Below are 72,089 nucleotides of genomic sequence, written 5' to 3'. Positions count from 1 at the left end.
CTAACTTAGGTAACGTGACATGGACCTCATAAATGTTAGAATCATGGAAGTTATCAGAGACCACATTATTGATATGAGGGAGTGCAGGGAAATTATTGGTGGCATGACCAACAACATCACACAAAGCACATGGAGGAGTAGGATTTAGTGACTTAAGAGATGGAGTTGATTGGGGTGCATTATCTTTGGTTCCCTTTCTTTGGTCTTTGCCCCCATCACTAGATTCTTTCACAACAAGAGTACGTTCCTGTTGAGGTTTTTGAGGAACTAAACCAAAGGAAGGGTTAGGAACAACAACATGAACCGGGGTCAAATAAATGTAAGTTTTGAGTTGATTAGGGGAAGTGTTTGTGGTAAGATAAATGTACTAGACTGAGATCCCCAAGGTAATGTTAGGTAAACTTAACTTAGCCATGACAGGTGTAGAATAAACTGTTGGGGTGGAAATGGAATGGTATCTAACCAGAAGCATAATGATATTGAGGAATGGATCCAAGATGGTTAAGACATGGGGGAACGGTTTTGGGTTGAAAAGGACTAGGAGAGATACCCATAGAAGGAAGAGGACCTTGAGGAGTAATACCGAAAGGTTGGGTTGAGTTGGGAACAACGGGTGTGGAGGTGCTAACTGTTATGAAGGCATACTAGATTGCCTGTGAGAAGTGTGTGACACTTGAAGCATGCAAAAACTAGATGAGCTTGCCTCTAAGGGGGTAGGTGGTGGACCATAATAAGCACCAAGCAAGGTGCAATCTTTGTAGGTTGTAGGAGAGGCATTGGTGAGGGATGAGATAGTGTATTGAGGTGAAGTCTGAGAATTGGTGAGGGACGAGACAGTCTTATTTCCAGTCATCAATGAGATAGTGTACTGAGGTGAATTCTAAGACTTAGGATCATAATACATCATTTGATCTCTAGTGAAAATATTTCCATTATGAGGGAAGCACATCTTACAGAAAACCATATATGTGACCAATGACATAGCATAGGTGTAAATACGACCCAATTGGATGTTATAATCTAATGGGGCATCAATGACCTCGATGTCAATTGAGACAGTCTTGCCAAAAATAGTGATAGGATAGTTACGATATAAGCCAAGGGGCTAAGAGGGATGACCGTCCCAGGCACGGAGAGTGATGGTGGAAGGAAATAGATAAGGTGAACAAAGTTCCTTCCAAACAATAGTAGCCATCACGTAGATGGATGGGCTTCGTGTATGACACACCATTGAACTGTGGCGTTTCTTATGGAGACTGGGTGTTGAAATGCAACCGATGAAGGAAGGGGAGGATGTTCTAATTTGTCAACATCAAAGACAATCATACAATCGTAAGAGGGATTCCACAACACCCAAAGAAGAGATTATATATTTCCGTTGGTATGGGCACGTTTGGAGGACTTACAATGTTGACATGGTAGTAGGAGACTGTGCCAATTCATCTACTATGTTATAAGTGTGGGTAGATTTAGCAGAATCAATGTTTTAATGTAATGGACTTGTTAGCACTCCAAGAAACTCTCCTAGATTGTAGCTCAGAGATGCTTGGAAAAATATAAATCTTCAATATCATTCTATGAACTATTGGAATGGATTAGGGTTTGGATCAAGTCAGACGACTGTTTCGACTCTATTTTCACTCATGACATGCATGAACATCCTCAGCTTTACAAGGCTTTAGACCACTAATGCTCAATAGTTTATAGATTTAATGAATAGATGGAGAATCCTGATTGTACCAGTAATACATACATAAACACATACGAATGGCTAGCTACAGAAAGTAAATGAAGCTTACAAATCTAATTTATCAACGCAGAGATAAGATGACAGTTATCTAGCATTTGACACATAAGAAAAAATGAATAACCTATTCAAGTGCAAGCTTAGAACAGAGGAGAAGATGGTGATTGAACATGTAACAGCAAAAGAAGCTTGTAATATTGGAATAAAGATGAGACGCTAGGAGGAATAGAGTATCCACAGTCTCCAAAAGTTGAACCCATCTTCCTTTGAACTTTCTGCCATTTATAGGATTTTTACAATACTCTTGAACTCTATGAGAGTTGAGATGTCTTAATCTATCCCCTCTGTCTTCTAACTACTTGACGCTGTAACTAGACAATCATGAGCTCAGAGAGCTCTGTTTCTAACAAACACGATAATCAAATTTTGGTAATTTCACCGCGTTTTCAGGTGGTTCACTCGTGCCAGTGATGTTCCATGATCATTTCTATTGGTTCGGCTGCATCATGTTGTTGTTTTTCCCTTTTCGCCCATGCATTCTATTATTTTAGTTCATTGTCCGACTATCAAAAATACTGACAAAGCAAAAAAAAATCTTCCCTAGGTGACTGGTGGGAAGTGGGGTACGGGGGTCATTAGATGGTGTGGATCGACGGTCGGGATGTTGGTCAGGTGGTGGAGATTGATCTGATCAGAGATCGAAGAATGGAGAGCACAATGGAAAGGAGATGAACCGAGAGCAGACCCACTGATATTTATGAGCGCGGGTGTATAATTTTTTGAAGTCTGGCTTATGGTTCAGCTGTGGGTTTTCCCATGTTTTCCTTTGTATTGCAATAATTGTATGGTCCCAGGTTTTTAAAGGCTTATGGCCAAAGCGGAGCAAGAGGAGACGTGGACCATTGGAGCTAAAACAGGGGACATTTCCATTAAAATAGCAACACTGCACCTCAGGGCTAACAGGACTGTTGGGGATATTGGGGTAACCTCTATCATAGGTGGAGGGATTTGTAAGGTACCATTGGATGACAATAGAGGCTCAATGGAAACTTGGCGTTGGGACTAAGTCACTGACTTAGCAGGTGGCTTTTCATATTAGCATGATTGAGTCTAAAGGTTGACTTTTCTGGTGTTGACTTTGTCAGAATTCATCATAATAATATGATAATCGTTGTGACTAGATGGTGAAGGTGTGGGAGATGCATGACCTTGTGTGAGTTGAACAACAAGATATCCTTGGTGAGGAAAAGGATTGGTAAGCACAAGTAGTTGAGATGAAGCAGCAAGAGGAGGAGATATGGGCTGCAGTCCTCTAGAAACAACTGCTTGAGCTTCCCATGCTTGACACATCTAAGGTAAAATGGAACACTCATGAGTATAATGGCCATACACCACAACAAGCACAAGGTTTATTTGTACGAAGAACCTTGTTTTACTTGGGTTTACCTACCTATTATTGGGTTGCAGGTTTAGGCTGGTTTCCCTAAGGTTTGTTAGGTAGTGGACCTTGGTTACCTTAATTACCTTGATATTGTTGGTTCTGACTACCTTTCCATTTGTTCATTTTCTTAGGGTTGGGGGGATTGGTTTCACTCTATTTAGCATACACTTGACCTTGTGGAGGAGGTTATTGTTGTGGTAGAGGTGGAGGAGACATGGGGGGTTAGGGTGCTAGTGTCAATGGAGCTGGAGCGCTAGTCAGTGCATGCATATAATAAGGAGATAGGGAAACATTAGGATAGAAAGGTGGATCAATAATTGGCATTGACATTTGTTTATGCAGATGGAGATATGCATATGACATGTTGGAACTTGTATAACAGTTTCCGTGTGGAATATTGGGGGAGGGATAGGTGTAAGAGGAACTAGTCCCCCCTGGGGTTGACCATAACTCATCAGAGGTGGAGCATATGGTTGAATTTGAGGGTGTGAAATGGATCCAATGATACCATTAGTGGCATGAGATGCCCCCAGTGCATTAGCAACACTAGGCTGAGGCAGATCGAGAATGATAATATAAACATAACCTGATTAAGCATAGATCAGATCAAATTTCAAGGCTACTTGGAGCACATCTGCCTCAGATTGGGGTAAGTGAGAAGCAACACCTTTAGAAATGGGGGGAAAAAGCAATCTAATGAACCAATCCATATAGATGCGGTCTTCAAATTCAAGAGCTTACTTATGCTCTTCCTTCTACATCATTCCCGAACATGGTCGGATAGGCGAGTGGTAGAAGTTTGAAGAAAATAAGTCAATAGTTTGGTACCAGTGTCATAATGGAGAGGTAGCTGGAAATATGTTGTAAATGCTTTGGCCAGAGTCGCAAAAGTGGAATGTGTGGCTCTAGGTTGTTCGACATACTGTTGTGGGGGAAAGTATCCAACTCGGAATGACCCTAACCCACTCTAAGGGTGACAGTTCCTTAGCAACAGCTGAAAGCAAAGCTATCTAAAGTTTCTTCTTTATGACATGCAAGAGATAGAAGGAAGAGATCCACTTACCGATGTCTTGCGCAAATGGTCGATCCAATCTCCTTTGTTTGCCGCTTGCTTCCAGATCCAAGTCTTTTCATGGGCCCAGCTACACGAGATCCTGCAAACAAGACAAAGAAAGGAAACTACAAGAAGCATGCATTCATAACTGATTCAAGGATTAGCATAAATCAAAGACGCAAGTAAGACAATACACCATTGAAACACATGCGAATAGAAGAACCTCAAAAGCTTTATTAATATATGGAAGTAAGGTTCAGGCGGTGATACAACCATGAGAGGTCCAATCCAGCATCACCTTCCCGACGGAGAGAAATCTCTTCTTCACCTCCCTCAAGCAATCACCCAATGCTCACAACTGTAAACCAACAGCAATTCTTTGCACTAAATTCCGGCCTCCCCGATCCCATGGGATGAGATCCTTATATAGAGTTTTGGAGTGAAGATAAGTCAGCTTGATGTGTGACTTGTTGTCCTCTTCAACTCCAGTTGTTCTTCAGTTCTTCACTTGGAGTTTCTGTCTTCCACTTGGAGTTTTAGAAGCTCTTAACTCATCATTAGGCGAATCTTTTGATCAAGTGTCTTTTTGGAAGCTTCCTGGGCACTGGCACATTGAGAAAAAGATTCCTCCACATGTCAAAGTACGCCCAGCGCAGGTAGCCTTTGTTGCACTTGCGATGCAGCGCAGGTAGCCTTTGTTGCACTTGCGATGCAGCGCAGGTAGCCTTTGGAGCAGCTGCTTTGATCCAAAATTGACCTGTTTTTGAGTGTTTTTCAGTGGAGAACTGATTTGCAGTGCTGTGGTTCGCTGACCTTGTTCCTCTAAGGGTAAGAACAACATGTTTAGGGACTTTGGATCCCTTAGATTATTGACATTTCATGCTCTATGTTGTAAGGCACAAAAATGTCTATAACAGTTGCCCCCTAAAGTATGAGGTCGTTTATCAGGTGAAATGCTTTATTAGGAGGATCCGAAGTTCATTCAATCGTCGGGAGGTGACCTGTAACAAAATACAATACAATACATTATCTTTTCATACTTTCTTTTCATGATCTAGCTGATGCGGGCATTTCCCATGCTCAGCTTTATAAATACATTTGTTGTACATAACCAGACGATCGTCTAATAATAGACGGATAATTCTCTGCTTTTAATTATCATCCTTTTAGTAGGATGATCATCTGCTGCACATGTCTATGTTTTTATCTCCTGAATATATATCGCAGCCCGGATGGATGAAACTAGATCCGGGGTCTTCAAACTTGTCCGATCTTCACTCTAGTACAAGTCGATCCATGTGAGAATTTCTTGAAGTCGAACATGGAGAGACATCGCTTGATTACCAGTCAATAATGTAAACTGTTAACAAGCGCGAGAGGAATCACCGATAATGATGATGACCCTCAAGGTACTGCAGCACAATTCACGTAGCGTGAATATAGGATCTGACGTCGAACACCACACAAAGTCTCCTGGTCGAAGGTCATTAATGTATACCTATCGCCGGAAGTGAGAAACTTGCCATTGAGGCATGCAAGCTTCAAAGTACTGAGGGGGTGTTCCTAGATCAACTTCTTGGATAATGAGCTGATGTCGACAAGAAGTGATCCATCAAAGGAGGGCCTTAATGAATCCCACATCAGTGACACGGAACAGAGCTAGTGATGATGGTGAAAACGATTTGTGAAATATGATTCAGGGTGGCGGTCATGGAAGGATGAAAGATGATGTATGGTAGTGGATGGGACCCGGTTGACACTTTCGGAATGACATCTCTTGAACATATAACGACACTGATGTGATGGATCGGTAGCATTACCCCATGTATGGATGGTATGGCGAGACCATGGTGAAGGGACCGGTGAATGATAATAACCCAACCCGATATTTACGGAGGCAAAAGTGTCATGTTCAAGAGCGACTTGCTACCATTAAGCTTTGAGGTTCTTCCCAATTTTTCCCCAGTCATTTCTGACCAGTACCTCTTTATTTTTGTCAATCTTGAGGAGGATAACATATGCTTGTTCTATAACCTGCCCTTCGGGCAAGCCCATCGCTATGTTTTAACGAGCCTAGCGATAGGGAAACTCGTTCTTGTCTAAAGACAAGTTTGTCGCTATCTAATATTTTTAACGAGCCCAGCGACAAAGACAACTCGGTCCTTTTCATTTTTAGAGAGTCTGAAAAGTGTACATAAAGTAGACTCCAGGGGTCCTTTTTCGTCATCTAATCCCTTAAGTCCGAAAAAGTATAAAACAATACAAAAGGGATGAATATTCGATATCTTTATCGAGCTGAACTAGACAAGCGCTCGATCTTTTTGTGCAATAATCCCTCAGGTCCAAAAAGATTAAAATCTAGAGGAGGGATAGCTCTTCCGGTCCTTTTAACGAGCTAGAAGGCCAAAACTCGGCAAACTTTTCATTTTTTACGAGTCAGTGAAAGGAGCTCAAAGAAGACTCGTATTTTGAGGAACGAGTGATAAACAGGGATAGCAGCAGATTCCAGGTACAGGTTGGAATTTTCCAATCACGGCAGTATTACAAGGATGGCTAGGTGGGATCACTCTTCGCAGCTGTTCCTCAAAATAGGTAAACAATCAAGTGGATGTGAATGATCGGCCGAATGAAAAGTGGAGGTGACGGTGCACAAACACGACCAAGGCTTTTATGGCTGATGAATTTACGGTCTCAAATGGTTATTTACCGGTTCATTTTTTCTGGATGAGCTTGAACTCTGGGGAAAGCTTGCTCACATGCTTATGTTTATTTTTTAACGAGCATGAATTTCCGCATTAAAACTGCTCGAATCTTGCGTTTATTTTTTAACGAGCATGAACTTTGCCAAAACTGCTCGTTTTTGCATGCCCCCAGCATCATAATAACGCATGTCAAAGGAGGGTGCCCCCCAAGCTTCATTGCATTCAACTTGGTGGTTGGAATGAAGGTTTACCTTTGAATTTTGAAAAGGGGATTTGTTTCATTTTTTAATGAGGTTGACACAGTAAAAGAACTATCCTCATGATTCCTTGTTTCATTTTTTAACGAGGTTGACACGAGATAAGAATCGTCCTCGGAGCCCACTGTGTTTACAGTATTTCCATTAGGGCGATGATCCATGCTGACAAAATATTTAGGAATCTTCTAAATCCGTTAGATATAGAAGATTTCACATTGTAGGTTTCCACTGGGGATACTTCCGCCAGATTACTTTCCGGGGGTAGGGCAAAAGTACCCATTAAGGCAGGGTCTTTTAGGAGACCTACTCCAATATTTTGGAGCGATTGATTGCTCTCATGGATCATTGTGCTGCTTCCCGTAACTTGAGAACTGTTGGGGAGAAATGTTTATTGGTCGACGATTGTAATTTTTCCTTGAAAAGGAAATACAATCCTCCTGAAGTAGGTCGACACAACTGCAGCCATGGCATATATCCAAGGCCTTCCCAGTAGGATGTTGTAATCGAGGCTTCCGTCGATTACTTCAACATTAACTTCTACTGTTTTGCCCCCCAGTTCAACTTGCAAGTTATTTAAAATCCCGTATGGAGTGTATAATCGTCCATCAAATGCTTTTAACGTCGTTGACGATTTCGACAAGGGTGGTGAGCCTAAATTTTTCCAGCAACTCATCGACATAAGACATGTAGACGCCCCCTCATCAATAATTGTTCGATGAACAGTTTTGTTGAGGGCTTTCACTTGAATAAGGAAAGCTTGTTGAGCTGGTAACTGAGGGTCATATCCTTTATGATCAAAGGCCACAAGATTGGAATCCATTGGGCCAATCCCACCTATAGCTGATAATAAAGCTTGCTCTTGGGAGGTGCAATTTTGCGCTACCTCAGGCGTCGACATAGCGGACGACGATTGAGCCAGGTCCTCTATTATATTATAATCCTGTGTTATTTTTTCACGAGGATTAAATGTAGATTTGTGTACTACTCCCTTTGGCGACTTTATCATTGGTTCAGGAATGATGGGTGGCACGACTTTGGTCAAAGTTGTTGTTGAACTACTAGGTTGTTTATTTGCCTTGTTGTTCAACTGCTTTGGATTCCTGTAATCTTTATTCCTTGTCAAAGCATTATTCTACTGCTTTGAGGTAGACAACATAAGCACTTGGGATTGGGAAGCACTTCGATTAGCAACCAGATTTTGACCTGGATTAGGAAACGGATCAGTCAATACTGCTGGGGTTTTTGAACTCTTGAAGAGTTTCTTAACTTCAGCTATATGTGGACAATCTTTCGTCCAATGATCCTCATCGCATATATGACACCCTGTTGGGGGTTTCCCTTTCCTTTTCTTTTTCTTCTTGCCCCCTGGTTGCTTCAGTTGTTTTCCCTTGTCGGTCAACATGGCATTTACTTATGAGGCAAGAAGTTCCTCATTTGCATTTTGACTAGAAATTTTGCGTTTGCCAGTCACGCCATTACTGGCGTGAGAGTCAGTATTCGATTTAGGAGGGGGAGGAATTGAAAATTCAGGTCTAGGGGCGTCAGGTATTTTGTCGTAGAGCGTGCCCGACTGAGTATATACTAAGTCTAAGTATTGAGCACGACCAATGACTTGCTCCTCTGTTACAACTCCTCCCTTGGCCACATCTTCCGTTATAGCCGGAAGTAACGACTTTATAAACCATTCAGCTAACAACTGATCGGGAACGTAAGTTTTCACCATCCTACGACGACGTCGCCACTCATGTATATGATCAGATATGTGAGTGGCCGTTGTCTGTTTGAAGTTGGTAAGGAGTTCTGTTCCTGTTTCATACCTTATCGGTAATTGAAAATGGGTTAAGAAAGTCGTGGCTAAGGAGCTGAAATTGTCGAAAGAGGCTCTTGGCAATTCAATGTACCATTTAGCCGCTGGACCTGTCAATGTCCTCTGGAAGAGGCGAAGTCTTATCGAATCATCGTTTAGAGTGTTCGATGAACACCACAGATGAAAAGTCATGACGTGATTCGACGGGTCTTCACCTGGATTTCCATTGAATTTAGGAATGTCCGATGGAAGTTTATGCGGAATCGCTGGCCACCAAGGGGCATAAGCAATTGGATCATTCGTCAGCCAGTTTAGATCTGGCAATTCTAGAGTTGCTACAAAGGGCAACTGTTGGTTCAGGTTAGGCGAAGCATATCCAGGATAAGATGGTATCGCCTGAGCAATTGGTCTTTGCAGACCAGCATAATGCTGACAACTTTGACAAAGTTGATGGGCATAACCATTATAGCATGGTTGCCTATTACTCACAAAGACTTGTTGCTCAGGTCCTTGATATGATTGTTGGAATGGCGGTTGTTGAGATTGAACCAGCTCTGGTTGTTGGACCATTTGCTGTTGACCAATACTGGATGATTGACCAAGATGAGGAGTCACAGTACTTGTTTGAGCCTGAGTCGCTCCAGATAAGGAGGCACTACCCTGAGATTGTGATTGAGCCGCTGAGACAAGAGGTTGTTGTATTACAACAGGTAGCGCTTGTACTTGCGATGCTTTCGCCATAGCAGGCGTGGTGGGAATATTCGACACAGGGTGTACTGGTTGCATTGAATATGCAACTCCTGATTGTTGAGGCAGCATTGGTACCCGACCGCTGGATGTAATTCCAGTTTGACCTGATCCTTGTTGTAAACTCTCATATGGTTGTTCTCTAGGAGGGAACAACGAAAGAGCATACTGCCCTCCACATGGTGGAAATCCAGTACTTAAAGGGTAAATTGGCCTTTGAAGACACATTGGATCAATTTGTTGAGTTTCAACATAAGAAGTACCAGATGATAATCCGGATGAAGAAATAGGAACTAACCATATTGTCGTCCCTGATTGGACTCCGGCTTGTTGTTGACAATTTGCCGGGACAGATGGTATACCAGCGAACATCGTTGGAGTAGCAGCAGGAGGTTCTGCTACTGCTGTGTCAGACGACACAGTCCTAGATGTCGACGGTTGTTCAGACATATCTAGTCTATCCAAAAGATTTCTTAGCGATTCTACAAGAACTTACGATGCCAAAAGACTAACTTTGAAGATCAACGCAGGAATAGGAGGTGATTATGTTCCGTTTAAAATGAATTTTATTATGACGACGCTTTTAGACACAACTTGCTTTTTCACTTTTTAAGAGTCGAGAAAAAGCTAAAGATGACTCTAGTCTCCTTCGATGTATTAACGAGCCCGAAGTGACAAATGCTCGGATGGACTTTTTCAGTTATAGAGTTTGAAAAAGGCCAAAAGAAACTACTCTGGAGTTCTAGGCAGAGGGTGTGCCAAACCTTTCGCGAAACCACAGAATACGTTTTACGGTACGAGTGGTCGATCTTCGTGAATGCTGTGTTCACTGCATCGCGATCAGTAGGGCGGCCGACACGGCTTCCTATGGATAAAGGCTTTGTTCCTATAGGGGTCCCCCAATATACGCGACGGTACGCGGGGGCACAAGTCCATATTAGTGCTATCGTCCCTCAGGAGGAATCACCCACCTTTGTAGAGATCAACAGTCACTATGTTTAACGACGCCGGTTCACGTCTCTACCTAGACCTCTACTGTGTTTCGTTATGTTTCAAAGCGTTGTTAGATAAATTCAGTTCTTTTTAGGTTGATCTTGCTTAGCAGTTTGCCTTTATGGATCACCACGTGATGTATGATACAACTCCTAAATGCAGTCTAAGAATGATAAGCAATCTTTTTCAATTCTTTCAACTTATGAAAACCTTAACTACTGAAGGAAAAGAAAGACATCATCTTTTCAAACAGATCATAGAGCACACACTGATGCACTTTTCCTAAATCGACATGCAAACTGTCAAAATGCACATGCACAATGCAAGTATTTCTTTTCTTCTTCCTTAATGTTGATGTATTACAAAAAGAAAGCTGTTGTATAATTTCGAATTCAATTTCAAGCGAAAGCAAACAAGTTTTGTCCAATAATCAAAAGAACACCTTAAGATTCACTCGTTTCAACACAAGAAATACTGAAATTCGAACCATATAACGAAAGCAAATGCTCAAGCAGCTATGAACAACAATAAACTAGCTCTTAGAATTACAACGACACTTTCTCACAGGTCTAGATCCAAGAGGTCATAGCAAGACTAGTTCACTTTCGCTATGGGAAACTGTGAATGACAGCAAGAAATACAATAAGAACAATCACGGTTTCTTCATACAACTGAGGCGGGATGAAGGCAAAGAGAAGTGGTTTCAGCTGGGTATACAGGTTGACAAAAGGCTGCAAAAACAATACTGAAAACTGGGCAACAGACAGTGGGGAATCCCAGTTGCACAAGGCAAAACTGGATCAGCGCAGGTGTTGCACTGTCAATCTGTGATGCAGCGCAGGTAGCCCCTTCGGGACCTGCGATGCAGTGCAGGTAGCCTTTGTTGCAGCTGCACTGATGAGACAACTCTCGTCTCTCTCAGATTCCGGGTCACAGTTTGCTCAAAAATCAACGGTTTTTGGCCAAATCAGAGGCTATCAGTCAAGTATACACTAGAGGATGATTAAAGGAAGATGAACACTATCACAAAGAGCTAAAAAGAGTCCTTGTGGATCAGCTCTTCAAATCATAAACATGCCCAGCACTGGGCTAGAGTAACTGCCCCTCTACTTTGCATTCGAAGGACTCGAATGCAGTTCGATTCGGTACTCTTTTGTTTAAGAAATGAATAGCAAGAAACACAAGCTACCAACAAGACACGTTCCCCAACGGAGTCGCCAGTCTGTTGTGGGGGAAAGTATCCAACTCGGAATGACCCTAACCCACTCTAAGGGTGACAGTTCCTTAGCAACAGCTGAAAGCAAAGCTATCTAAAGTTTCTTCTTTATGACATGCAAGAGATAGAAGGAAGAGATCCACTTACCGATGTCTTGCGCAAATGGTCGATCCAATCTCCTTTGTTTGCCGCTTGCTTCCAGATCCAAGTCTTTTCACGGGCCCAACTACACGAGATCCTGCAAACAAGACAAAGAAAGGAAACTACAAGAAGCATGCATTCATAACTGATTCAAGGATTAGCATAAATCAAAGACGCAATTAAGACAATACACCATTGAAACACATGCGAATAGAAGAACCTCAAAAGCTTTATTAATATATGGAAGTAAGGTTCAGGCGGTGATACAACCATGAGAGGTCCAATCCAGCATCACCTTCCCAACGGAGAGAAATCTCTTCTTCACCTCCCTCAAGCAATCACCCAATGCTCACAACTATAAACCAACAACAATTCTTTGCACTAAATTCCGGCCTCCCCGATCCCATGGAATGAGATCCTTATATAGAGTTTTGGAGTGAAGATAAGTCAGCTTGATGTGTGACTTGTTGTCCTCTTCAACTCCAGTTGTTCTTCAGTTCTTCACTTGGAGTTTCTGTCTTCCACTTGGAGTTTTAGAAGCTCTTAACTCATCATTAGGCGAATCTTTTGATCGAGTGTCTTTTTGGAAGCTTCCTGGGCACTGGCACATTGAGAAAAAGATTCCTCCACATGTCAAAGTACGCCCAGCGCAAGTAGCCTTTGTTGCACTTGCGATGCAGCGCAGGTAGCCTTTGTTGCACTTGAGATGCAGCGCAGGTAGCCTTTGGAGCCGCTGCTTTGATCCAAAATTGACCTGTTTTTGAGTGTTTTTCAGTGGAGAACTGATTTGCAGTGCTGTGGTTCGCTGACCTTGTTCCTATAAGGGTAAGAACAACATGTTTAGGGACTTTGGATCCCTTAGATTATTGACATTTCATGCTCTATGCTGTAAGGCACAAAAATGTCTATAACACATACCACTTAGCAGAAACTTCAGTAAGAGTGCATTCAAAAAGGCAAAGATGAATGGAGTCTTCAGTGATAGAATTGGATGAACACCACATATGGAATGAGAAAACATGATTTGTGGGATATTCTCTAGGATTACCTTCAAACTTGGGGATTTTAGAAGGAATATTGGTAGGAATAGCTGGCCAATTGGGGTCATGGAGAAGAGGATCATTGATGAGTTGGCTGAAATCAAGGAGACTCAAACCAACCATAAAAGGAAGCAATGGAGTAGGAGTGACCATACTGGTGGAGGTTCTGCTTGTGGGGTTACCCTAGTTAGTACCTAGGTTACCACCTTGGTTTCCTGCACTCACGTTGGTGCCTGACATGGTGATGGTACAAGGTTGAGAAGATGCATAATCAAAGTAAGAACTAGAAGAATCAGTAGAACCAGGTTTAGAATGAGGACTCAATAGAGGACTTGGAGGATGTAATCTAACTCGATGGGGAGGAGTAATATGTCCTAACAGAAACTAGGTGAGAAGGCCTCAAATTCTTCATGACAAATGCTTAGGGGGAACAATGATGTCAAGACAATGATGACTCTAAGGGCTAAAGGGTTATGATAGGAGTAAAAGAGCAACAAACAACAATAAAAAACCTAGTGTAATGGTGCCAAGTGTAAAATCACTATATTAATGATGCTACTCTAATACAAGAAAGAACGTCCTATCAAAGAAAAATGCCTCTATCCTCTAGGTTCTTTAATTCCTCAAACAATCCTAAACCAACTGTTTCAAATGCTCTTTTAGAGAACTTCTTACTTCATGGAATCTGATCCCTGCAAGAAGAGTTGTCGAGAGAAAGGTAGGGTAGAGAACCAACTGCTTCGCACAACTAGTCCTATAGGGTGTTTTCCTAAGATTGGTCACTACGGTTACCTTTTTCCCATGGGGGTGCTCGAGTCTTGAGCTTCTTAGTGATCAACCACCGCATGGGATTCCCTGCCATAGGTTGGGTAGCCCGGAGGAGAACGACTTGCACGATGACCTACCCTAACCCCTTCTAAATCGTGTTTTTGACACACTCTAACTTTGGACTATGGGATGGTGAAGGATTTTAAGCTCCGTAATATGTCAACTTCTATGTTTCAATTTAAGCTATTTATGGGTGTTATTGGAAGCCTGTCCCACCGATCCTACCCCTAAACTACACAGATTTTTGGGTCCTAGTGCCCAAGTGGGCTTAATCTATGTATGTTAAATTAGTAAGATGTAGAGTTCCAAGTCTTGGCTTGGAGTTGTTAACCAAGCTCACGCTCACTTAGGGTGTGAGTGTGTGAAAATATTGTGTCAAGTGGATGAGTTAATTGAGCATGTTTTATGGTGCCACATGTTGCTGAAAATAAGGTGCTGAAATACTGTAAATAATGTTGAAAAGGACATAAAAGTAAACAACAAATTAAGCACACAAAAACCCACCCAAAAAGGCTATCAAGCACATAAGAAAAATAAGGAAAACAAACTACTCAAAGACACATAAAATTCCTAAAAGACCTAATGTCAAAGGGACTAAGATCTAGAAGCACAGATCTGTTGTAAATAACATCCATACACAACAAAAATTAGAGGTGAAAAATGCTGTAAAGGATAGGTATGAAGCTCCAAAACCAAGGATACTCAAGGGGATCTATTGATGGTGTTGGACCCACCAAAATTCAAGGGGATCTCCAGAGTAAGAAGTCCCAACTATACCTCAGACTATTTGGAGTAGGAGTCCCAACTGTGGGTGGTAATGTAGTTCCTTGACCACAATAGAGCATAGAGATAAGTATGATGACTTGGTCAGAAGGAAGTGTGTGACTTTATAGTGAGACAAGTGAGATTCATGGGGGGTTCTAACACACGGAGGGGAAAAGTAAGTGTTCCCATTAGAAGTGTATAATAGTACACAGCCTGAAAGGAACACATGAGCGAAATGACATCACAAGCTACAATGCGAAATAGTCCACAAAACAAAGTGACGGGTTAATCTAACAACACGCCTTCAACAAGACTCATACAATTTCATACAAAGTAGTTCATAAAAAAATGTGTAAGTTAAACAACAGACGTTGCTAAAGAAACCATAATAGTCCAAATAGAATAGAAAAATATGCATGAAAACCTGTTGTCCCGGTTATTATTATTATAAGTGAAATTGCCATCCATGCATACACCATTGACAACCACTAGCCCCAATAGTGGAACATTACAACTAAGAACACCTGCTCCTCCAAAGAAGTATACTCTCTCTACGTTGTGGAGAAGCCAAGGCTTGTCACAATACTCCCAAACATTCTCTAAGCCTAAGCCTAGCCAAAATCTTGGCTCCCAAAAGCACCTTCTATGAGTTATGAGGTTCTATTTATAACAAAGTGTGGGGTGACCCTTCACATTCCCCTTGTGACTCTTTGACTACCCTCGTGACACTTCAACTTCTTTACAAATAATTGTTTACATTACATAGTGACTATTCACATTCCACTAATGACACTTGAAATTTCACTTACAACATATTTACAAATAATATACATTTTCCACATGTACCCATGTGAGACAAAATAGGCTAGAGATAGCCTAACAAGACAAAACACTATGACTCAGAAATTTGGTGAAAGACCAACCCGAAAACATCCACTTGGTGACTCTCAGTGACGTACTGATACCAAGCTTGGTATTGTGTTATGGTGTCCCCATACTGCTTGATAGTGTCTTTATGATAGTGGTTTCCTACCTCCATAGCTTCTGGGTATATGGTCTTGTAACCCTTATCCAACTCATCCTGAAGCATGTGCAACATGCTCTTGACTATGGAAGGAGCACCAATGTACTTCTTCATGTTTTCTACGCTCACCTCCAAGTCATCGATGGTGTCCTCTCGCCTTAGCTACTCCATGTAAGTGTCGATCTTTGGTTAGACTTGGTTCTTCTCCTTAGCTACGGTGAGGGAATTGATTAACATAATCATGTACATTCTCACTATGACATACAAAATCTTATACAACCGTGCCTATGAATCATGTATGCTACTGACGAACAGGGTAAGCTCCTCATAGTTTTGGATCTATATCCAGATATTTTCTTTGTCTAGCTCTGCCTGTGGCTTCATTATATTTGGAAAGTGAAGTGAGGGTCCCTTGTATCTCATTGTCTATTCTTGCGCACGGGAAATAGAAGTGTGTATGTCCCTGAGAATTTGGACAATCTTTCTACTCCACCACTAGAAACCAAATAGATAAAAAACCACCTTATGCATGGTGAAAAATCCGTCATAGAGTTTCTGCATGGTGGCCTCAAGAGTTGACACTTCAGCGAGTATCACTTTCCTCATTTCTACCATTGCAGATCCTACGGATTGTTCTACTTTGTGCCTAGGCGCTTGCAAGTTCTTTTCCATCTATTCATTTTTTGCTAACAAGAACTTCATATTTGAGCTCGTGGATCTTGCATAAGCCAAAGTGGCATCGACCATGCCAAACAAATTATTTCTTACATCTAACACTATCACTCTTTCCTTCATAAATTCAGGTGACACGTCATCATCTGGGAAATTCTTTCTTCGTGCCTATACTATCTTCTACTGCAACTCATCAAATGACATATTGTACACATCCATCACTGGATCATCATCAAGGAGAACAACCTCTCCTTTCTTGCTCAGGATTGGTTTTGATATTATAGGTGGTGGAGACTGAGGGGTTACCTTGAATGCTCTCTACATGAGGTCAGTGTCTTGGTCCTGTGGCTCCTGTCCCAACTCCATGTCTTTTGATTCAACCATTTTCTCAATCTGCTAAGCAAGCTCCTGATCTTGCATTTTCTCACACTCTTCTTCTTTTACTAGATGTTCTAACCCCTCAACCTGTATGGGTGCAGTTTTCTTTGTCAGCGCGCCTTTCCACTCTTCTTGTTCTTGTTTCTTCTTCTCTTCCCTCTCTCTCCTTCTTAGCTCCTGTTCTTCCTTCAACTTCTTCTCTATTTCCTGCAACTTCCTTTCTGCTTCCTCCAACCTTTTCTTTTCTCTCTTCCTTCACTCTACTCTCTTTATGCGGTATTGCCTATTTTCCTCTACTTCCAAAGATGCTTTCTCAATGATAGGATTTTCTTTGAATTTGTAGCTTTTCTCAGCCTTTAGGTTCTCGACAATCTTCCCCTTACCCTTATCCTGCATCGGTTTCCTATATTGTTGTTGTTGTTGTTGCTTCCTGTGGTGCTGCTGCCTATAGAGTAGATTTCCATGTTGTGGCTATACTGACTAGTTCATTAAGCTTGGAGTGGTTGCAATAATACCTACAAGGTTCCTCCTCTTCCTAATGACATGTCTTGTGGATCCATGGATAGTACACCTTCACACAATGGTTCTTGCAAATACCATGGGGATCATACAGATTGAAGTCTTTGGTGTCGAACTCAAACTTCGCTATCTCCTTAGCTTCGATATACACATCTTTCGAGCTCGTAATTTCATACAATCCAATTTGTAAAGGAAGGAGCATGCCATGGTTCCTTCTTCCTCCTATGTATCCTTGTTGATAACCCTTCGGAGATGTGATATGTGACCTCTTGCATCAACAACTTTTCTATGGCATACCTTGGTAGAACATGAGGAGGCTTGTCCCTGCCAAACATCCTGATGAAGATGCCACCAGGTGAGGCATGTCAATCTACAATTTTAAGTATTGTCTCCATTGCTTCTTAGGACATGCAAGGTGGATCTTACTCAAAGATCAACTTGTACACCGGGATGATGAAATGGTCATCTAGCCTTGCCATAACTCCTCGGTAGATGCACTCGGAAAGCAACTTGAAATAAATATTGATGGCATTCTCTTGTGGTTTCCATGTCTAACCCATTCCAGGAAACTAATGCTAGGCATAAATTGCATCAAGTAAATACGCGGACATGTAGAATCTCGCTTGCTCATCCTTGGGTGGATTTCGGGCATTAGTCACATGGAATTTCAACTGATAAGCCAACATATCTGACCAGTTGAATGACCTTACATCATTCACCAACTGGTCCAACACAACCATCCAATTCTCTAGAAAGGTTTCTATGCACTCTTGACTGTACAATCAACATGCAAAGATGATCAAGAGTTGGTAGGCCTTTCCGAGTGACTTTGTCTTGTAAACATGATTGGTTTTTGATCTAAGCTTTGATGGCTCTTTCATCAAGTGCTTTATAATATCTTTGGTGTTTAAAAAGCTATGGGTGGCATAGAAAAGTGTATTGATGTGGTTCATCGGCAGAGGTAAGTGATACAACTGATGATAATTCTCCGTCCTAAAGGTAGCAAGCTGTCTTCCACTGGCACTGCTCAATGTCATAGTCTTGGGATCTATGTGTGAGACAATCTAGTGGATGATGTCTGCATAAGTGAATGTGGGATACATGCATGAAACCTTATGTAAGCCTGACTGGTGGATATTGACATACACCTGTCGATCCTCTAGATCTTCCTTGAAGTCCCCTGCAAAGATATCCTTGATTTCTTGTGATGTTAACTTCATGACCTTCTCAATGAACACCTGAGTGTCTACATAAACTGAAAAATCCACGAACACCTACTCAAATTCTTCCACAGTTCTACTCTCGACAATGTCCTTTGATGCAGCTATCTTGGAAGCCATGCTACTTAAATAACTGTTGGAGACTCGCTCAATAATTTTTGTACCTGGAGAAAGAGAGGACACTTATGGCATGCAAATGTTAGATTGAAACCAAAATCACTTCAGTAAAGAAACAAACAAAAAAATGGGTGACTGCTGGGAAGAGTTGTGCAATCTGGGCTCTCAAAGGTGACTGACTACCAGCTGGTTCTATGCATTGTGCAGTCCCAACTGCCAGTGGGGAGGTATTGCTGACTAGAATTGCGGAATGAACAGTTCAGTTAGGCTTGGGCCAGGTGAGACTGCACAATCCACAATCCCTGTGGTCAAGGCTCAGGACTGACTCCTGGAACTATGCAATCCGTAGTTGGAGCTAGGCCTTGGCAGCTTCTACGTAATTCCTGGAGCCAAGGCAGAGCCTTGAGATCCTAAAATGTGCAATGCATGCTAAGGAGGAGCTAGATTCGGGCCAAGGAAGCCCAAATCTTTCCAATGGGATCATGAAAATGAGAAGATATGAAGGTGGAAGTGATGGTGGGTGTAGATCCAAGTGAATGATGATACATGCAAATAAAATGAGTATTCGAATCAATAAAAATCAAGAACAATGAAGCATGTGGAGAGAATCATTACAACGATGATTGTTAGTACAAAAGCTGGGTAAAGCATGCAACACTTGGGAAAGGAAATGAAAAACTTAAAACAACAATTCTACAAGCTAAAACAAATCAAAACACCACCGATCATTCAATAAAACAAGTAAAACAACACTCTCACAAGCCAAGCAAACAAAATCGATAGAAAAAGTAACAAAATACTAGAAAAGCAAGACTTACCCAGAAAAGATGTTGTGACTGTGCCGAAGCTTCCTAGATCTCCTCGGGAATTACAAAAATCCAAGATTGAACGTGAAAATTAACTTTGGGGGTGTCCATTAAATAGATTTGGTCGATTTAGGGTTTATGATGTGAAGGCCAAAAATCTAGGAAAAAACGACACTTGGTAACAATTTCCAAAAATGACTCAAGTGCCACCTCTGACTGCTAAAAATAAATCCCTATTTTTAGGGATTATTTTTCTCTTTTCTCTTTTTTCTTTTTTGGGAAAAGCTACCATGAATGCCTGGAGAGATTGTACAATTCCGAGGAGAACTAGGCAACTCAGTAGCTCATGCATCGCGCGACTGTTGAGGGAAAGCTTCTGCACAATTTCTAGGTTGAGTGGCCTTGGCTGCCGCTCATGCTCTGTGCAGTTTCCTAGCTGAAGGTTGGCTGTTAGTTGGCTCTACACAATTATGGAGTTGAAGTCTCACTTTTGGCTTGGATTGCACAATTCCCGAGAATAAGGATGATTTCCCTCAAGGATAGTGCAGTTCACTAAGGCAAGCCTAGAACAGGGTTGAAACCAAGTAAAGAGATCATCTTGTGGGTTAGACAGTAAACCAAGTAATAAAACACAAGACATGATGCAAAAGATAAAGCTTCATTAAATCACAAGTACTTGGGTCAGTGCGAGATAAGTTGTTGTGATTTTAGGAGGGAGGCTCCAAAATGAAGCATAGGAAAAATTTTGGAGGGTGGTTGTAGCTGCTACAACATTAGCGACACACTAGTAGAACTCCATCTCTCTGTATGGACCTTGTCTTGTGTAAAGTGAGTCTAACTCTTTTGGAAGTATTGTTTGATTCTTTGATCATCATGGATTCTTCACTAGCTTGAGTTAAAGATGTAGTCCCTACCATTCTCTTTATCAGCAACACACATACCAAGCCAATTCAACTGAGTTGTTTGATTGGGGATGAGGGGTATATTGATGCACAAGTAATATAGATTGTCAAAGCTTTAGTTTCGTCTTTGGTATTACTCCACTGCCAGGAGGCCTGGACAGTTCCTCGGTGGAGTCACTTCAGGAACACAAGCATTGCTCCGCCGGTAGTGAGCGTAGATAGTACCCCAACGGAGTTACTTGCTTCACCTCTCTGCATAGGAATCCTTTCTCTTCTTTCGCCTTTTTCTTTTTTCATTTCATTTTTCATTTTTCGAAAAACTGTGCATAGCCACTTATTTATTTCATGAGGCAGAAGAGGGATCTTGACTTATTGAGAGCATAAGAGGTTTCCCCTTTAGAGAATGATGCTTATATATACCTATGATATACTTTTTAAGGTTTCCCCCCTTCACCTTACTCTACTTGACTAAGTTGACAAGGGTTAATTGAATATATAAAACCGATTTGAGTAGGTGGTAGTAGTTAAAAGTGAAAGCATTGTGATTTCACCAAGACTCACTCTGAAAGTAACGTATTTTCCATCAGGGTATCATCAACTAAAAGAAACACAAGGTATTGATAAACAGAGGGAATAGACAAATAAACAAATGTTCATAGTTTTACAAGTCCTCTTGTATTTCACCCTGCTTGTCTGAAGAATCTAGGCACAGTTTCATGGGGAAACTAATCCTAAGGGTGCATAAAATAAACAAACAAGAAAACGAAAGAAGGAAAATAGAGTAAACAAACAAAACAAAAACAAATCACTACTCCTACTCCAATACAGCCACCAACACATTAGTTGACCCATGTGAGTGAAGGCGTGGCTAACAAGAAAGATATTCAAGAAAACCAATAAAAAATAAAGATAAAGCAATGAAAACCAAAAAATTCAAAGCTTGAATGCGTCTATCGAAAAGAAACAGTTGAAATCACATGAAAGGCACCCTGCAGACGTATCATGGTGTTGTATCACATTACGTGTAGACGACAAGGATGTACACTCTTTCGAAGGTGACAAATGAGAAAACATGAAGAAGAAAGACAATTTTCGTCTCGCAATAGTGCTTGCTACATGTGACTCCTCCAATGCATGAGTGATAGGATTGTGCAATTCTGTTGAAGGATGTGAAAACTATGAACCATATTGATTTTCAATGTGAACAAGAGAGTGATGAGGATCCTCGGGAGATTCAAAAAATTTCTGATTGGAAGTGCAACTGAGCTCAAGCCTACGAGAACCTGACACAACCATCAACTTGGGATGAAGTGCCTTGACAACTTAAGGGGTTTCCACTTCAAGAGAAGATGGATCATCAAAGATCAGTGGCTTAGAAAGATCGATAGTAGGTACTGAATCAGAATTATGATCAGAGGAATAAGTGAAAAGATCACAACATCCACGATCATAAAATTCGAGATAGACATCGACATCCTCATGATCTGATGAATCATACAGAGGGGTTGATGAGGAATAAAATTTTTTACGATCTGAATTTCCGGAAATGAAAGATGAGAGATCGGGTAGGTTCGGGAAGAAATATTTGTCATCTTTGCAATCAAATGACAGACTAACATCCCGCATGTTCTATGAATGATCAGAAGTGGAAACATCTAGGGATAAATTTTCACAAGAAAAATCAGAAATGGCAGAATCGTGGAAGATGTCAGGATAAAGCAAACGAGGTGCGGACAGAAGGAGGTCATCCTTCACTGCAACTTCTTGTTCATATATCCACACATACTCATAACAAATGATAGCGTAGGTTGGTTTCCCAACACCAACTCCATCCATAACTTGATTCTCGTGAACATCGCATGTAAATTCTAGAATGGATGAACACATCACACAAAAATCCAGAGGACCAAAGAAACTAGTGGATAAAGGTCAATGGGATGAGACCACGTGACAACCATTAGACTTGTAGTCCAATTCTGCACAAAATTCCAGAGTAGGTTGGGTGGGAGGAGGTGACAGTTCAATAGGTAGGTTCACAACTTCTCCCACCTCGTCCTGTGGAGCTAGAGATGTTTGATGAGAAGAGGATGGAGGGTCACCTAGGATAGCAACCTTGTCTGTCTTAGATTTAGAAGATCTAACACCAAGATATGCTGGGAGGGGTTTGAAAGATTCTAACTCATTTGGGTTTTTCGAGATGTGAACAAGACACTGAAATCTTTTAGTCATAAATTTCTAGTCAACTTCATCTTCTGGAAATTCAAAATAGTAATGATGGAAGCGTTCATAAAAGTGCACAATAGACTCGTTAGGTGCTTTTTTGTAATTTTAAAATTTTGTGATTAATTGCTTTATAGTCATAAAAGAAGAAAGCATGGCCTAACTCTCTGAACATGTAGTTGAAAGAGTGTATAGAGGTCGCGGGAAATGTGAGACACCATTGCTTAAAGCCCCCTTTGAACATGTAAGCAAACAAATCATAGGAAATGTTTTTTGAAGGGACTTCATTCATGTCAGAAAAATCGAAAAAGGAAATTTCGTGAGTTAACAGGGACGTTCCATTTTCACCATCATATTTAAATTGTGAAAAGTTGTCTATGACATCTGCCGACACATCGAAATCATGAGCGTGAGAAAAACATGCGGGGGTTGAGATTGTGATGTAAGCCATGAATGATGTGCAGAGATTCAAAATAGACTTTAAGGGCTTAACTTGTCATCTGGCCCTCCTTCTAGTGCCATAAATGTTGATGGTGTTGGACTCGCCGAAATTTGAGGGGATCTCCATGGTAAGAAGTCCCAACTAGACCTCAGATCGTTTGGAGTAGGAGTCTCTATAGTGCGTGGTAATGTAGTTCCTTGACCGCAGTAGTGTGCAAAGATAAGTATGATGACTTTGGTCGGAAGCAAGTGTGTGACCTTGCAGCAAGTCAAGTGAAATGCATGGGGGGTTCTAACACACACAGGGGAAAAGAAAGTGTGCCCCTTAGAAGCATGTAATAGTACGCAACCTGAAAGAAACACACGAGTGGAATGACATAACATGTTGTAATGCGGAATAGTCCACAAAACAAAGTGACAGGTTAATCCAACAACATGCATTCAACAAGATTCATACAATTTCATACAAAGTAGTTCATAAGAAAACGCGTAAGTTAAACAACATACATTTCTAAAGCAACTAGAATAGTCCAACTACAATAACAACATATGCATGAAATGTGTTCACTTAGTTACTATTATTATAAGTGAAAGTTCCATCCATACATACACCATTGGCAGCGACTAGCCCCAATAGTGGAACATTACAGTCAAGAACACCTGCTCCACCAAAGAAGTATACTCTCTCTACATTGTGGAGAAGCCAACGCTTATCACAGTACTCCCAAGCCTTCTCTAAGTCTAATCCTAGCCAAAAGAGTGGCTCCAAAAATCCCCTTCTATGAGTGATGAGGTTTTATTTATAACAAAGGATGGAGTGACCCTTTGTCTCCTCAGCTTCTTTACAAATTACTCTTTACATTACATAGTGACTGTTCACATTCCACTAAAGACACTTGGAATTTCACTTACAACATATTTACAAATAATATACATTTTCCACATGTACCCATGTGAGACAAAATAGGCTAGAGATAGCCTAACAAGACAAAACACTATGACTCAGAATTTTGGGGAAAGACCAACTCAGCAACATCCACTTGATGACTCTTGGTGACATACTGATACCAAGCTTGGTACTATGTTATGGTGTCCCCATACTACTTGATAATGTCTTTCTGATAGCGGACTATTACCTCCATAGCTTTTGGGTATATGGTCTTGGAACCCTTGTCCAACTCATCGTGAAGCATGTGCAACATGGTCTTCACTACGACTTCACTAATGTACTTCTGCATTTTTTCTACACTCAGATCCAAGTCATCACTGGTGGCCTCTTGCCTTAGCTGCTCCATGTACCTATCGATCTCTAGTTGGACTTGGTTCTTATCCTTCACTACGGTGAGAGAAATGATTGACGGGATCATGTGAATTCTCACCATGACATCCAAACTCTTATACAACCATGCATATGAATCCTGTATGCTACTGATGAATGGGGTGAGATGCTCATAGTTTTAGATCTACATGTGGATTTTCGCTTTGTCTAGCTTTGCTTGTGGCTTCATAATCTCGGGAAAGTGAAGTGAGGCTCCCTTGTATCTCATTGTCCATTCTTACACATTGACGATAACAGTGTGTATGTCCCTGAGAGTTTGGATAATCTGTTTGCTCCACCGCTGGAAACCAAATAGATGGAAAACCACCTTATGCACAGTGACAAATCCGTAATATAGTTTCTCCATGGTGGCCTCAAGAGTTGATACTTCAACGAGTATCACTTTCGTCATTTCTGTCATTGGGGATCCTGCAGATTGTTCCTCTTTTTGCCTAGCCACTTGCAAGTTCTTTGCCATCTATTCATTCTCTGCTAAAAATAACTTGACATTTGAGTTCATGGATCCTACATAAGCCATAGTGGCATCGACCATGGCGACTAGATGCTTTCTGACATATGACACTGTCACCCTTTCCTTCATAAATGCAGGTGACGTGATCATCCAGGAAATTATTTCTTCGCTCTTATACAATCTTCTACTACGAATCATCAAATGACAGATTGTACACATCCATCACCTGATCATCATCAAGGAGAAAAACCTCTGTTTGTTCGCGCGGGGTTGGTTCTGATACTGGAGGTGGTGGAGACTGGGGGGCGATCTGAGATTCTCTAGGCATGAGGTCGGTTTCTTGGTCCTCTGGCTATTGTCCCAACTCCTTATTCATTGCTTCAACCATTTGCTCAATCTACTAAGAAATCTCCCGATCCTGCATTTGATCACCCTCTTCTTCATCTGCTCGTTGTTCTAACCCCCAACCTATATGGACATAGTTTTCTCTGTAGTGTGCCTTGCCCTTCTTCTTGTTCCTGTTTCTGCTTCTCTTCCCTTTCTCTCCTTCTTAGCTCTTGTTCTTCTTTCAAATTCTTCTCTATTTCCTACAACTTCCTTTCTGCTTCCTCCAACCTTTTCTTTTCTCTCTTCCTTCTCTCTTCTCTCTTTACTCTTTGTTGCCTCTTTTCCTCTGCTACCAAAGTTTCTTTCTCAATGAGAGGATCTTGTTTGAACATGTAGCTTTGCTCAACCTCTGGGTTCTCAACAATATTCCTCTTACCCTTCTCTTGCGCCAACTTTCTGCTTATTGTTGTTGTTGTTGATCCTTCCTGTGGTGCTTATTTCTACAAAGAAACTTTCGATTCTGTGGCTATACTGGGTGGTTCATCTTCGAGTGGTTGTAACAATACCTCCAAAGGTCCTCCTCTTCCCAATGACATGTCCCGTGGATCCATAGATAATACACCTTTGCAAAGTGGTTCTTGCAAATAATATGGGGATCATACAAATTGAATTATTTGGTGTCAAACTCAAGCTTTGCTATCTCCTTAGCTTCGACATACACATGTTTCAAGCTCTTAATCTCATACAATACAATCCGCAAGGGAAGAGCAGGCCATGCTGCCTTCTTCCTCCTATGCAGCCCTACTGATAACCTTGTGGAGATGTGATATGTGACCACTTGCATGACCAAATTGTCCATGGAATACCTTGGTAGAACATGCGAAGGCTTCTCCCCTCCAAACATCCTGATGAAGGTGCCACTGGGTGAGGCATACCAATTTGCAATGTTAAGTAGTGCCTCTATTGCTTCTTGGGACATGCAACATGGATCTTGATCAAAGATCAACTTGTACACCTGGATGATGAAATGGTTAGATAGCCTTGCCATAACTCCTCAGTAGATGCACTTGGAAAGCAACTTGCAATAAATATTGATGGCATTCTCTTGTGGTGTCCATGTCCAACCCATGCCAAGAAGCCCAATTAAGCCAACACTGGTGTTGGGCACAAATTACATCAAGTAAATACATGGACATGTAGAATCTCGCTTGCTCATCCTTGGGTAGATTCCGGGCATTAGTCACATCGACTTTCAACTGATGAGCCAATAGATCTGACCTGTTGAATGGCCTTCTCTCATTCACCAACTGGTCCAACACAACCACCCAATTCTTCGGAAAGGTCTCCGTTCTCCCTTGAACATACAATCATCATGCAAACATGATCAAGAGTTGGTAGGCCTTTCTGAGTGAATTCATCTTGTAAACATGATTGGGTGTTTATTTGAACTTTGATGGCCCTTTCACCTAGTGCTTTATATTTCTCTAGTGTTTACAAGGCTATGGGTGGCATAGAAAAGTGTATCCATGCGGTTCACCGACAGAGGTAAGTGATACATCTGATGATAGTTCATCGTTCTCAAGGTCGAAAGATGTGTTCCATTGGCAGCACTTAATTTCATAGTCTCAGGATCTGCATGTGAGACTATCCAGTGGATGATGTCCGCACAAGGGAAGGCGGGGTACTTGCATGCAACCTTATGTAAGCCTAACCGGTGGATATTGACATACACCTGTTGATCCTCTAGATCTTCCTTGAAGTCCCCTGCAAAGATATCCTTGACGTCCTACCATGTTAACTTCAAGACCTTCTCAATGAACACTCGAGTTTAGGTCTCCATAAACTAGAAAATCCACTGACACCTTCTCAACTACTTCCCCAGTGCTACTCTTGACAGTATCCTTAGATGCAACTCTCTTGGAAGCCATGTTCACTGTAATTTTTGGAGATTTTCTCAACAACTATTGTACCTGAAGACAGAGAGGATACTCATGGCATGAAAATATTAACTTGAAACCAAAAGAACTTCAAGAACAGACCAAAGAAAAAACGGGTGTTAGAATATTATATATTACAGAGCAATGGAACACATAAAATATTACATAAATATAGACACAAAGAATGCATAAAAAAGAGAGACACAAATATACATGGTTCACCCAATTCGGGCTACGTCCATGGAGAAATAGCCAGTCCTTCCTTTTATATTATCCAACAATATTAAGAGATACAACCTACAACAGATCTGTTGTAATTCCCTCTTCACTCTCACAAAATCTCCTCTCTTTTTCTCACTCAGAATGCACATCTACATAGCCGTAATACAATTCCCTCATATATAGCGAGGGGTTTCCTTTTAGGGAAAAAAATCCCAAATTAAACATAGCTTCTACCATTAGATTTCTGCCCAATGAACAACCCAGATTGACTATGAAATTACAACATTTTACAAGGAAATTTTACCCCCCCCCACGGGTGGCATTACCACCCCATTACGAACTGGGGTCCAATGTGGCGATACCTCTGAATAAAGAAGATAATCAGGCTCCACACCCAACAATCTCCCACTTTGATATTAATTATAGAAACTCCACCGTTGCTTCATTTGTTGGACAATGACTCCACTTTAGGCCTGGTTGTTTCTCATCTTCATCATCATACTTGAATACCAATTGAAACTGAGTAGAATCTTAGTTTCTCCTTGGTTACACCTTTTGTGAACATATGCACAAGATTATGGCTAGTGTGTATCTTTTCTAGCTTCAATTGTCCATCTTCCAACACTGACTGTATGAAGTGGTACTTGAGCTATATATGTTTAGTCTTGCAATGGAATGCAGAGTTCTTTTCAAGATGTATGGCACTCTAGTTTTCACTGTATAACCTACCCAACTTCTTCTTCTTACCCAATTCATCCAGAAATATTTGTAACCAAATCATTTCTTTACTAGCCTCTGTAGCAGCAACATACTATGCTTCTGTCATTGAGAGTGCAACAACACTTTTCAGTTTTGAAACCCAACTGATAGTTTTTCCACCTATAGTAAACACATACCATGTGATTCTCCTCCTATTATCTCTATCACCCACCATCTACATCAACATATCCCTATAGAATAATGTTTGAACCACCAAAGCATAATTCTTGATTTGTGGTACCTCTCAAATACCTAAGAATCCACTTCAATGCCATCCAATGTTCTTTTCCTAGATTTTTCATGTACTTGCTTACAACTCCCATTGCATGTGCAATATCAGGCCTTGTGTAGACCATTGCATACATTAATCTTCCAACTGCTTATGCATATGGAACTTTAGAAATATAAGCCATTTATTCTTGAGTCTTGGGACACACCTCCTTACTTAGTTTGAAATGGCTAGCCAAATGTATACTAACTATTTTTTCATTCTGCATATTAAATCTTTTCAACACATTTTGTATGTACTCACTCTGAGACAATGTTAATTTTCCATTCTTCCTGTTTTTAGTTATTCTCATACCAAGGATTTGTTTTGCAGCACCCAAATCCTTCATTGAAAATGTGTTTTCCAATTTTCTTTTGGGCACATTTATTTCCAGCATGTTAGAACCTGCAACAAGCATGTTATATACATACAATAACAATATAATATAGCTGCCATCATTTTTTCTTTTGAGATAAACACAATAGTCAGAGTGACATCTAGTATAATATTGTTCATACATAAACCTATAAAATTTTAGATACCACAGCCTTGGAGCCTATTTTAAGCCATACAAGCTCTTATTCAACCTGCACACTAGTTTCTCCTTCCCTTTTACCTCATATCCTTGTGGTTGCTGCATATATATCTCTTCCTCCAAATCCCCATGGAGAAAGGTTGTCTTCACATCTAACTGCTCAAGATGCAAATCTTCAGCTGCTACTAGAATTAAAATAGTTTTGATTGAAGTCATTTTAACAACAGGAGAAAATATCTCATCAAAGTCTATACCCTTTTTCTGTGCAAACCCCTTCACCACAAGTCTAGCTTTATACATTTTTCTACGTCCTTCTTCTTCCTTCAACTTGTAAACCCATTTATTCTGCAATGTTGTTTACCTGTAGGCAACTTGACTAAGTCCCAAGTCTGGCTATGTACTAAGGAGTCCATCTCTTCTTGCATGGCTTACTCCCACTTCTTCTTGGTTTCTGCCTGCACTACTTCTTCATAACATTCTAGTTCACCAGAATCAATCAACAATACATAATATAATGAAGGAGAGTATCGTTCAGGGGGTCTACTTATCCTAGTAGTTCTTCTAACACCACTTTCAGGTGTTTGAGGTGATTGTTGCTATTGTGGCTTTTGTTGTTGTTCTGATTGTTGATCATTATGATTTTCAAGCACCTTTATTTTTTTTGTGATCTCATCAAGCATTATGTATTCTCTGTTTTCTTTTTCCTATTTCTTTTCCTACATCTGATCCTTATACAAAACCTTTTCATTGAATATGACATCTCTGCTGCTAATGATTTTTTGTTTTTTGTAATCATAAAAGCGATAGCCAAAATCATTAACACCATATCCAATAAAGGTACATTTCTTTGATTTTGCATCAAGCTTTGTTCTATTTTCTTTAAAAATGAGTAGTTTACCTTTTTACCTGTCCATGCCTCCTCTTGAATACCACCATCCAAGTAAGTTGAAGGCCCTCTGTTTATTAGATAAACAACAATATCTACAACATATGCCCAAAATTGTAAGGGTAATCCTGCATGCAATCTCATGCACCTTGCACGATCCATGATTGTCATGCTCATCCTTTCTGACACACCATTTTCTTGTGGTGTTCCTGGAATTGTCTTCTCTCTATGAATCCCATTCTCTGAACCATACCTATCAAACTCTTTGCTATAATATTCACCTCCATTATCTGATCTGAGACACTTCAACCTTTTTCTTGTCTCATTTTCAACCAAAGATTTCCATTTCTTGTAAGTATCAAATACATCATATTTATTTCGAATACAATAAATCCAGGTTTTTCTGGTTGCATCATCAATAAAAGTAACATAATAATGGGAGCCACTGAGAGATGATACTTGGGAAGGTCCCCATACATCTGTATGCACAAGCTCTAATTTTCCACTCTTCTTTTCTTTCCCAACTCGGAGGACTCTGACTCTCTTCTATTTTCCATAAACACAAGTCTCATAGAATTCCAAATCAACATGCTTCAAACCTGGCAACAAATTTCTTGAGTGAAGAATCTCCATCCCCTTCTCACTCATGTGCCCGAGCCTATGATGTCGCAATGTTGTATCTATTCCTATAGAGATTAAAGCATTAACAAAATTAGAAATACCATTTCATAAATACAATGTACCAACCTTTTCTCCTTTTTATATTACCAGGGATCCTTTAGTGGCCTTCTAGGTTTTATCTGTAAAAGTAGTTACACAACCTTCACCTCCCAACTTCCCTGTTGAAATTATACTTTTCTTCATATCTGAAACATGCCTTACCTCCTTCAACAGACATTGATTTCCATTCTGCTATTTTTTGAAAATTGTACCCATTCCAATGATTTTACATGGTTTATCACCACCCAATCGAACCTGTCCAAAATCTCCTTGAAGATAATCATGAAAATGTCTCCTATCAGGTCTGGCATGGAATGAGGCCCTTGGATCTACCACCTAGGCATCAATAATATTATATAATGAAAGAATAAAAGCATCTTGCAACACATCACTTGTCACATTCGCTTCATGATTATTTTCTTGTTGTGCATCTCCTTCTTTTCCCTTCCAAGACTTGCAGTATTTCTTCAGGTGTCCTTTCTTCCCACATTTCTTGCACACTGTCCTCGATATGGACTTGGATCTGCCTTTCCTTGACTTACTGCGATAACCTGGGTCTTTCCTCTTTCCATTTTTCTTCCCCTAGTCACTACAGTCAAAGAATTACTTGATGTCTCACAAGAGATTTTCCATCGCATTTCCTCGCTAAGGATTCCACCCACAAAAACATCAAACTTTAAAGTACTAGATCCAGAGACAAAGTTACTAATGGCCATAACTAAACCATTCCAACTTTCTGGTAATGAGTATAGAAATAACATAGCCCTAACTTCATCATCAAAAGTTACCCCAATAAAACTTAACTGACTGGTAACTGTATTAAATTCATTTAAATGATCAGCAATAGATCCACCTTCTGACATCTTCATATTAAATAAACGCTTCATAAGAAATAACTTATTTGAGGCTGATGTTTTTTCATATAGTTTGGCCAATGCCAACGTTAACCCCTCTATTGTTGTTTCCTTTGAAATATTAAAGGTTGCCGACACTGCTAGGCACAACTATGTTGTTCTAAGTGCCTTTCTATCGATAATATCCCATTCTATGTCTAGCATACTTGTTGACTTCTTTGTCTTTCCGCTCTATGATAGGTACAGATCTTTTTGATAAAAATAATCTTCCATCTACATCTTCCACAGCTGGTAGTTTTGGCCGTTAAATTTTTTGACCCTAAACCTACCATCTTCTGCCATTGGTCCCACTCAAACCAGGAACCCTTCTCTCGTGTGAGTTTATCAGCCAAAAATACCTTTGGCTCTGATACCAGTTGCTAGAAAATTATATATTACAAAGCAATGGAACACATAAAATATTGCAGAAATATAAACACAAAAAATGCCTAAAATAAGAGAGACGCAGATATAAGTGGTTCACCCAATTTGGGTTACGTCCACAGAGAAACAATTTTTCATTCCTTTTATATTATGCAACAAAATGAAGAAATGAAACCTACAACAGATCCTTTGTAATTCCCTCTTCACTCTCACACAATCTCCTCTCTTTCTCAGTCAGAATACACATCTAGATAGCTGTAATACAATTCCATCATATATAGCGAGGGGTTGCTTGTTGGGCATGGAATCTCCCCACAACAGGTTTTGGGGCTCAAAGCCCAAGTTTCGGTCAAAAGTTTTGTAAGACTCCACGAATTGAGGGCGCAGAGCGCGAAGTAGAGGTTAAAGTCATAGGGTTGTCTACCCTAAAGTAATGTAATGTAAAGTCATGTTGTTCTACCGATGGTCTGCAGACCATGGGATTGTATAAATAGAGCGAGGCTCTAAGTTGTAAATATAGTTGAGGATAGAGTAAGTAGTGAAGGAATGGTTCGAGCTTAGAGTAGGATTCTAAGTGTATTGGGTCGTAGTAGTAGGAAGAGGCTCTGCAGCTGAGTGCGCAAAGGCCTAGTAGAGTCCGCAGCTGAGTGCGCGAACCCCTGCAGCTGAGTGCATAGGGCAGTGTCGAGTTTGTAAGCAAGATTGAAGATTAATAAAAGAGAAGTTGATTCCTATTTCTGTGTATTTGTTGTGCATTATCTTCTTTATGTTTGTATTGGGTTATGTATCGCACACACTGATATGATTGTTGAATATGTTGTAATAACCATAACTCTTACACACACAAGTTAAGTAATCGGTTAAGTAGCAAGAGACTTGGGTATTATATGGGTCACGCCCCGAGTAGGGCTATGTGGAAGCCACACCGCAGGTTGCGAAGGGATCGCAAGTGTGCGTAGTGATAGGTCAGACCGTGGACCTCCAGAAGCCCATCAGACATCCCAAAGGTGCGGAAACCTGGTTCTAGCACCCTCCCATACTACTTCGGGTGAGACCTCAGTCCGCGCTCTGCGGACTGTTGCTGAAAGGGCCAGTAGTACCAGGATTTGCTTGGCTAAATCACCTCTGAACCTAGGTCAGGCCCATACAAGCCAACAAATGGTTCCGTCGTCGGGATCGGGATCTGCATAAAGGATGTCTAATGAGTGCCACTAGAATCCTACAAAGAAATAAATTGAAGAGTGGTTAGACAAGAATATTCACAAGTTTGCAGCACAGGAAAACAAAAATCCTCGAGTATCTAAGGAACAGTGGTTGGATCGCTACTTGTACACTGAAATCCATGAAATTTTCTTCGCATCTTTTCTATCTGAGCTGTATGAGTGGATCACGAATTTATCAGTTAGCGAGGGAAGGTGTAGGCTCGACAAACCAATAATGTGGACTCCGGAACTAGTGTGCAGACTAGAAGCCTCATAAGATAAGATAGCATGAGCTATGGACCACTGGCTCAATCGAATAATAGGAGGATTTATCACTGAGTTCGTGGTAGACACGACCGTCAGCTACAGTGAGGTAGAGCGACGTTTTCTCAAGGGACCGCGAGGTAAGTATATTAAATATTTGAACACTTGGATTAAGATGCTATTGTGTGAAAAGCAGGTTATGCGAATAAATTAATGTTTGGGACTACGCGAAGTGAAAAGATCTACAGAAGCGAAAGTAGTGAGGAGTTGGAAAACAATCCCTTAATTTCACCCTCGCGGGAAAGTGAGGAGGAGCTCGCGAAAGTCTCTCCGAGAAGCGTGGTTAGTTTGATAAGACAGAGAATTCCACGTTTACCACCCCCACCCACACCGCCACCCGTTTCACCCTCCTCACCTCCATCTCCACCCACTCCACCTCCGCCACCACCACAGCTCAATATGGAAAGTGCGATCAAACTATCGGTGTTCAGAGGAGTAGGAAATGAAGATCTGGACCAATTCTGGTTCATGGTAAGAGCAGTATGGGAAGCACAGGGTGTCGTGGATGATAATATTAAAAAGGCTACGCTGGTGAGCATGCTGTAGGATCATGCATTAACATGGTATATCAAGCATTATAATGACCACCCAAATGCAGGAATTGCAAAGATCCAGACCGCGTTGAACAGGGAATTTAGCAAGCCAAAATCAGAGACACAATCAATCATCAGGTTTAAGGAGATTGCGATGCTCTCGGGTGAGACCCCCTGGGATCTGGACCAAAGGCTAAAGAGTATGATCCACGAAGCCAATATGATGTTAACAGATGCACAACATTGCACATGGTTTGTGGCCTCACTTATGCCACACTTAAGGATGGTGTTGTCACAGCAAAAAATTTCTACCCAGGCCGAAGTGTTGGAGATGGAAATAAGATTGCATGAGACCCCTATACAAGACCCTCGGTTGGGAGTCCAAAAAATCCACGTGCAACTACAGAATTTGTATCTGGAGATGCAAAGTTTGAAACAGGACAAGACCACTTAGCTAGAGGTGCGTGAGGAAGTATGGTGCATAAAATGCAAAGGCCAAGGGCACAACAAGGACCATTGTCCAGTGTTCGTGAACTACTTGGCAGGGGGAGGGCCAATGTCATTAATACCATAGGCAAAAGTGGGCGCGATGTCTGCATTATGGTGTGCGATCTACCGGATAGGAGGAAAACATACCACAGATAATTGTCATCTGTTGCAGAAGTATACGTAGATGTCCCAGCAATTGTTTTGTAATTTATGCAGGTCGATAGGCCATGACGAATGCACCTACCAAATCTATGAACTAATGATGGATCAGACTCTTGCCTACAGGGTGCAGACATAAATGCGAGCCCTCGACCCAAATGCAGGGATGGCGCGCATTGGGTTTCAGGGATGCAGTCGGGGTCGAGCTGGAATGGGACTAGGAAGGGGTCGTGAACAGATAATTTGTTACAATTGCGGAGGGCCAGGGCATTATGCCCGTGATTGTACAAACCCACCTAGGATATCATGTTGGTACTGTAATCAATTTGATATTGAGGTAAAATATTTCCCTTCATTGATAGCGAAGATGCGCGAAAGGGGGTACTACAGCCCCCTCCGACCCAGAATCTACAAATGATGAGGTTTGAACCACGCGAACAAGACCCAAATGTAAACATGATGCTCAAGAGTGGTACGGCCACGAGAGATGATAAAGGGAAGTAGCCAGAAGACAACGCATGGGTTTGCAAGGCTCCTACAAAGGAACCTGAGTTTGACTTAGAACGCGCGAAGGAGACATTCATGGAAGCTAAGAAGAGCTTCACAGAGGCCTCCACTTCAGGTAGTAAGGATCAACTAGAACCAGGGATGGATCCTTCAATGCTCACTACCTTTCTGGAGACATGCATGAAACTGCTGCACAACAACAAGGTAGTCAAAGGGCTATAGGAACTTATCACTAGGTGCATGGGGTCAGGAGAACCGCGCGTGGTCCGAAAACTTGGAAAGCATGCATTGCGCACAGGAAGGGAGATGAGGTTGACTGCGCAAATAGGTGAGTATGAAATGGATCAGGTAATCCTAGATCTGGGTTCAGACGCGAATGTACTACCAAAGAAAACATGGGAACGCATGGGCAGACCCGCGTTACAATGGTCCCCTATTCAGTTACGAATGGTGAAGCAACAGAATATTTTGCCCATGGGAAGATTGCAAGGGGTGACAATCGATATTGAAGGTGTGAGCACGCAGGCGGATTTTGAAATGATAGAGATTGTCGATGACAGCAATCCCTATCCCTCTCCACTAGGAATAGACTGGGCTACCGATATGAACGGATTCATAAATATGAAGAAGTGCAAAATGATCTTTGAGAAAAAGTCATTACGCGTAGTAGTACCACTAGATCCAGCCGAAGGAGCAAAATACACCAAACTGGTGTGTAATGACGTTAGTGATGACGATCTCGACTCTATCTACAAGATAACTACACAAGGAGAGGATTGGGTGAATCCAATTGTAGATTGAAGGATTTCATGGGAGCGCGAAAGCTCCTGCACTTCAAATTTAGAAAAAGAGATAGAGTGATGGCATAATCAGCTGCATGAAGTAACAACACTGAACTGCAACATGATGATCAGGTCATTGTGTTGCATAACAACAGAGGCAAGGGAGTTGCCGACATATGATGGATTGTCAGTGGTGGATGAATTTCTGAGCAAATTCGAAAGGGTAGTACCAGAACAACAGTGGTTCGAGGAGTAGCAAGACTGGCTGATTGGGTAGAGACAGACGCAGATGGAGCGACAGAGAGAGCTAAAGTGCAGGAATCCCAAGATAGTGTAGAGCTAGCAGGCTGCAACAATGCGAGAGGTACAAGAGTGTTGCACCAATGTAGGATGGCATCGAGAGGTGTGCAATGGTGCGAGATGCATGGAGTGTTGCAGCAGCTCAGAGGTCAGAGAGGGAGCACTTTTCAGCGCCAGAGGGAGCTTCAACATCAGAGTATGTTTTTGGTGCAACAAAGAGATCAGTTGGGAGTTTTTTGTTTCTAGAGTTGCTGGAGCGTCCACACTTGGAAGAAGTGTTGCATGCAGAACATTCCAAAGGTTCAGGATCGGGTTCAAGTTGAATGCCTTTCTTGTTGAGAGGGAGTGTTGAAAATGGCAACAAGAAATGCTAAAAATAGAAGTGCTAAAAATAGCACTGTTATAAATAGAAGTTCAGGTACCAATGTTGGACTGAGCAACAAGGAATGAAAAATGGAAGTGCTAAAAATAGCATTTCTATTTTTAGCAGTTCGGGATAGATTCCTATTTTAGTTAGTCCCTGAACTAAAATAGTGAAGTAAAATTCAAATTTGATCTTAGCAGCTGTTTGTAAAATAATTAATTAATTCATCTTGAGTTAATTAGTTAAGGAAAATCAAACATGAAGTCTATGTGGGGACATGCAACAGTTTCTCCATTAATTGAGGAATTTATCCATCAGTTAAAGAGATAAGGATGAGTTGTAATATTGAGCTGTAATTAGTTGACTTAGTTAACTGAGTCAAGTCCAGTTAGATTAATTCAAACAGTTTGTTGAATTAATGTAAGTTCAGTTAGTTAATGCTTGCATGCATGTAACTATTTTACTTCAGATAACTAAGTATTCTCTCATAAATAACTCATGCATGTCAGTTCAGACAGAGACCTAGTTGAGATTAGAGGAGGGACAGTGTACTATCAGTTAGATAGATTTTTCCTATAAAGGAAACTCATATATGCAGAAGGATTCATCTCCTTCAGGATTGCGCAACTACTACTGAGCCAAGTGAGTAGTGTGAGGTGGGAATTTACGTGTGTGGAAGCACTGGACCCCAAGAAAAACTACGCAAGGAAATAGGAGGCTTGGAGGGTAGAGGAGAAGGTTTTTGAGAAGCCTTTGACTATCTATGAGCAGCAGAGGGATTATACTAAGTGCTGGTTGGCTTCCAAGCTAAGGCTTTGTGTAATTCTGTGACTATTTTCCACTTGTATGATAATATAGAGTTGGAGATTTAGGCTGAGGCTTTCCCTGGGTTATTTCTTCTGTGGTATGTGTGATTGATTTCTCATTCTCAGTTATATGTGTTCTCTTAATCTTGCTCAATTCGATTAAGCTTCCACAAAGGGTTGTCGAAGTAGATCTTGTATTGTGTTTTAGTATACTACATAATCTATTGATCTACAGTGGGAATTTCTACATGGTATCAGAGGAAAGGTGATCAAGGTGAAGAACAGTATACTAGAAGGAGAAGTCCGAAGTTTGTGGTTCCTAAATATAGAAATCAAGTTTTTATCACATCTCAATTTCACCTATGGCATTTAGTGGTTTAAGACTCAAGTATGCCCTTGATGGAAGCTCGAATTATATAGCCTAGAAGGATCGCATGGAGGTAGTATTATAGGATAACGGTCTAAAGGACTTCATTGATCAAGAAGTCCCCAAGTCGACTGATGCTACTCAACTAGCGGAATGGAAGAAATGTGTGGCTAGAGAAAGGAGAATCCTCTTGGAGGGAGTTTGAGACCACATTGTCTCGAGCCTCCGTGGGAAGGAGACACCATTTTCGATGTGGAAAACATTGAAAGATCTATATTAGAACAGCAGTGATTAGAGGAAGCTAGCGCTAAAAGACAAGCTTCGTAAGATTAAGTGTGAAAAGGGCGACACGATCTCGACATATCTGAACAAGCTCACCACCTGCAGGGATGAGCTTGGAAGTGTAGGGATCACTACTGCTGATGATGACATGGTGAGTCTTGCACTCCTCGGTCTTCCTAGGAGCTGGCATAGCTACCAAGACTCGGTTAATGGAAGAGAAAAACTGGCAGATTGGGAACGAATTTGGTCGGATCTGATGCAGGAGGATATAAGAAGAAGCACCAGAGATGGATCTTCATCATCCAAGTGGGATGAAGAAAATTGTGCCTTAGCGAGTAAGGCGAAGAAAGGGAAGGAGAAGGATTCTCATCCCAAATCGAGTTCTTCCCATGGTGGGAAGAAGTTTGACAAATCGAAAGTGCGATGCTTTCGTTGTCGTGAAGTGGGCCATTTTGCTACAAATTTTCCACTGAGGAAATCGAAGAATGGATCCGTGGAAGGATCAGAAGGTGAGGCACTGGCCTCACAGTTTGAGTTGGATTTCACACTTTTTGCATGCATGGTTTCATCCATGGTGGGAAGTGGTTGGTTTCTTGATAGTGGAGCTTCTTTCCACATGACCAACAGCAAGAGTTTGCTTAGTACCTTAGAGGAGAAGGATCTTCAGATGCGGATCGTGATGGGTAATGATGAAAAGTATAGTGTCTCAGGTGTACGCACAGTTGTTTGTCAGAGGGAGCATGGAGCTCGCATTACCTTGACCGATGTCAAGTATGTACCAGGACTGAAGAAAAATTTGGTGTCGATCGCGATACTAGAAGACAGAGGCTATGGTGTAGTCTTCAGTAAAGGAAAGGTTTTCCTTCGACACATCACCATGAGACAGGTGAAGTAGATCAGTTCACGAGTCAAGAACCTGTATGATCTTGAGGTTAAAGATGCATGCAAAGCCTTGAAGAGCAAGGCAACCGATGGAGACTTGGCGGTTGAGAGGGAGAGTACATTACCTCTCAACATGCAGCCACAGGAGAAGTCTCAGGCGATTGTGGAGATGCCGTGATTGGTGAAGCAGCATCAGGAGGTTGTGGAGCAGCCACAACTGGGGAAGCCAAGAGGAGACAGAGTGCATGCATTCACTCATGTAGAGACCTCCAGTACGGGGAAATTTTGAGCCAGGTGGGCAGAGGGATCACATGCATCCATACCTCCAGGTAGGAGGTGGGGCGATGTGGAGTGACAGTCCCAAGAAGGCTGGAATAGGGGCAGGATCCTTGAGGTAGCCAACCTCTTTGATTCAACTTTGCTACGGGAGCCCCGATGAGGAGTAGCAGGACTGGCTGATTGGGTAGAGACAGATGCAGATGGAGCGGCAGAGAGATCTACAGTGCATGAATCCTAGGACAGTGTAGAGCTAGCAGGCTGCAACAATGCGAGAGGTACAAGAGTGTTGCACTATTGCAGGATGGCACAGAGAGGTGTGCAATGGTGTGAGATGCATGGAGTGTTGCAATAGCTCAATGGTCAGAGAGGGAGCACTTGTAAGTGGCAGAGGGAGCTTCAGCATCAGAGTACGTTTCTGGCCCAACAGAGAGGTCAGTTGGGAGATTTTTTGTTTCTAGAGTTGCTAAAGCATCCACACTTGGAAGAAGTGTTGCATGAAGAACATTCCAAAGGTTCAGGATCGGGTTCGAGTTGAATGCCTTTCTTGTTGAGAGGGAGTGTTGAAAATTGCAACAAGAAATGCTAAAAATAGAAGTGCTAAAAATAGCACTGCTATAAATAGCAGTTTAGGTACCAGTGCTGAACTAAGAAACAAGGAATGAGAAATGGAAGTGCTAAAAATAACATTGCTATTTTTAGCAGTTCGGGATAGAGTCATATTTTATTTAGTCCCTGAACTAAAATAGTGAAGTAAAATTCGAATTTGATCTTAGCAGCTTGTTATCACAAAATCACTACTGAGGGCTGCAACCAAGCAAGATTTCATGTAACTCTTTCAAACCTATCTTTAGATCAAAGCTTAGCCTCTTTGATCAGAGAGGGCTCTCTCACACACTCTTGATAAAAAACATTCACTACAAAAGATGGCTAACTCTTTATTCATTCATGAAAGCAAAGCTGGTTGGAAACATGTCAAACTGGTTCTCATTGGGCTATGGAGTCACATAAATTAAGTAAACAAGGAAAACATAGTGATCTCATGGAAGTCAAGGCTCTTTGCATTATATATCAAACATACTTCACCAAAACATAGCTTGCCAAACACACAGGAAGTCAGAGCATAGGATTATGAATTCTGAGTGATTGTGTTACAACAAGACTATAAAAGAACATAAAGTATAAAACACCATCATTATATTTGAACATAACAATCCATCGAGAATCTTGAGTAGAGAACAACACTGTTTTACTATTACTGTCAAAAAGGTCTTACAATGGCCCAAAACAACTCTGTTTTTCTATAAAATGTCCAACCTTTTTTACATAAGAGTTATTTCTATATATAGCCAATCAAAAACACTACTACCTGAGACTCCTCAACAAGCATGAAGGGAGCTCGGAATTCTGTCATTAATGACCTTAACTATATCATAAACAAACTAATTAATTACAAGAGATATGGTGCTACGAAAACAGAGGACTCCATTACATTGACACTTCAAGTCTATCTCCTCGTATACTTTGCTGCGTTCTTGAAGCTTGCCACCTGTAGCACTACAATAATAACCAAACCAAACTGAAAACACATTCAATGGATGAGCAGCTTCGGATGCTTGATGTATAGATGATTCATCAACCAATAAGAATATGAACCCTCTATTCACGGTTTCTGCCTCCCATTAGTGTTCATGCATTAATGATCATGTTTCAAGTCATTTAATCCCCTGATAGTCCCGTATGACTGAAGAAAACCAATGATCTGGCCATCCCATAACTGAACAGGTGTACCCCTTAACACCTCGGCAGCTCTATCATAACCCTAAAAATTCGGACATAAAGTGAAACTTTCAACAAAAGACAAAATTTCACCTTTTCTTCGAATACTTACACCTGACATCCTTTTTTTAAACATCTGACTGACTTTCTATAGTCTCCATGCTGGCATTAAGTCATCCCTTTAAATATTTGCTGACCTCAGCATTCAAACTCAAGTTTTCAACATAAACAGTCATCTACAGCAGTTTCGTAGCGCGCTACGAAACTGCTGTAGGTAATCAAAACTAAACACATGAACCTTAAAGCAACAATAACTCAGCTCTGTGATTTCTTCAGTCATTCTACACAGGTGTAAGGACATCAAAAAGTCTCAAAAAGCTTTAAAATGATGACAGCCAAAATATACCAAAATTTGGAAAGCACATTTTCCTTGGATCATTTAGCTAGTTTACCTAGCTTCCCTTTCAAGCTGCTGACTTCTTCCTTTAACATCTTGTTTTCTGCTCTTAAACTTGTATTCATTTGTTTCATAATTTTTGCCTGCTTCAGAGCTGGCACTGTCCACACATATGCATCAGATACTGAGCTAGCTTGACTGATCAAACTTGTTTTACCCTTCATTACAGCCTTCTTATAACTTGTATATCTTACTGCCTTTTCCTTAAAAACATTTTGAACCTGAGGTATTCCTTCCTTTGTTGCTCCAGCTTGTTTCTTAATAGCAATCACATTTCCACCTTGACTGATAACAACCTTATTATCCTTGTTCTTGCTTTTGGCTGCTTGAACTATTTCAGAGAAGATTTCAAGTGCCTCTGTCCTAGGCATTTCCAAAGGTGCTTTCTCTTTCTGAGCTTTCTCTTCTTCTTTAATTTGCCTTCTAGTCACTGGTCTGCGTGGTTTAAAGGCATATTCTTCACTTGGTTCTTCAAACTTTAACCTTTTAGAAGCCTTTGACTTTTTAGAACTTTCAGGTGAGGACTGAGTTAGATCAATATGCATTGGTGGTACCAATTGACCTTGCTCAAGTTCAAGTGGTTCAATTTGTATTGGATGATCTTGCTCTAATTCAATGGCTTCAAGTAAGTCATTTAAACTACCCTTTGAAATAGGACTTTCTTCCACAGGGACTGACTTTCCTTTTTCTTTGCTTAGTTGGCCTCTAGTTCTCACCCTTGAAACTCTTTCAACTTCACTGGATTTAGTTTCATCTTTTCTTTTGTGAGTCTTCTGTTTTGATGACTGAGGTGTTTCCTTAGGAGATGACTTAGGGGTTTCTTTTTCAGATACTCTAGATGATTTTGGAGTTTTATCTACTGATGCTTCAGGTGTTTCTTTAACTGCTACAGACCTCTCTGATTTCTTTGTTTTAGCTTTAGGCTTCTTATGGTCTGTCACTTCTCTCCTAATTTCAGCCAAAGTAGTTTCCTCACTCCTTTCTTCTCTTTCTCTCACAGGTAATGGAGTGAGGCCTGTTTTTCTTGGGAAACCGGCCATAAACACAAATGAATCCCAATCTTTACCAATATTTTGTAAACTATCCAACACCAGTAATTTTACTAGACCATGATGAAAAAGGGATGTTTCATAAGCATCTTTCTTTAACTGAATCTTATCACACATTTTGCTAATACTCCTGAACAAGTAAAAAGGTATGTCTATTGAACTCTTACCAGTGAAGTGTAACAGAAGCTTGAAGTGGTAGGAGTAAACTTTATTGTACCTACCCTCACATGTCAGGTACTTCTGGATACATGTCAATAGCATAGCATAATTCTCCTTTAGATAGCTCCTTAGGACAGCTTTAGTGAGATCTTCCTCTACATAAGATGCCTTCAAAAACTCCTTGCATGGACCCATGTCAAACTTGAAGTTCTTGAACCATTCTTGGCCACCCCTCGGGATTTCTGTGACAGTGGAAATAACTTCAGGGGACACCGGAAACTCCAACATGGCCACCTTCGAATTCAGTCCAGTGAAGTTTAATGCGAAAGCCTTGGTCACTTCTGCATGTCCTCCCTTCAATTTTTTGCAAAATCGCCAGCAGCCAGCACTTCGAAATGCCTTTGCTACCTCCTCATCCCTGAGAGTAACATCTAACCCCTCCGGCTCTGTTCTCACACATTTACCAGAACAGTGTTCCTTTCTTTCCATGCTTCTTTGAGTATTTTTACACAAGGGACTGATGGTAGCTTGTAGCACGAAAACAATCTTCAGCTTTGGAGAGCAGGCTCGCTTGCAGTAGTCCGTTTAAATATAGGCTTGAGCTTTTCATATAGCAAACACGTTCATACGATATGAAGAACCCATTATGAAATGACCACCTCTTATAACATCCCCTAAACTGACACACAACTACATGACTTCGGACCTTATGGCGAAATAATGGCTTATCATGACATGGAGAGGGTGTGAAATGACAATCATAAACGGACTTGTGACTCACTACTCTTGGATTTGACATTCAGAGAAAAACGCTGCAAAAAACCCTGAAACCCCGATTTCGTAGCGCGGGCAGTTCAAATTTAACAGGATGCGCTACGAAATCGCTGACCAACAGAGCGCTGCGAAAACACGAAAACATTATTTCGCAGCTAAACTGACCAATCACACCCGCGCTGCGAAACTGCGCAAAGTACCAATGACATGACATGCTTTAACTAACAATGATGGAGGGTGTCAAATGATTTTTCCTTTACACGAATTCACACCAATAACTCTTGAATTTCAAATTTGAAATTGACATATACTAATAAACCTATTTACAAGACTTCAAGACTTTATAAAAACTTATGGACAACCTTATATACATGAACTATAGTTCCTAGTGATAACAGTGGCTCCACTAGGGATAGTGTGCCCCTGTGGTACACTAAGAACACGTAGTACCAGTGCCTTATCCATTTATTGCACTCACATCTGGCTGACAAGCATTCCTTTCAAACTTTGTGGGCCTTCTCCTCGGGCTAAAGTCTTCTAGTTCAGCTTGTCACTTATTACTAACACAAAACACTTCAAAAACAATGATTATTTACAATGATCATGGGTTACTTGGCAGATTTTTCACTGATAATAATGCTTTAAGAACCTGCCATTGACAGGCCCACCAGCATACTGTGATCCATCAACTTCTTGTAAAATATAAGTATTGTTTCCATGGAAAGCAGAGATCAAATATGGCCCCTTCCATAAATTCTCAAATTTGCCATGTTTGCCCTTTTCTTCAATCTTGGCTTCCCACTTCAAAACTTTGTCATCAATCTGAAAGGTCACATCTTTAATCTTCTTGTCAAAAGCCCTCTTGACTCTATTCTGATTTTGTTGATAATCTTCAACCACTTCATTCCTTTTCTCTTGTAATGCTATCAATTGATTAATCCTCCGCTGTATGGCATTTGGCTCTTCTTCAAGTCCTTGAATTAGTTTCATAACTGGGACACCAAGAGACGTTGGAAAAATAGCTTCTGCTCCATACACAAGTTCATAAGGTGAGGTTCCAATAGATCTTTTAGTGCATATGCGATCAGCCCACAATGCATACTTCAGTTTCAAGTGCCAAGTTTTCTTGTTTTCTTGCAGCAGTTTTTTGATAATCCTCACAAGACTTTTATTTGAACTTTCAGCTAGACCGTTGCCCTGTGGATAATAGGCTGTTGAGTGACCAAGAGAAATATGGTATTGGTGACAAAAGTTTATCATTCTCTTAGACTTAAAAGCCTGAGCATTATCTGTGATAAGCTTGAGTGGACATCCAAACCTTGATAAAATATTGTTCTCTAAGAAGGAAATAATGACTGCATCATTAGCTTGTCTAGTTGGTACTGCCTCTATCCACTTTGTGAAATAATCAGTGGCTGTAAGTATCCACCGATGTTGGCCTGATGAAGAGGGATGTATCTCACCTATAAAATCTAGCCCCCACTGCTGAAAGGGCGCTTCTACATAAATAGGAACTAGAGGCATAGGCATGAGCTTCCTTTTTCCTTCAAACAACTGACATTCATGACAGGCTGCAACCTTTTTATAAATATCTTTGAACATGGTGGGCCAAAAATACCCGGCTCTCAATATTTTATTAGCAGTGGCCTTCCAATAATGGTGACCTCCACAATCTCCCTTATGAAATTCCTCAATCACCCTATCAGCCTCCTCTTCAATCAAACAACTTAATAGAATTCCTCCAGCATCCTTCCAAAATAAATTCTGCTCATAAACAAAATATCTAAGGGATTTCAGCTTGATGAAACGAGCTCTAGACTTGGAAAGATTGTCAGGGGCTCTGTTGTGCTGTAGAACAAATGAGACATCCTTATACCATTCAGATATCAGAAATTTTCATTAATTTGAACCAACTCTTCCTCTTCTTCAAAAATTTCTGATATTTCTGCATTAAAATTAATGTCACTGCCGTCTAGATTTGAGTGAGTTAGCAGCTCTGCCAACCCTTGACCCTTCACCAATTTAGTTGGCCTAATTTCAATATCATATTCCAGCAATTTGGCTATCCATTTCCCTCTTTTACCATCCGGGTCTGCTTGTGTGAGAATTTCTTTAATAACAGCACTTGGCACAAATGCAATAATATGAGAATGTAGCACATAGATTCTAAAATATTTGATTGCCTTTACCAAAGCATATGCTTGCTTTTCTAAAATGTTGTACTTTAATTCAGCATTTGCCAATGTTTTACTAAAGAATGAAATAGGCTGCTCAGTACCTTGATTTCCTTTCTGTAAAAGAACTCCAGCAATTGTATCCTCAGAGGCATAGGTGAATATTAAAAATTCCTTGGAAAAATCAGGGCTAATAAGAACTGGTGCTTGAGTGAGTGCTTTTTTAATTTCTTCAAATGACTTTCTTGCCTCAGCTGTCCACTTGAAGTCTGCTCCTTTCTTTAGCATTTTTGTGATGTGCTTAACCACCTCTGCAAAGTTGGGAATGAACCTCCTAACAAAATTAACTTTACCAAGAAAAGACTGAACCTCTTTCTTGCTCCTTGGCAAATCCAGCTTTGAAATAGCACTGACTCTATTTGGATCTATCTTAATGCCTTCTTGAGAAATGATATGCCCAAGCAACTTACCAGAAGTCAAAGCAAAGATACTTTTAGTCGGGTTCAAAGAAATGCCAAACCTTCTACACTTCAATAGTATCTTTTCAAGATGCTTTAAATGATCTTCCTCTCTCTTTGAAAAGACTGTGATATCATCAAGGTATACCACTACTGATTTATCTTTTTCCTCTGCAAAAGCAATGTCCATAGCCCTTTGGAAAGTCGCCCCTGCATTCATGAGGCCAAAAGGCATCTTAGCATACATAAAGGTGCCCCATGGTGTAGTGAAGGCTGTTTTCTCCTGATCTTCTGGATGAACAAGGATCTGATTGTATCCTGAGAAGCCATCTAACATTGACATTCTTTGAGAGCCAACAATATTCTGCAACATAAGATCCATTTTAGGAAGAGGATAATTGTCTTTCAGTGAGGCCTTGTTCAAATTCCTGAAGTCTATGCAAATCCTTATCTCTCCATTCTTTTTCCTAACTGGTACCAAGTTAGCTAACCAATTTGAAAATCTGATAGGAACAATAATCTTTGCATCAAACAGCTTCTTGACTTCTTTCTCAATTAATGGCATTAGCAGAGGATTTATTCTTCTCAATTTTTGCTTAAAAGGTTTCTCATTTGGCTTGATTGGGATTGTATGTTGTATAACTGAGGAATCATATTGTTTGAGATCAGTATAATTCCATGCAAACACATCAATGAACCTCTTCATTAGATCAATGTACTTGACCTTTAGATCAACTGATAAAAATTTTGAAATTTTGACCAATTTAGGCGCTACTAAATCACCTAGATTGCAGTTCTCTATCTCCTCTTCATTTGCTTGCAACCTTGGCGCCTTAAAGACATCATTCTGATCAAAAAGCTTCTCAAGTGGAATCAGACCTTTAGGAATAAGATTATTTTGCAGTTGTAACACCTCAGACTTTTCTTTTGTTTCTACTAACATGTTTTGCTGATCAATTTGACAATGCTCAAATTCTCCTTTCAATTCTAGGAAACTTTTCACCTGCTGGTCATCTTCAAAGACTTGCCAATTTAATATATTATCAGGGATTACTGGCCTATGGCGGACTTTCACTTCATAACTATCAGAAGCATGTTTGGGAATGACAAAAAGACTAGCTGCTACAGCAAGAGAATCTGCCATGGAATTCTGCTCTCTGGTTTTGATATTGAAAGTATATGATTGAAATTTCTCCAACAATTCTAACACCAAGTTCCTATAAGCTCTCATTCTTGCATCTTTTGTTTGATAAGCACCTTGAACTTGCTTTATAACTAGCTCAGAATCTCCATACACAGCAATGTTCTTTGCCTTAAACTCAATCAAATTTTTTAAGCCTAAAACCAAGGACTCATACTCGGCCATGTTATTTGTGCAATCAAAATTGAGTTTGTAAGACAGAAACTTACTTTCATCAGCTGGACTCATGATCCAAATTCCAGCGCCAGCACCTTCCTTCCCTGCTGCTCCATCAAAATACAAAGACCAGCAACCAGAAATATCTTCTTCATTACTTTGCTGCAACTCTTCACACTGATTTTCTGCTTTTTCTTTCTGTGATTCTTCTCCCACTGATTCATTAAATAGAATAGTTGATCCCAAGCCTGTGTCACAAGAATAAATGGGAAAATTCTGTGGTTTATCCTTGCTACTCACCATATATGCCATCCTTGTTTCACGGTATAATCTTCTCTGCTCTCCAAATACTGGAATAGTAGCATAAGTCAAATCCATTTGCATGGTACCTTTAATTTTAGCTGCCCATGACCTTGAGAGTAATATTCCAAATTTAGGTGGAACATCAGCCACAACAATATCCATGACAGTGGTTTTAGCTGGGATTTGTGTGAGCGCCACAACCACATCCTTAATTAACCCAATACAATGAACCCTCTTTGAATCAAAAGAAAATAAGTCTTTATAAGGTCTGGTCACTTCCAATCCTAACCTTTCCATAATGACTTTGGGCATAAGGTTATGAGATGCTCCTGAGTCCAACATGGCATTATGAAGAGTCATCTCATGTATATTGATGCTTATATAAAAAGGAGGAAATTCATCATTCTGCTCATCTTCAAGCCTTGGGCCTAAACAAATGATAGGATTGTCTTCTTGCAAATTTAAAATATCAGCTCCTCCCGGGGGAGAATTAAGCATTTCCACAATCTTACTTCTATACTTGTTTACTTTCAAGATTTCATTAAATGGGACTGATATTTTGATTTTAGCAATCTCATTTTCTATATTGAAGACAGGAGTAGACCTCTCAATTTCCTTGGGAAGAGCAAGAGTTTGATTATCCTTCTTCTCAATAGGAGCATCACCTTTTTCATCAGCTTGTTTTGGCTTTTCTTTTTTGTCTTCCACTGTTTTTGAAACATTCTTCTTAGGCTGACCCTTATTTGCTGTAATGGGGACATCTCTATTTCTGAGGTTGTATTGCTTTTGAATTTCAAATATGGCATGCTGATAACCCTTTAAGAAATCTGAAGGTTCTTCCTCAGCTTTTTGTTGGCTAGACTCATCATGTTCCTCCTTTGTTAGAAAGATCTCTGCATCTTCTTCACCAAGACAATGAATAGATTCTTCAGGTTCCTCAGGCTCTTCCTCTCCATCTACCATATTTTGCTGAAACGGAGGTCTTACAGGAGGATCAGCTTGTTGATTTCTATTCTCCCTTGGCCTTTGCTGATTTTGAGGCCTTCTAAACTGAGGATTTCTAAACCGAGGTTCTTGTTGTGCTTGAGGAGCAGCAGTATTCCCAAGTGCTAATTGGTCCATCAATTTCTCCATAGTCTTCATCATGGTTTCAAATTTATCCTCTTGAGCAGAAGTAGAAGGCCTTTCCTCTTCCTTTATCTTAGTCTTAGCCATCTTGGACTTTTTAGCAGCAAGTATATTCACCTCCACTTTAATAGCATCATTTTGCATGTCAGCCAATGTAGCAGACTCTCTTTCTCTGAGTAAGAGAGAAAAGTCAGAATCAAAGGACTCAGCATATCTTAATTGTGCCAAGGCTCCAGGAGGTTTCAAGTGAGCTGGAATAGAATTATAAATCTTATTAAACCTCTTAGAAAATTTTTGAATAGTCTCATCTGGAGCTCTTCTTAAATTATTGTATTCAGTGAGGGCCTGAACTGGATTAGTTCTATTTCCCCATTTCCTCAGAAAGTTATCTTCAAACTCAGCCCAACTGTGAATGCTACCAGCTCCCAAGGCTTTGAACCATTTCCTGACCTCTCCAATGAAAGATTGAGCAAACAATCTCAATTTGACATCTTCATCATCCACTTCATATCTATCAATAAAGTCATTGAATCTATCCACATGCTCTTCAGCTGTAATGTCTTCATCTCCTCCCCATGTTGGAATCCTAGCAGCATATTTATTTGGTAAATCATGCAGAACAGCAGGAAGAGCCAGAGGAGCATACCTAGCAGGTACGGCCATAATGAAAGGAGGAAGAGTGACAATAGGTATGCTATGACCAGAGCTAGTATGAAATGTGGCCTGAGGGCTATTTGGACTTGCAGAGGCAGAGGACAAAATATGAGTACGGAAAGGGCTATTAGGACTTTGTAAACCACTAACAAAAGAACTCCAATTTGGGAGAGGTAAACCAATCTTTGAGTTGAGCAGAATTTCGAAAGGGTCAAGTTCCTTAAGCTGTTTTAAATCTTCTTTCTCTAATAATAGCTCAGAAGAAACAATATCCCAAAACTCCTCTTTATCTTTTTGTGAAATTAAAGAAGAAGTATCAATACCTCTTTTTTGTAGATCCAAAATAATACCAATTAATTCTTCTTCATTTTCAGACCTTAATATAACCTCTTGAACTTTATCATCAACAAGTTTATTCTCGGGACTTCTAGAAAAATCAGGAAATAATGACTTTGAAATACTTGAAGTACCTGGTATATCAGAGAATCTTTGTTTACTCCTTGAGATGATATTAGGATTTTCCACAGGACTAGGTGGATTTGGATCAGGGTTACTCCTTGTGTACCTTCCTTTCGAAGCCACCTTTAAACTTTTAAAGAACAAATGGAGTCACCAAGGTAGAATGCAGCCTCGAAAACCATTTGAACTCCTGCTACCTTCAGAAATTCAATCTTAAGCTCCCGGCAGACGCACCAAAATGTTATCACAAAATCACTACTGAGGGCTGCAACCAAGCAAGATTTCATGTAACTCTTTCAAACCTATCTTTAGATCAAAGCTTAGCCTCTTTGATCAGAGAGGGCTCTCTCACACACTCTTGATAAAAAACATTCACTACAAAAGATGGCTAACTCTTTATTCATTCATGAAAGCAAAGCTGGTTGGAAACATGTCAAACTGGTTCTCATTGGGCTATGGAGTCACATAAATTAAGTAAACAAGGAAAACATAGTGATCTCATGGAAGTCAAGGCTCTTTGCATTATATATCAAACATACTTCACCAAAACATAGCTTGCCAAACACACAGGAAGTCAGAGCATAGGATTATGAATTCTGAGTGATTGTGTTACAACAAGACTATAAAAGAACATAAAGTATAAAACACCATCATTATATTTGAACATAACAATCCATCGAGAATCTTGAGTAGAGAACAACACTGTTTTACTATTACTGTCAAAAAGGTCTTACAATGGCCCAAAACAACTCTGTTTTTCTATAAAATGTCCAACCTTTTTTACATAAGAGTTATTTCTATATATAGCCAATCAAAAACACTACTACCTGAGACTCCTCAACAAGCATGAAGGGAGCTCGGAATTCTGTCATTAATGACCTTAACTATATCATAAACAAACTAATTAATTACAAGAGATATGGTGCTACGAAAACAAAGGACTCCATTACATTGACACTTCAAGTCTATCTCCTCGTATACTTTGCTGCGTTCTTGAAGCTTGCCACCTGTAGCACTACAATAATAACCAAACCAAACTGAAAACACATTCAATGGATGAGCAGCTTCGGATGCCTGATGTATAGATGATTCATCAACCAATAAGAATATGAACCCTATATTCACGGTTTCTGCCTCCCATTAGTGTTCATGCATTAATGATCATGTTTCAAGTCATTTAATCCCCTGATAGTCCCGTATGACTGAAGAAAACCAATGATCTGGCCATCCCATAACTGAACAGGTGTACCCCTTAACACCTCGGCAGCTCTATCATAACCCTAAAAATTCGGACATAAAGTGAAACTTTCAACAAAAGACAAAATTTCACCTTTTCTTCGAATACTTACACCTGACATCCTTTTTTTAAACATCTGACTAACTTTCTATAGTCTCCATGCTGGCATTAAGTCATCCCTTTAAATATTTGCTGACCTCAGCATTCAAACTCAAGTTTTCAACATAAACAGTCATCTACAGCAGTTTCGTAGCGCGCTACGAAACTGCTGTAGGTAATCAAAACTAAACACATGAACCTTAAAGCAACAATAACTCAGCTCTGTGATTTCTTCAGTCATTCTACACAGGTGTAAGGACATCAAAAAGTCTCAAAAAGCTTTAAAATGATGACAGCCAAAATATACCAAAATTTGGAAAGCACATTTTCCTTGGATCATTTAGCTAGTTTACCTAGCTTCCCTTTCAAGCTGCTGACTTCTTCCTTTAACATCTTGTTTTCTGCTCTTAAACTTGTATTCATTTGTTTCATAATTTTTGCCTGCTTCAGAGCTGGCACTGTCCACACATATGCATCAGATACTGAGCTAGCTTGACTGATCAAACTTGTTTTACCCTTCATTACAGCCTTCTTATAACTTGTATATCTTACTGCCTTTTCCTTAAAAACATTTTGAACCTGAGGTATTCCTTCCTTTGTTGCTCCAGCTTGTTTCTTAATAGCAATCACATTTCCACCTTGACTGATAACAACCTTATTATCCTTGTTCTTGCTTTTGGCTGCTTGAACTATTTCAGAGAAGATTTCAAGTGCCTCTGTCCTAGGCATTTCCAAAGGTGCTTTCTCTTTCTGAGCTTTCTCTTCTTCTTTAATTTGCCTTCTAGTCACTGGTCTGCGTGGTTTAAAGGCATATTCTTCACTTGGTTCTTCAAACTTTAACCTTTTAGAAGCCTTTGACTTTTTAGAACTTTCAGGTGAGGACTGAGTTAGATCAATATGCATTGGTGGTACCAATTGACCTTGCTCAAGTTCAAGTGGTTCAATTTGTATTGGATGATCTTGCTCTAATTCAATGGCTTCAAGTAAGTCATTTAAACTACCCTTTGAAATAGGACTTTCTTCCACAGGGACTGACTTTCCTTTTTCTTTGCTTAGTTGGCCTCTAGTTCTCACCCTTGAAACTCTTTCAACTTCACTGGATTTAGTTTCATCTTTTCTTTTGTGAGTCTTCTGTTTTGATGACTGAGGTGTTTCCTTAGGAGATGACTTAGGGGTTTCTTTTTCAGATACTCTAGATGATTTTGGAGTTTTATCTACTGATGCTTCAGGTGTTTCTTTAACTGCTACAGACCTCTCTGATTTCTTTGCTTTAGCTTTAGGCTTCTTATGGTCTGTCACTTCTCTCCTAATTTCAGCCAAAGTAGTTTCCTCACTCCTTTCTTCTCTTTCTCTCACAGGTAATGGAGTGAGGCCTATTTTGCTTGGGAAACCGGCCATAAACACAAATGAATCCCAGTCTTTACCAATTTTTTGTAAACTATCCAACACCAGTAATTTTACTAGACCATGATGAAAAAGGGATGTTTCATAAGCATCTTTCTTTAACTGAATCTTATCACACATTTTGCTAATACTCCTGAACAAGTAAAAAGGTATGTCTATTGAACTCTTACCAGTGAAGTGTAACAGAAGCTTGAAGTGGTAGGAGTAAACTTTATTGTACCTACCCTCACATGTCAGGTACTTCTGGATACATGTCAATAGCATAGCATAATTCTCCTTTAGATAGCTCCTTGGGACAGCTTTAGTGAGATCTTCCTCTACATAAGATGCCTTCAAAAACTCCTTGCATGGACCCATGTCAAACTTGAAGTTCTTGAACCATTCTTGGCCACCCCTCGGGATTTCTGTGACAGTGGAAATAACTTCAGGGGACACCGGAAACTCCAACATGGCCACCTTCGAATTCAGTCCAGTGAAGTTTAATGCGAAAGCCTTGGTAACTTCTGCATGTCCTCCCTTCAATTTTTCGCAAAATCGCCAGCAGCCAGCACTTCGAAATGCCTTTGCTACCTCCTCATCCCTGAGAGTAACATCTAACCCCTCCGGCTCTGTTCTCACACATTTACCAGAACGGTGTTCCTTTCTTTCCATGCTTCTTTGAGTATTTTTACACAAGGGACTGATGGTAGCTTGTAGCACGAAAACAATCTTCAGCTTTGGAGAGCAGGCTCGCTTGCAGTAGTCCGTTTAAATATAGGCTTGAGCTTTTCATATAGCAAACACGTTCATACGATATGAAGAACCCATTATGAAATGACCACCTCTTATAACATCCCCTAAACTGACACACAACTACATGACTTTGGACCTTATGGCGAAATAATGGCTTATCATGACATGGAGAGGGTGTGAAATGACAATCATAAACGGACTTGTGACTCACTACTCTTGGATTTGACATTCAGAGAAACACGCTGCAAAAAACCCTGAAACCCCGATTTCGTAGCGCGGGCAGTTCAAATTTAACAGGATGCGCTACGAAATCGCTGACCAACAGAGCGCTGCGAAAACACGAAAACATTATTTCGCAGCTAAACTGACCAATCACACCCGCGCTGCGAAACTGCGCAAAGTACCAATGACATGACATGCTTTAACTAACAATGATGGAGGGTGTCAAATGATTTTTCCTTTACACGAATTCACACCAATAACTCTTGAATTTCAAATTTGAAATTGACATATACTAATAAACCTATTTACAAGACTTCAAGACTTTATAAAAACTTATGGACAACCTTATATACATGAACTATAGTTCCTAGTGATAACACAGCTGTTTGTAAAATAATTAATTAATTCATCTTAAGTTAATTAGTTAAGGAAAATCAAACATGAAGTCTATGTGGGGACATGCAATAGTTTCTCCATTAATTGAGGAATTTATCCATCAGTTAAAGAGATAAGGATGAGTTGTAATATTGAGTTGTAATTAGTTGACTTAGTTAACTGAGTCAAGTCTAGTTAGATTAATTCAAATAGTTTGTTGAATTAATGTAAGTTCAGTTAGTTAATGCTTGCATGCATGTAACTATTGTACTTCAGATAACTGAGTATTCTCTCATAAATAACTCATGCATGTCAGTTCAGACAGAGACCCAGTTGAGATCAGAGGAGGGAAAGTGTACTATCAGTTAGATATATTTTTCCTATAAAGAAAACTCATCTATGCAGAGGATTCATCTCCTTCAGGATTGCGCAGTTACTACTGGGCCAAGTGAGAAGTGTGAGGTGGGAATTCACATGTGTGGAAGCACTAGACCGCAAGAAAAACTGTGCAAGGAAATAGGAGGCTTGGAAGGTAGTGGAGAACGTTTGTGATAGGCCTTTGAATGTGTATGAGCAACAGTGGGATTATACTGAGAGCTAGTTGGCTTCCAAGATAAGGCATTGTGTAATTCTATGACTATTTTCCACTTGTATGATAATACAGAGTTGGGGTTTTACGCTGAGGCTTTCCCCGGGTTATTTCTTTTGTGTTATGTGTGATTGATTTCTCATTCTCAGTTATATGTGTTCTCTTGATCTTGGTCAATTCGATTAAACTTCCGCAAAGTGTTGTAGAAGCAGATCTTGTATTGTGTTTTAGTATATTGCATAATCTGTTGATCTACAGTGGGAATTTCTACAATCCACAGTTTGGTAAACTTTCCATGGAAGAAAAGGGCAAGGTTGTCAACATTGAGACAAATGATGAGGAGGAGGACCTCCATGCTCTTGTATATGAGATAGAGGTGGATGAAGAAATGGAAGAAGACATCCAGTTGGTGTGTGCTGCAGTAAAACTGCCTGAGTACGTTCCTTCGCAAAAAGGGAAAGCTAAGGCACCCAAGGATTTGGATTCCACTATGAGCGCACTCCAAACACCGCTCCTCCCAGATGGAATTTTGTTTGAGGGCTCACAATGAAATTTGAAGACTGGGACCTCACGGACGGCGAGAAGTTCCCACATTTAGAGACTGAGAACCTCATGAAACAGAGCAAGGAGGGGTCAGTTACAACGCTAGAGCCACAGAAATGGCTATGTGGTGTGGAGAAGGCCGAACTACTCTAACTACTATGGATTTTCCACTTTCATCGCACACCTATCACGATCTTTGCCATCAGGCAACTGCTTTGCCTGGTGCACGATGGGTACTTATGGCTGGAGGAGCCTATTCCCATCACGGCAAAGCTTATCCATAGGGTTTCCCGGCTTCCCGTAAGGGAAAAGACCCCACGGAGATAGCTGGAAAAAGTAGAGATTTGGCGCTCGCAAAGGCCATGAAGAAGAAGTACAAATTGGAAAAGAAGAAGAGAGGCTACGCAATCAGTAGCATTAAAGATAAAGGGGTGCGCGTAGCCACCCAACTGCTGGCCGGGAAGGTGATGAGAAAATGCCGCAGAGATGAGGTATCAGTGCTGGTCGCTGGCAGAACAATGCGCGAAGGGGGTCTAATTCATCTAGGCCAAATTCCTCTGCAAAGAATTCCTAACCAACTGCAAGGAAGCTCAGGAGCAGGGCAAGACCTTCCACTATGCGTGGTTACTCTTCTCTATTTTATTGGTGATAGGGGAATTGCCTGAGGACAGTCAGTTCCCTCATATTGAACAAGACTTGCTAGAGGCTGCAAAATATGCGTCGCTTTGGGCTACGAAGGACGCCATGCAGATCCATGAAACTAAGATCTTCTGGGTGCTCATGGAAGCGAGTGTCCGGATGTGGAATAACAGGAGGCCGCGCTTATCCCCCACAGTGTACACTAGTCTGCGGAGCTTTGCAGACTTTAAGGCGGATATGCATAATGTGTATATCAAGGCGCATAAGGATCTGATGCAGAATTGGCCCAAGCTTCCTTTCATCGCAATTGATGATGCCATCTTCTCCGTGCTCAAATCATGGCCTCCCGAGTGGCGCACCCCGAATCTGGCGGAGCAGGATAGAACAATGACACAAAAGTAGAAGGATGCCACCAAGCTACATATCAACCAGTTGGCCCAACAGAAGTGCAATGAACAATTGGCCGCGGAGGTAAGAGCTGCCTGCGAGGTAGCGAAGGTAGCCACAAAGAAGGTCAAGGCTGCCGACAAAGCAATAGCAACACAGGCAATAGGGGCCACCATGACGCAGGACGATGAGGGCCCGAACTTATCCAAATGACAATGAGCAGAGGATATAATAGAAAGTGCGAACCCAAGAACAACATCTACACAGCTAAAATGGCCACGCGTTACAGAAAGATCAGGCCCACGAAAGAAGGCCAAGGCTTCCAAACTGGACATCGAGCCAATTACATTGACAGAGGGTGACCTCTATGACATCGGTGACACAGTTCGTGAGGTCACCTGGGAAGCACTCCAGGAAGCTATGACGGAGCAATAGAATGTGTTGGGGGCCCTAAGGGCGTAGCTGTAAGGACTTTAGGTGCAGGCCCCACATGAAGGAACAGCAGCCGCCTACGATGATGCAGGTACATCAGCAGCAGTGCAGCTGCTGCATGCAAAAATGGCCAACACCATAGTGCTGCTGGAAGAAGCGCTAACAACAGAGGGTGAGGAGGATAGAGCCGTGGTAGGCCAGATCAAGGGACTTGGCCTAAATTTGGCTGCCCTTCCGCGGGACACATTGTATCAGTTGCACGATGACATAACAACAGAGCTACACACATGGGAAGGTCGTGCAACTAGGTATTGAGTGAGCAAAAGATCAACATTGAACAGCTCAACCTGCAGCGTGACGAGCTAGTGTCACAGAATCAGTAGATCGTGCAAACAATGGATGAAGCGTGTTGGCGCATTCCAGAATTATCCATCGCCGTAGACCTACCAACCGAGATGCGGATCCACTGTCTAGAAAGTGGAGTCTGAAGCGCATGTGAGGAAACAACACGAGTGCAGCTGGAGTTGAACCTCCAGATTGCTAAGCTGTGGATGAAGGTGCAACCTTCCACTCCTCCAGAAGTCAAAGAACAACGTGTTAGCATGATTCAGATAGGATTGGAATAAATTGGAAGGGCGGTGCAGGACTACACTGGTATGTTGGACCAAGCATTCGATGTCCTCACATCCTTGTAGGAGGACCCCAACAGATAGTGTCTGGAAACAGAGGCGCACGAACTGCAGCAGCAATATGACAGTGTCAGGGGAACGGTGCAGACAGTCATCCTCACCCAATGGCTGGCTAAGATGCATGCTGCAAGATAGAAAGAGGCCCTTCTCAAAGTACGCATCCAGCCTTGGATTGATGAGGCCTTCACCATTATGGCTGAGATTGAGGGAAAGCTCGCGCAGATGCAGGGACCATATGTGCTAAGACAGACAGCGGAGCCTCACAAGGAAGTAACAAAAGAGTGCATGCAGCAGGTCCACCAAACAGCAAAACAGTGTGCAGTGGACCTCCACGGAGTATGGGAATAGTTGGAGGGGCTCTGTGGATCATTGCACCAACAGAGTGACTCAGGATGAGTCACGATGATTGTGTTGGGGGCCTATTGGGCATGGAATCCCCCCACAGCTGGTTTTGGGGCTCAAAGCCCAAGTTTTGGTCAAAATTTTTGTAAGACTCTGCGAATTACGGGCGTGAAGCATGAAGTAGAGGTTAAAGTCATAGGGTTGTCCGCCCTAAAGTAATGTAATGTAATTTAAAGTCATGTCAGCCTACCCATGGTCCGCGGACCATGGGATTGTATAAATAGAGCGAAGCTCTAAGTTGTAAAGATAGTTGAGGATAAAGTAAGTAGTGAAGGAATGGTTCGAGCTTAGAGTAGGATTCTAAGTGTATTGGGTCGTAGTAATAGGAAGAGGCTCTGCAGCTGAGTGTGTAGAGGCCTAGTAGAGTCTACAGCTGAGTGCGTGGACCCCTGCAGCTGAGTGCATGGACCCCTGCAACTGAGTGCGCACGACAGTGTCGAGTTTGTAAGCAAGATTGAAGAATAATAAAAGAGAAGTTGATTCCTATTTCTGTGTATTTGTTGTGCATTATCTTCTTTATGTTTGTATTGGGTTATGTATTGCGTGCACTGATATGATTGTTGAATATGCTGTAATAACCATAACTCTTACACACACAAGTTAAGTGATCGGTTAAGTAGCAAGATACTTGGGTATTATACGGGTCGCGCCCCAAATAGGGCCGTGCAGAAGCCGCACTATAGGTTGCAAAGGGATCGCAAGTTCGTGTAGCGACAGGTCAAACCGCGGACCTCCAGAAGCCCATCAGACATCCCAAGGGTGCGAAAACCTGGTTCTTGCACCCTCCCATACCACTTTGGGTGAGACCTCAGTCTGCGCTCCATGGACTATTTCCGAAAGGGCCAGTAGTACTGGGATTTGCTTGGCTAAATCACCTCTGAACTTGGGTCAGACCCATACAAGCCAACAAATGGTTCTGTTGCTAGGACTGGGATCTGCATACGTTAACCCCTTTGTTGTTGTTTCCTTTGAAATATTAAAGGCTACCGACGCCGCTAGGCACAACTTTATTGTTCTAAGTGCCTTTCTGTCAAGAATATCCCATTTTGTGTCTAGCATACTTGTCGACTTCTTTGTCTTTCTGCTCAATGATAGGTACAAATCTTTCTGATATAAATAATCTTCCATCTGCATATTCCATAGCCGGTAGTTTTGGCTGTTAAATTTTTCAACCCTAAACCTACCATCTTCTGCCATTGCTCCCACTCGATCTAGGAACCCTTCTCTCCTGCGAGTTTATCAGCCAAATAGACCTTCAGCTGTGATACTAGTTGTTGAAAATAGCAACAAGAAATGCTAAAAATAGCACTACTATAAATAGCAATTCAGCTAATGTTGATCTTAGCAACAATGGATGGGCAAATGAAAGTGCTAAAAATAGAATTCTATAAATAGCATTTCAGGATACCTTCCTATTTTAGTTAGTCCCTAAACTAAAATAGTGAAGTAAAAGTTGAATTTGATCTTAGCAGTAGTTTGTAAAATAATTAGTTAATTCATCTTGAGTTAATTAGTTAAGGAAAATCAAACTTGAAGTCTATGTGGGGACATGCAATAGTTTCTCCATTAATTGAGGATTTTATCCATCAGTTAAAGGATAAGGATGAGTTGTAATTAGTTGGCTTAGTTAACTAAGTCAAGTCTAGTTAGATTAATTCAAACAGTTTGTTGAATTAATGTAAGTTTAGTTAGTTAATGCTTGCATGCATGTAACTACTGCACTTCAGATAACTGAGTATTCTCTCATAAATAACTCATGCATGTCAGTTCAGACAGAGACCCAGTCGAGATCAGATGGAGGGGAAGTGTTCTATCAGTTGCTAAAATATTCCATTGTGAATATTCCTTGCATGCAGAAGGAATTCTTTCCTTGAGGATTGTGCAATTACTTCTTCAGGTTTAGTGAGTGTGATGAGGCCAATTCACACATGTGACATCATTGGACCCCAAGAAAAATTGTGCAAGGAAATAGGAGGCTTGGAGGGCTTGAGGAGGACATATACTGTCTATTAAGTCTGTGAGTTGTATTGTTTGATTGTAGAGAGAGCAGGATAGCTTGAGAGCTGATTCTTTTTGTAACTTGAACAAGATTTCCACTTGTATGATAATATAGAGTTGGGGTTTTAGGCTGAGGCTTTCCCCGTGATATTTCTTCTGTGTTATGTGTGATTGATTTCTCATTCTCAGTTATATGTGTTTTCTTGATCTTGTTCAATTCGATTAAGCTTCCGCAAAGTGCTGTAGAAGTAGATCTTGTATTGTGTTTTAGTATATTTTATAATCTGTTGATCTACAGTGGAAATTTCTACATGGTATCAGAGAAAAGGTGATCAAGGAAAATAATAGTATACAAGAAGGAGAAGTTCAAAGTTTGGTTCCTAAATATAGAAATCGAGTTCTTATCACATCTCAATTTCACAATGGCATTCAATGGTTTAAGACTCGAGCATGCCCTTGATGGCAGCTTGAATTGTATAGCTTGGAAGGATCGGATGGAGGCAGTGTTAGAGGATAACGGTCTAAAGGACTTCATTGATCAAGAAGTCCCCAAGCCGACTAATGCTACTCAACTGGCAGAATGGAAGAAATGTGTGGCTAGAGCAAGGAGAATCCTCCTTGAGGGAGTTCAAGACCACATTGTCTAGAGCCTCCATGGGAAGGAGACCCCATTTTTGATGTGGAAAACATTGAAAGATTTATATCAGAACAACAGTGATCAAAGGAAGTTGGCACTGAATGACAAGATTCGTAAGATCAAGTGTGAAAAGGGCGACATGATCTCTACATATCTGAACAAACTCACCACCTACAGGGATGAGCTTGGAAGTGTAGGGATCACTACCGTTGATGATGACATGGTGACTCTTGCACTCCTCAATCTTCCTAAGAGCTGGCATAGCTACCAAGACTCAGTTAATGGAAGAGAAAAACTGCCAGATTGCGAACAAATTTGGTCGGATCTGATGTAGGAGGAAATCAGAAGAAGCACTAGAGATGGATCCTCATCGAAGCAAGATGATGAGGAAAATCTAGCCTTAGTGAGTAAGGTGAGGAAAGGGAAAGGGAAGGCATCCCATCCCAAATCCAGTTCTTCCCATGGTGGGAAGAAGATTGACAAATCGAAAGTGCGATGCTTTCATTGTCATGAAGTGGGCCATTATGCTACGAATTGTCCACAAAAGAAATCCAAGAAGGGTTCCTCAAAGGGATCTGATGGTGAGGCACTGGCCTCACAGTTTGAGCTGGATTTCTTGCTTATTGCATGCATGGTTTCATCCATGGTGGGATGTGTGTGGTACCTGGACAGTGGAGCTTCATTCCACATGTCAGGTGACAAGAATCTTTTCAGTACCTTGGAGGAGAAGGATCTCCAGATGTGGATCGAGATGGGCGATGATGGAAAGTACCGTGTTTCAGGTGAAGGTACGGTTGTGTTTCAAAGGGAGCATGGAGCTCCCCTCACCCTGACTGATGTAAAGTATGTACCAGGTCTGAAGAAGAATCTTGTGTCTGTCGCTATGCTAGAAGATAAAGGCTATGATGTAGTCTTTAGTCAAGGAAAGGTATTCCTGAGGCATATCGGTACTGGACAGACAAAGCGAATAGGGATTCGAGTCAAGAATCTCTACAAGCTGGAGGTAGACAACTGTGCTGCTTTGAGTTCCAAAGTTGAGATGGTGCAGAGCCAAGATGTTGGTGAGCTATGGCATAGAAGACTGGGCCACTTGCACCATGGAGCCCTAAAGATCATGCAATGGATTTCTACCGGATTACCCAAGGGAAAAATTGAGAAGACGAGGACATGCAAAGGTTGTACCTTAGGTAAGTATGCGAAAGCTTCCTTTCCATTTCGAGACAGTAGAGCTGGAGCAATCCTGGAGTGAGTTCACTCAGATGTTTGTGGGCCCTTCTCTACAGCCTCCACCGCTAAACAAAGGTACTATGTTATTTTTATTGATGATTTTTCTCGTAGATGTTGGATCTACTTTATGCAAAATAAGGATCAGACCTTCTTGAGGTTTTGTGAGTTTAAAGCCTTGGCAGAGAAAGAATCTGGAAAGAAAATAAAAGCCTTGCATAGCGACAATGGTGGGGAGTATGTCTCCCAATAGTTTAAAGACTTCTGCGCTGTAGAAGGTATTAAACGGGAACTGATGGCACCCCATAACCCACAACAGAATGGGGTGGCCGAAAGGAAGAATAGATCGATTGTGGGAGCAGCTCGAGTGATGTTGCATGACCAAAGCCTACCACTGCATTTTTGGGCTGAGGCATGCAATACAGCAGTATACTTGCAGAACAGAAGCCTGCACCATATACTGGGAATGAAGACACCTATGGAGGCCTATTCCGGGAAGCGACCTGATGTAAGTCACTTCCGAATCTTTGGATCATCAGTTTACTGTCATGTGACCAAAGATGCCAGGAAGAAGCTAGACCCAACAACTGAGTTGGGAATACTTGTGGGGTACATGGATACACCCCACAACTATTGGGTGTACCTACCTTCCACTCAGAGGACTGTGGTACGCAGGGATCTGAAGTTTGACGAGTAGAAAGCCATGCGCTTATCACTTGAGAGGGAGCTTGAGTTGCATGCAGATGAGGAACTTTCAGTTCCTAAGGATGAGGAGCCTCAGATTGATGCGGAGTAGCCGCATGCAGAGGATCCGAGAGTGGAGACATCCACTCATGCTGATACTTCCAGAGATGGGCGGAAATGCTCAAGGGAAGCTGACAGGTTGATGTTGGATGCGCAGGAGAATGTGGGACAGCCATCTTCTCAGTACAGACAGAGGAGGTCGCCCGAGTGGTACACTGGGTACATGGCCTTGGTTGGGGAGTGTGTAGATACTGAACCTTCTTCATTCGAGGAGGAAGTGCAGCAACCAGTCTGGGTTGATGCAATGGTAGAGGAGTACGAATCTATCATTCGGAACATTGTGTGGGATATTGTCCCAAGGCCTCAAGGAAAGTCAGTGGTGAGTTCCAGATGGATTTACAAGGTAAAGCAGGCAGCTGATGGCAGTGTTGAGAAACATAAGGCAAGGTTTGTTACCCAGGGTTTCTCATAGGTCGAGGGGATCGACTACAATGAGACTTTTGCTCCTGTAGGAAGGTACTCATTGATTAGATCGATGTTGGCACTATCAGCTCAGATGGGGTGGAAGATCCACCAAATGGATGTGAAGACAACATTCCTCAATGGGAAGATTGAGGAGGAGGTGTACATTGAGTAGCCCAAAGGTTTCGAAACCTTCGATCGTGAGTCACGTGTGTGCAAACTCAAGAGGGCTCTGTATGGGCTGAAGCAAGCACCTCGTGCTTGGTACACCAGGATTGAAGCAGATGCGAACCTTTACCACATCATGGTATAAGGTAAACCATTGATCATTGTTCTTTATGTCGATGATCTGATTTTGACAGGTGATGATCAGCTGATACAGTCTTGCAAGGAGGACCTTGCAAGAGAGTTCGAGATGAAGGACATGGGCCTTATGCACTACTTTCTAGGCATGGAGGTGTGGCAGAAAGATGGGGAAGTATTTGTGTCTCAAGGCAAGTATGCCAATGAGATACTCAAGCACTTTCACATGGAGAAGTGCAAGCCCATGCAGACTCCTCTAGCTGGGAACTAGAGGAAGGAGGATGCTACTTCAGGTGAGGTAGTAGCTGCTACTGTTTATCAGCAGCTGGTGGGTTCACTTATGTATCTGGTGAACACACGACCTGACTTATGCTTTGTGGTGAACCAGCTGAGTCAAGCTATGGTTCAGCCTACCAAGCTATTTTGGAAGGCAGCGAAGCATGTGCTGAGATACCTCAGAGGCACATCTCAGTTCGGATTGTGGTACATATGGACAGAGGGAGTGAAGCTTTAGGGCTTCACAAATGCGGATTGGTCAGGGAGTCCATTAGACCAGAGGAGCACTTCTGGAGGAATCTTCAACCTTGGTTCAGTCGCAGTTTCCTGGTACAGTGGGAAATAGAGATCAGTTGCACTTAGCTCAGTAGAGGCTAAATACATGGCTGCTAGTCAGGCTGCATGTGAGGCCATTTGGTTGCGGAAGATTCTAGTGGGATTGTTTGGTTAGATGATGGATCCTACATTGATGTACTGCGATAACTAGAGTTGTATCAAACTCTCTAAGGATCCAGTTTTTCATGACAGGTCCAAGCACATAGATATCTGGTATCACCATCTTCGAGACTGTGTGGTCAAGAGGATCATGTTGTTGCTGTATGTTTCGACCGAGGAACAGATGCAGATATTTTGCCTAAGGCATTGTCAAGATGCAAGTTCAATTTCCACAGAGACAGGATTGGGGTTATTGATAATCCCTTTCTTGTTGAGAGGGAGTGTTGAAAATAGCAACAAGAAATGCTAAAAATAGAATTGCTAAAAATAGCACTGCTATAAATAGCAGTTCAACCAGTGTTGATCTTAGCAACAATGGATGGAAAAATGGAAGTGCTAAAAATAACATTCTATAAATAGAATTTCGGGATACCTTCCTATTTTATTCAGTCCCTAAACTAAAATAGTGAAGTAAAATTCGAATTTGATCTTAGCAGTAGTTTGTAAAATAATTAATTAATTCATCTTGAGTTAATTAGTTAAGGAAAATCAAACTTGAAGTCTATGTGGGGACATGCAACAGTTTCTCCATTAATTGAGGATTTTATCCATCAGTTAAAGGATAAGGATGAGTTGTAATTATGAGTTGTAATTAGTTAGCTCAGTTAACTGAGTCAAGTCTAGTTAGATTAATTCAAATAGTTTGTTGAATTAATGTAAGTTCAGTTAGTTAATGCTTGCATGCATGTAACTACTACACTTCAGATAACTGAGTATTCTCTCATAAATAACTCATGCATGTCAGTTCAGACAGAGACCTAGTTGAGATTAGATGGAGGGGCAGTGTATTATCAATTGCTAGAATATTCCATTGTGAATATTTCTTGCATGCAAAAGGAATTCTTTCCTTGAGGATTGCACAGTTACTTCTTTAGGTTTAGTGAGTGTGATGAGGCCAATTCACACATGTGGCATCATTGGACCCCAAGAAAAATTGCACAAGGAAATAGGAGGCTTGGAGGGCTTGAGGAGGACATATACTATGTCTATTCAGTCTGTGAGCTGTATTGTTTGATTGTAGAGAGAGCAGGATAGTTTGAGAGCTGATTCTTTTTGTAACTTGACAAGATTTCCACTTGTATGATAATACAGAGTTGGGGTTTTAGGCTAAGGATTTCCCCATGATATTTCTTCTGTGTTATGTGTGATTGATTTCTCATTTTGAGTTATATGTGTTTTCTTGATCTTGCTCAATTCGATTAAGCTTCGGAAAAGTGTTGTAGAAGTAGATCTTGTATTGTGTTTTAGTATATTGCATAATCTATTGATCTACAATGGGAATTTCTACACCAGTTTTTAGAAAGTTATATATTACAGAGCAATGGAACACATAAAATATTGTAGAAATATAAACACAAAAAATGCCTAAAATGAGAGAGACATAGATATACGTGGTTCACCCAATTTGGGCTACATCCACGGAGAAAAAATTTGTCATTCCTTTTATATTATCCAAAAAAATGAAGAGATGCAACCTACAATAGATATGCTATAATTCCCTCTTCACTCTCACACAATCTTCTCTCTCTTTCTCAGTCATAATACACATCTATATAGCTGCAATATAATTCCATCATATATAGCAAGGGGTTACCTTCTAGGAAAAAAACCATAAATTAAACATAACACTATCATCAGATTTCCACCTAATGAACCTACTGCCCCCCCGGACCCCTCTTGCATCACGATAACGGGTGGCATTGCCACCCCATTACGAACTAGGGTCCAATGCAGTGATATCTCTGAATAAAGAAGATAATCAAGATCCACACCCAACAACTAGGCAATTGCTGGGAAGAATTTCACAATCTGGGATCTCATAGGTGGCAGACTACTAGCTGGCTTTATGTATTGTGCAGTCCTAGCTGCCAGTGGGGAAGTCTTGTTGATGCGCAGTTCCAGTCAAGCTTGGGTCAGCTGAGACTACACATTGGGAAATCCTAGTGGCCAAGGCTCAAGACTATCTCTTAGAAATACGCAGTGTGCAATTGGAGCTAGGCCTTGGTAGCCTCTAGACAATTCTTGGAGCCCAAGTAGAGTCTTGAGATCTAGAAATGTGTAGTGCATGCTAGGGAGGAGGTAGATCTGGGCTAAGGAAGCCTAGATCTGCCTAATGGGATCATGAAAATGAGTAGATTTGAAGGTGGAAGTGATGGTGGGTGTATATATGAGTGAATGATGATGCATGCAAATAAAATGAGTATAGGAATCAATCAAACTAAAGAACAATGAAGCATGTGGAGAGAGTCGCCACAACGACGACCGTTAGTGCAAAAACTGGGTAATGCATGCGACACTTGGGAAAGGCAATGAAAAACTTAAAACAACACTTCTACAAGCTAAAAAAATCAAATCTCCAACATTTGTTCAATAAAACAGGTAAAACAACGCTCTCACAAACCAATCAAACAAAGGCAACAAAAAAAGTTGCAAAAGACTAGAAAAGCAAGAATTACCCAAAAAATTGCGACGACTATGCTAAAGGTTCCTAGATCTCCTTGGGAATTACAAAGCTCCAAGATTGAATGTGAAAATGAGATTTGGGGGCTTCCATTAAATATATTTGGCCTATTTAGGGTTTATGACGTGAAGGCCAAAAATATAGGAAAAAGCGACACTCGACGACAGTTTCCAAAAATTACTCAAGTGCCACCTCTGACTGCTAGAAATAGATCACTATTTTTTAGGGATGATTTTTCTCTTTTTTTTTTTCATTTTGGGGAAAAACTGCCATGCATGCCTAGAGAGATTGTGCAGTTCCGAGGAGAACTGCGCAACTCAGTAGCTCATGCATCAGGCGACTTCTGAGGGAAAGCTTTTGCACAATTTCTGGGATGAGTGGCCCTGCCTGCCTCTATTGTTCTACGCAATTTCCTAGATGAAGGTTGGTTGTCCGCTGGTTCTGTGCAATTGTGGAGCTAAGGGCTTACTGCTGGCTTGGACTGTACAATTCCCGAGAGCAAGGCTCTTTGCCCTCAAGGATTGTGTAGTTCACTAAGGAAAGCCTAGAACCGAGTTGAAACCAAGTGAATATATCATCTTGTGGGTTAGACAGTAAACCAAGTAAGAAAACACAAGCCAAAATGAGAAAGATAAAGCTTTAGTAAAGCACAAGTACCTGGGTCAATGCGCAATAATCTGTTGTGATTTTAAGAGGGAGGCTCTGAAACAAAGCATAGGGAAAATTTTGGAGGGTGGTTGTAACCGCTACAACAGGATCCTAAGGGGGAAAGAAAAAAACCAAACTCTAAAGGGAGAAAAGGTGAAATAAACCTATCCACAAGTGTTGTAAAGTAATGGATCAAACTCTAAAAATCAATGGCTAAAAATGTTGAAACCCTAGACTCCTCACCCAACCAATCTCTTCCTAAAAAGGTGGAGGTGTACTCTAAACCCTAGGGGGGTTTTTCCTTCCTCAAAGAGAAAAAATAAGAGAATATAAGTATAGGGGAGATTGAAATAGAGATAAAAAACCCTTCCCAGTCCACACACAACACTCTCGACAAGCCTAAAAATATCCTGAAAATTTCTCAGAGAAATCCAAAAAGCAGGTATTGACCTAGAAACAGTGGAAAATGTAAATAAATGGCTAGAGAGTGCATTCTGGAACACAGATCTAGGGCTGAAAAGTGATTTTTCCTCCCAGGACTCTCGGTCGGTAGATCTTGCACAAATGTTTCCATCTCCTGCTCGACTAGTACTTGTGACCTGCGGAAAGAACCAAAAAACCACCAGAATCCGAAAATTTGACAAAAAAGGAAAGAAAACTATAAATAGAAATTGAGAGGCTAAAAATAGCTATAGAAAACCCTGAAATTTACTGAAACTTCAGTCACCCAAGAACTGAATTACTACACCAGTGGAGTCGCCATTTGTTGACGACAAATGTAGCTAAAAACCCAATGGAGTCGTCATTTGTTAGTATGAAATTTCTTGGAAGGTGTACTAAAAACATCTCACTTAAGCAACTAGTGACAAGTGACCCTAAAAACAATTAGTGGCCGCTTACGCTTTAGATTTGCAATAATAAAATGAGAAAGCACCTATAACAAAGAGACATATGCGATCCAAAATAGCAAACAACAATATATATCCAATGCAATAACCCAATATGGAAAGACTCTTAAATGAATAATAATCTTTATTAATAACACCTCGTGAAGGAGATCTACAAAAATTATCTGCAAATCCACCTCCATGGGATGGGTCCTTTGATGTCCTTGATGCTTCATTAATTGATTCTCTCTCTTAATATGTGAAAAACCCAAAACAATGTGTAGAAATCAAGTGGGAGCTCAAATGCAAGAAGATGATAATGGTGACGATGATAATGATCATGGTGAAGAATGAATGGAAAACCCTCTTATTTATAACAAAGTATTGGGTTGATCTCGAAAATGGAAAATAATAAAATATTGTTGATCAAATCAAGATCTAACCATTAGGAATAATTTATTATATTTTTCAGAGAGGGAAAATATATTCAAAATTGTCAAAATATCTTTATTTAGAAATAATTAACAAATAAAATGATTTATTAATTATTTCATGAGGATTAAGAATGGTATGAAATTGAAATAATTATTTGATAGTGATTTAACAATTATTTCAATAATAGAATTAAGGAATAATAAATAAATAGTGGTTTTTTAAATTATTCCTAGGTGTTTAGATAAATATGACAAGGGATATTTATCAAACAACAATTTAATAATTATTCCTAGAGAAAATTAAATAAATAATGATTTATTCAATTATTCTCATGGGGTCTTTTATTTTAGTCCAAAATAATTTGATAAAAATGGTTTACTAAATTATTTCCCATGGTGAAAGTGATTTTACTATGGTAAAATTATTCCTACATGATGTATTTCGATACACCTAGCTAGAAATGGCTAAGTGATCATTTTTTGGTTATAACACCCTTAGCCATAATACACAACAAGTGATGTCTACCAAGATATTTTTCCCAACATTCAGCTTGGAATAAGTGTCCCTTGACCTTGGTCTTATTTTTCCTTTATTAACTTTCTTACACGATCTTTTAACCCAGTGCTATTGCAAACCCATCCCCTTTAGGGGAACATTGTCCTTGGTGTTCTATAACACCTACAACTAGCAAAATCACTGAAAACCAAAACATGTTGCCCATGGAACTTTATAACCTAGCTCGTTGCAGTATGTACAATAAACAACCTACTCAAAAATAAAACCATCATGAAAAACATGTCAGCGTGACAACCATACCACTTATTAGAGATTTATAACATAGCTCATGCTAATATCTACATCCACGTACATATATACATTTAACAAAACTACTTTGTGTCAACCAACAAACAATGAAGGATACAGATCCTGCATCTGGTCAACCATATCTCATGTAGCTTCATTAGGCCAAAGTGCTTCCATTGCACTTTAACTTTGTTGATTGGTCTACTCTGGAGAATGATTTATTTCTGCTGCAATATGCACTGATGTTCCGATTGTAATTATCCTTCTAGTTCCACTTGCAATATAGACCAACATCCTTTACATATATTTTAAGTAATGAAACATGGAAAACATTGTGTACTTTCACTGTCGAAGGCAGTGCAAGTCTGTAGGCCACTGATCCAATTCTCTTAAGGATCTCAAAAGGCCCAAAATATTGTGGTCCCACCTTGGCACACGATCCAATCCTCAAGGAGCTCTTCTTGGGCTTGATGCGCAAATACACATGTTCCCCAACCTGAAACTCCTTAAATGCCCTATGTTCATCTACATATACTTTCTGCCTATCTTATGTTTCCTTTATATTCTTCTTTATAACCTGCATATCTTGTTCCATTTCTGCCAACATATCCATTCCAATAACTAACATATTCACTAGATCACTCCAGCTGATGGGAGTATTACAACTTTTCCCATAGAGTGTCTCAAATAGATTCATCCTCACTGATTCCTGATAACCATTTTTGTAATAAAACTCAACCAATGGAAGCTACTCCTCCCATGTCCTCTACTGGTGCATGATATGCATCCTCAACATATCCTCTAGAGTCCTATTGACTCTCTTTGCCTATCCATCTATCCGCAGATGATACGCTGTACTGAACGCCAACTTTGTCCCCAAACCTGTAAACAAATCCTTCCAAAACTTGCAAGTGAACTTAGCATCCCTTTCTAACGAAATCTTCTTTGGAACACCATGCAATCTCATGATCTCCCCGATGAATACCTTTTCCACCTCACTAGATGAATACGTAATCTTCACTTGAATGAATTGATCTACCTTGCTCAATTTATCGACCAAACCATAATAGAATCATGTTGTCTTGATGTTATTGGAAGACCTATAATGAAATCCATGGAAATGACATCTCATTTCCATTTTGGAATTAGAATAGGCTAAAGAAACCCACCTGGATTCTTACACTTTGATTTCACCTATTGATAGTCCAAACATCTAACCACAAACTCTGCCACTTCCTTCTTTAGATTTGACCAATAGTAGAACTTCTTTACTGTTGTCAACGTATTTTGATATCCTGGGTGTCCTAAATATGGTTTGACATGAAACTCCCTCATGATAAACTTCTTGAGCCCACTATCATGCAGCACATAGATCATGTCCCTAAATCTCACCAAACCATCTGTCGTGAGATGATAGTCGCATCCTGATCACCTGTACCCTATTGTAACCTGTGCCTATTCTCCATGTACTTGTTATCCTATTGAACTACATGTAAGATCCAATCTTGTAAATATGTCTCATAAGAGCTCACTACTATAACATGGTTCATATGCACTCTCCTACTGAGAGCATCTGCAATCCTATTCTACTTACCCTTAATGTATCTAACTCAAAGTCAAATTCACTAATCATGGCCAACCACCTAGCTTGCCTAGAATTCAGATTTAGTTTGTCAAACAAATCTCTCAACCCACTATGATCGCTCATCAATACAAACCTCCTATCAAGAAGATAATGCCTCCACATCTTCAGGGCACGAATAATAGTTGCCTACTCAAGATCATGAGTCACATAATTATGCTCATGCTCATTCAATTCCCTAGACTCTTAACACGCCACCTATCCATCCTGCATCAAGACTCCACCAAGTCCTCTCTTGAAGGCATCTATACACACCACGAACTCTTTATCCGTATTTTCAATCATAAAAACTGGAGCATTTGCCAACAACTGCTTCAACTGCTCAAAACTAGCTGCACATTCCTCTGTCAATTCAAATTTATTACCTTTCCTTTGCAATGATTTAATAGGATATGTAATGCGTTAGAAGTTCCTAATGAACCTCCAGTAATAACCTACTAACCCCATGAATGATCTTACCTCATCCACATTCTTAGGAGTTTCCTACCCCATAATAGACCTTATCTTTTCTGGATCCACTTCTATTCAATCCTTCGAAAAAACATGTCCTAAGTAATGTACCTTTGTTTGAAAGAAATTTCACTTGTTATACTTGGCATACAAATGATTCTCTCTTAGCAATCTCAATAGTTCTACTAAGTGTTTGGCATGCTCTTCCTCATTCTTATAATATATTAATATATCATCAATGAATACAATAACAAACGTGTCTAGATAAGGATGCAACACACTTCATCAACCACATAAAAGTAGCTAGAGGATTATTCAAATTGAATGGAACTACAACAAACTTATAATTCCCATACCTAGTCCTGAAAGTAGTCTTGTATATGTCCTCTTCTTTGATGTGTACTTGATGATACCCTGATCTTAGATCAATCTTCAAGAACATTATTTCTCCCTTCAACTGATAAAATAAGTAACCAATCCTCGAAAATCGATACCTATTCTTGATGGTTACCTTTTTCAACTTCGTGTAATCAATGCACAACCTGAGGGTACCATCCTTCTTCTTCACCAACAACATTGGTGCATCCCAAGGCAATACACTTAGCCTAATGTATCCCTTATAAAGCATTTTCTTCAGCAACAACTTCAACTCTACTAACTCTAGTGTGCTCATCCTGTAAGGTACCTTTGATGTTGGTGTTTCTCTTGGTACCAACTCAATAGAAAATTCCACTTCCCTATGGGGGGAATTATGGAATCTTTGAAAATGCTATAATACAGGTTAGATCTTGAATATTTTTGCATCCTAAACATCCTTACCCTTGTCATTGGAAATATGGACTGCAAACATCACACACCCTTTCCTACAACTGCACTTAGCCTGCATGGTTGTGACCATCCTGACTGATGTAGGTTTCTTCTTTCTCTCCAAGATTCTCTTTTCCCTATTATCATTCAGGCACTTAATAGCATTGTCAAAACAATCTACTTTGGTCTTGTGAAGATACAACCAATCCATACCTAAAATCATACTATATGATCCCAATGGTAGTACTTTCAGATGTGATGTTGTAAGCATACTATTCAACTTA

This window comes from Pinus tabuliformis, chromosome 7, assembly GCF_031772625.1.
Source record: "Pinus tabuliformis cultivar Carrire ecotype Pingquan chromosome 7, CPIR1, whole genome shotgun sequence".
NCBI lineage: Eukaryota > Viridiplantae > Streptophyta > Pinopsida > Pinales > Pinaceae > Pinus > Pinus tabuliformis.
Note: the sequence above shows the minus strand (reverse complement) of the source record.